General features: G+C 36.3%; 4 protein-coding genes across 7 annotated transcripts; 1 reads left to right on the top strand and 3 right to left on the bottom strand.

Annotated features, from left to right (window-relative positions):
* Positions 1-25,751: 25,751 nt before the first annotated feature.
* Positions 25,752-32,608, top strand: LOC113298693 (DNA ligase 1-like). Of its 2 annotated transcripts, XR_003334343.1 has the most exons (18): positions 25,752-26,611; positions 26,795-26,911; positions 27,247-27,348; positions 27,433-27,531; positions 27,656-27,886; positions 27,966-28,060; positions 28,883-28,970; positions 29,196-29,327; positions 29,485-29,597; positions 30,099-30,200; positions 30,299-30,360; positions 30,478-30,549; positions 30,678-30,751; positions 30,941-30,997; positions 31,259-31,336; positions 31,443-31,520; positions 31,618-31,865; positions 32,313-32,608. XR_003334343.1 is itself a non-coding variant. In XM_026547503.1 (17 exons), exons 1-17 carry the CDS (start codon positions 25,865-25,867, stop codon positions 31,684-31,686), a joined length of 2,316 nt encoding a protein of 771 aa, XP_026403288.1. In that variant the 5' UTR covers positions 25,752-25,864; the 3' UTR covers positions 31,687-32,031. The 2 variants fall into 2 exon arrangements, 1 of the variants encoding a protein (XP_026403288.1); XM_026547503.1 differs by lacking the exon at positions 32,313-32,608 and having other exon boundaries at positions 31,618-32,031.
* A 414-nt stretch (positions 32,609-33,022) lies between these two features.
* On the bottom strand, positions 33,023-34,367 carry LOC113293052. The gene is made up of 2 exons (XM_026541824.1): positions 34,196-34,367; positions 33,023-34,081 (listed from the first exon to the last, which is right to left on the bottom strand). The coding sequence occupies exons 1-2, from the start codon at positions 34,250-34,252 to the stop codon at positions 33,407-33,409; spliced, it is 732 nt and encodes a 243-aa protein (XP_026397609.1). The 5' UTR covers positions 34,253-34,367; the 3' UTR covers positions 33,023-33,406.
* A 13,864-nt stretch (positions 34,368-48,231) lies between these two features.
* LOC113298692 (SHUGOSHIN 2-like) lies at positions 48,232-51,681 on the bottom strand. Of its 2 annotated transcripts, none has more exons than XM_026547502.1 (14): positions 51,284-51,681; positions 50,764-50,927; positions 50,622-50,659; positions 50,371-50,470; positions 50,231-50,254; positions 50,072-50,134; positions 49,936-49,977; positions 49,796-49,850; positions 49,602-49,703; positions 49,409-49,510; positions 49,259-49,319; positions 49,077-49,139; positions 48,891-48,971; positions 48,232-48,790 (listed from the first exon to the last, which is right to left on the bottom strand). In XM_026547502.1, exons 1-14 carry the CDS (start codon positions 51,333-51,335, stop codon positions 48,487-48,489), a joined length of 1,251 nt encoding a protein of 416 aa, XP_026403287.1. In that variant the 5' UTR covers positions 51,336-51,681; the 3' UTR covers positions 48,232-48,486. The 2 variants fall into 2 exon arrangements, with proteins under 2 accessions (XP_026403287.1, XP_026403285.1); XM_026547500.1 differs by having other exon boundaries at positions 50,371-50,479; positions 51,284-51,679.
* Positions 51,682-52,072: 391 nt separating this feature from the next.
* On the bottom strand, positions 52,073-55,537 carry LOC113298691. 2 transcript variants are annotated; one of them, XM_026547498.1, is made up of 13 exons: positions 55,383-55,537; positions 54,987-55,188; positions 54,845-54,907; positions 54,597-54,702; positions 54,375-54,479; positions 54,215-54,291; positions 54,001-54,121; positions 53,818-53,887; positions 53,437-53,628; positions 53,212-53,332; positions 52,872-53,096; positions 52,709-52,790; positions 52,073-52,481 (listed from the first exon to the last, which is right to left on the bottom strand). In XM_026547498.1, exons 1-12 carry the CDS (start codon positions 55,475-55,477, stop codon positions 52,737-52,739), a joined length of 1,431 nt encoding a protein of 476 aa, XP_026403283.1. In that variant the 5' UTR covers positions 55,478-55,537; the 3' UTR covers positions 52,073-52,481; positions 52,709-52,736. The 2 variants fall into 2 exon arrangements, with proteins under 2 accessions (XP_026403283.1, XP_026403284.1); XM_026547499.1 differs by having other exon boundaries at positions 52,728-52,790.
* Between the last annotated feature and the right edge of the window lie 16,552 nt (positions 55,538-72,089).

Here is a 72,089-nt window from a genome sequence, read left to right as displayed (position 1 = left end):
TTTTATTATAAACTCTTCCTTAGATAGATACAAATCTTTGGGAAGGTTTACAGCGTTTTAATCACTCTAAAATTCCCTAAAACAGGTCACACACGTGACTTTCCATATTTTCTTGTTGTGAGAAAAATTCGTCGTTTGAGCCCATTCTAATCGATTTAAACACACATATCAGATTCCTAGACCCATAAGGAATCTATCCTATGAAAATCATAGGTCTAATCGACCTCAAACTCCTCCAAATCACGATTGCCAAAACTGTTCTTCACTGTACTATTTTCCCGCCAAAAACCTGGTTTTTGAAATGTTGAAGATGGTTGCCCCTTATGCAGAGTAGGGGTGCGATTAGCAACTGGATGGAAATGGGATGCCCCTTAGTAATTAGGTTACCCCTTATCCAAAGTGAGAGTCCAAATAGCAAATGTCCTCTGGGTGCTTTCCGACAACTTTTCGAGCCAATTTTTTCCAAAAACGTTTATTAGCCAAAAATACCTACAAATAAATAAAACACCATAATAAGTACAAAAATGAGCCCTAACAATATATAGAATCGAGACAAATCGGACACAAAAATGTGTCTATCAAACTTGAAAACTTCATTGGGATTGTGAAGTCAGACCAACTATTTTCTCTGTAGTTGTGTGTTCTGATCTTGCTGTTTTCCATCGTGATTGAGTACTATCTTCTCTAATATTTGCTCGAGATTTAATCTTCGATAGGCAAGATAAAAAGTAGTCACAAACATTTTCGTCTCATCGTTTGTGATTCCACAATATCTTGTTTCGTTTCCATACGATTAAGATTATTGTGAGGTGATTGATATTTCTAGGTTGTTCTTCGAGAATATAAGTCCGATATATCAATTGGTTCATGTTCACCGTGAGTTATCAAAATACGTAGTAGAAGTCATAGGTTTATCTGTGGGATACAGATTTATCTATTCAATAGACTTTTCTGTGTGAGACATATTGGTTTATCAAGTCTTCGACTATGGGTCGTAGCAACTCTTAGTTGTGGGTGAGATCAGATAAGGGAATCAAATGTGTAGAGTCCTGCTGGGATTCAGATACGTAAGGAGCACAACTGTACCTTGATCAGTGTGAGATTGGTTAGGGCTCAACTACATTCCAGTCCGAAGTTAACTTGGAGTAGGCTAGTGTCTGTAGCGGCTTAATACAGTATGGTGTTCAAATCTGGACTAGGTCCTCGGGGTTTTTCTGCATTTGCGGTTTCCTCGTTAACAAAACTTCTGGTGTCTGTGTTATCTCTTTTCCGCATTATATTTGTTTATATAATTGAAATATCACAGGCTGTGCGTAAGTTCAATCAATTGTGAATCCAACCTTTGGTTGTTGATTAAATTGATTGACACTTGGATATTGGTTTTTGATACCGCCCAAGTTATATCTTATATTCAATCGGGCTCGCAAATTCCTATTTGTTTTGCAGATTGAATTGAGAATTTGAGATATAACTCTTTGATATACTTTTCTTAAGATTAAGTCCGACTGCCTAGTTGATTCTCTTAAAAGTATATTGGAGGTAGTCCATACAGATTGCTAAGTGAAATATTGGGTGTGGTTGTTAGACCTCCGCTTTTTCACAAACATAAACTAAGGTATTGTCAATAAACTGCAACGGAGGGCTAGTCGTTTTGCAAATGTGCTTAAACTTGTTCAAAAGTCCAAAGCTAAGGTACTTAAAGTTAACTCTTTTTCTTCTAAAATATTGATTGATTCTAAGGAAAAGGTAAAATCCCAGTTAAATAGAAGAGTCCGGACTAAACGTTATGTATTGAAGGATGTGCACATCAGGCCTCCGGGTCAAATTTGGATATTATTTCTTGGATCGTTGTCTCAAGTAATGGTATTGAAAAATTATGATCCACGAACCGTTAGGAGGATAAAAATGACATTTTCATTTCATTTTAGGTTTTATGTATTCTAGTGTGTGAACTTTTATGGCTCCAAAATACTGCATGGTAAATATAATTTTCTTCAAGACTCATATCTCTTTCACAAAAAGCTTCTCTTCTTGCGCCATATATTTGTGCTTCACAAATCCATTTTATTATTACGAATCATGGAGGCTCTAAGCACAACTTCTTCTCGTGAAACGTATGCTCCAATGGTTGTTGATACTTGTCCAACCAAAAAAGAAGAAGAGGTTCCCCTTTGTTTTGTTTCATCTCTTAAGAGAAAAAGGAAGAATAAGAAGAAACCTATATATAACGGATTACTCCAATCAGAAAAGGTTTGAAAATCTTCTTGAGAAACTTAAGAAAACCAAGAAGGAGGTGCAGCTACTTAAGAAGATTCTGCAGAAATCTCTCAAACTATAGGAAGCACTTGTCAACCAACAACCCACCAGGTTTGCACGAACTAACTCTTTCATTCATGAACCGTATGTTCCCACGGCAGTTGTTGATAAGGAGTTCAAAGATTTTAAATACTAGGAAACTTCTTGTGAGAATTTATTCTTACTCTTGAGAAGTATAAATAGGGTTTGGTATAGAAAAAATTGTGATTACACAAGCTATTTCCAACGATTTTTCATCTTGCATGTTTTTAGATTTATTTATTTAAATTCTAGAGTTGTTGGAAGATGAACTTGCAGTATGTAATCATTATTGAGAAATTCTTATGAAGTATATGTGCTTTTACGTTTTCGTGAATTATCTAATATTTCATATATACTCAGAAGTTAAATCTATTATATTTTTTATAAACGGGGAATAGAACAAACTCTTTGAGATTTTTCTCGCAGTATTGATCTACTTGTGATCACACTTTTGTGTTTGTTACTGCTTGCCACACTCCGTAAGATTTCTCTTATGTTGAGTCATACCGATTAAAAATTATCTTTTTTTCCATAACTGGCGTAGTGGTTATTTTAATTCGATTTTCGGATAAAAATCTATGTGATTGTTAATGTCCAACAAAATCCTTCTTTTCATAAAGTAAGGTCACTCATGTTGTTCCCTTGGGAATGATGATAGACACGTTTTTGTGTCTAAATTGTCCTCATTTATCTGTATTGTTGGTACTCGATTTTGTACTTATTATGGTGTTTTGTGTGTTTATAGGTATTGTTGGAAAATAAAATTTGGTGGAAAAATCGGCTCGAAAAGTTTCCTAAAGCACCGGGAGGACACATGTTATTCGGACTCGCACTGTTGGTTAAGGGGCGCCTTCTTGCTATTCGCACCCCAATTGTTGGATAATGGGAGATCCTTTCTTCTTCGTTTGAATTTGCTTTTGGCGGGAAAATGTTGCAGCACACGGCCAGATTTAGGGTTCGAGTTTTGATCATGTTCTGGAGAGATTCAAGGGCAGAAACTCTTTGGATTTGTTTATTTGAGCTAAAAAGAGATGATAGTAGTGTTGGATTCAATCCAGTTGGACCAGATAACCGCTGAGAAGGAAACAAAGCTACATGTTCACGGAAAATACTATGAAACTACGGGATTTTCTAGATATGATTCGGGAGATTTATGGAGAGATTCAAACGCTCCAATTGATTGATTTGGGCCTGTTACACTTAAACAGAATCGGTAAGTCCATTGGAATCGAGAAAATTGGGATGCAACGTTGGTTTGGAAGAAAACAGAGTATCTTTTATCCCCGTGAATTATTCTCGAGATTTTCTTTATTCTGGAAAGATTGCACGAGTTCAGAGCATGTATATCTTCTTCTGGGACGTGTATGAGTATGTTTGAAGTATGTTAGATTTCTGCAGACGCGTGAAAGATCTAAAAATGGAAATTATTTCTCAAGTCTGGTAGTGGAGAATAATATGATAAAGAGAGGATTATCTCGAATTATGACGGAGATTTGGTGGTGCTGCTATGTATTTAAAGGGTGTTGGACGTTCACAGAGGGGAAGGGGGAGTTTTGGGATAGTTTAGAGCAACAACAGAGTGAGAATCGAGAGTTGCAGAGAATACTTTTCTGCTGCTGCTTGGAAGAACACAAAGAGCATAACACCACAAAAAACCATCGTTCATGCTACAGTGAAAACGACAACGATCCGTGGGTCGTATCGCTACAACATCAACAACAGTTTATATTTATCGTTCTTTGTAACAACCAAGTTTGTAACAAATATAAGTTTACAACCCGGTTTAATCATTATTTTCTCCCATTTCAATATTTGTGAACACCATTTGAGCAATGAAATCAACTTTTGAGCGTGTATCCATGATGAAGAGCTAAACCCAATCCTTAGGGCGATGGAGGAAGCTGTTGTTTCGGTAAAAGTGATATATTTTTTATTTTAAATTAATTATGGCAATTCTATTATGATTTTTGCATTGAACTAAAAATGGATTATATGATTTTGATTAGTTAGGTGTATTTTCTTTTGATAGAATATGCTTTCTTTAGAGTTTTGATATTCTATGCTTGGATTAACATCTATTCTTTTAGAAATCTACATGTCCAGGAAATGGTGGAATCCTAGCCCCAGTCTCTCTACAATATGCACATCACCTTTTTGTTTGAGTTTATTATTATCATTTATAAAATTTAAGTCTAAAAAAATCTGCTTTCACAAGTCTTGAACGAACCATCTTATTACAACTTCATTGAAGAATACCATCAATTTTTGGCGCCGCCGACGCAGACTTGTCTTTAGGCTAGAGTTTTTAGATTTTTTTTTTTTAGTTTTTTATTTGTTTTTCTTTACATTTTTGGGTTTTTGTGTTTTCCTTACAGATTTTGGAATTTGGAGCGATTGAAAAATTTGCCAAAGCTTTTGGTGAATACTTAAAGATTTGGAGTAAAAGCAAAGCGAAAGGAGCGAAAGAAAAGAAGAAGAAAAATTAATTAAAAAAAAGACATTTTATTTTGTTTTTATTCTTTAGAGTTTTTTTTATTTTTTTTAGACTTTCTTTTTCTTTTGCACTATATTTTTGGACTGTGGACTTTGGGACTTTATTTATTTTTTTAAACCCTACATAAGGGTAGTTTAAATATCAATTGTTTGCAGAGAAGGAAGGCGATTACGATATCGCCTCGGCCCCTCGGGTTCGTACATGACATAGGAGTCGTGGCCCGAGTCGACTACAACGGTTCATCCCCCGTCTGGTGCGGGAGGTAAGTTTGTCGAAACACTCGCGAATCCCCCTGTCAGCGAGTTACTGTATTCCTTCGTTTGCATATATGCTGAGGATTTGAAAACGGCTGCTTTAATTTCCTAGTAAAGGGCAAGGACTAGCCATACAAGATAAGGGTTCGGATTTCATCACCGTTCCCTTCTTGCCCGCCTTAGGAAAACGAAACCAAACGCGAACCTAAGCCTAAAATTTGATTAGAACGAGACCTATATGGTAACGAGCTTAATAGGAAAGTCATTCGAAAAATATTGGTTACTCTTTTAAGCATGCTTCAAAGTTCATGATGGTTTACGTGAGTTGAATACGCCGCCTTGTAACGCCGGTGAGGCCTTGGGTATCAAAGCTCCACTGAGCTTCCCTCGTCTCGATTCAACTTACTTTAACTCGGATTGATTCCAGAGAGGTTTGCTTAAATTGTAACGAATTCCCTTTCGAAGGATTAGAAGCTGGTCTAGAAACAATCTAAGTGGAGCCATCATGATTTTTGTTTGCTAGAAATCAGTAGGTTTGCTGTGGTGGAGTCAGCCTTGTTTGTGTTTGCATAGAACCCCCCTTCCTTTTATGATTTCTTTCTTTTTCTTTTGTTTTTCTAGTGTATGCCCGAGGTTATTAGAAAGCGAGATTGGAAAAGAAACACTCTAGGTCATTTGATTAGTGACAAACCTGGTAGTTCTTCTTTTGAGAGCCCTGTCTTTGGAAATTTCAGCTTTGAAAACTTGACAATCAGTGAAGAAAGTACTCCTAGACCTTTGGTAGTGCCAGAAATGGCAACTTTGAAAGCTTTATTAAACCCAACTAGGACCCCTCGTCCGTCTTGTATCAAGTTAGCTGAAACCGAGGCAAATTATGAACTCAAACTTGGGACTTTAAAGATGTTCCCAATCTTTTTAGGAAAAGAGAATAAGAACCCCTATTTTCATGTTAGGGAATTTGAGGAAGTTTGTCGTACTCTGAAGATTAAAAACCTTAGTGATGTTGCGTTGAAACTTAGGTTATTCCCCTTTTCCTTAAAAGATAAAGACAAATCTTGGTTGTATGGTTTGGTTTCTGAGTCAATTGAAACCTATAACCAACTTACATCTGCCTTTATGCAGAAGTTTTTCCCAAGGCACAAAACGTCGTCTATTAGGACACAAATCTGTACTTTTGCTCAACAAGAAGGAGAATCTTTATATAGGTATTTAGAAAGGTTCAATGACTTAATATCTCAATGTCCTCATCATGGTTTAGAGATGGTTAGGTTAGTTCAGATCCTCTACGAGGGTTTAGATTATTCAAAAACAACCATGGTTGAGTCCTTATGCACAGGTGGGTTTGAGAATAAAACTGTTGATGAGGCGATGACATTTTTGAATGAAATTTCCAATAAGACCCAACAATGGGAAAATGGTAGGGAACCCCAGAAAACAATTCTTCTAAGTAGAGGAAATTTCAATAGGGTAGAAGGATCTTATGAGTCAGATGCTAAAATAGCAGCCATATCCAAAAGGTTCGAAGCCTTAGAATTAGGTCATTCTAGTAGTAATATTGGTAGAATAGAGCCTTTTTAGGAAGGACATAATGTTGAGGAGCAAGCCAATGCTCTTTATAACAACACTAGATTCGATAACCTTCAGAATTTTGACCCATATTCAGAAACCTATAACCCTGGCTGGAGAAACCATCCCAACCTTTCTTGGTCTAAGGGCCAGAATCAAGGTCAGTCTAGTAACTCTTAGGTTCCCCCAGGTTTTGGATATACTAAGAATCCTTCAGCTCCGGCACAGTTTCAGAACCCTTCGGATAAGAAGATTATGAGTTTATAAGAGTCCCTTGCTTTGTTAACTCGTAACATTGTGCAGTTTCAGCAATCTGTTGCTCAAGGTTTAGAAGAAAATAAGAGAATAGGTCAGAGTAACGCTCAGGCTATTTCCGAGTTGAAACCCAGGTTAGTCAGATAAATGAGACATTGAGAGAAAAGGGAATGTTTCCTAGTCAACCACAACCCAACCCTAGGGGAGTCCATCAAATATCTTTAGCTGGTGAGAAATCATCAAACCATGTGAACTAGATAAAAACCCTTAGGAGTGGTAAAACGGTAGACAATAAGGTAGCCATGCCTAGTGGACATACTGTAGTTCCACCTTCTACTTCCCAAGAGGATCCCGTAGACGAGGAAACTGAAACAGTCTCTAAGGATTCATAAGAAATTCCTGATAGGTCAACCTTTGTGCCTAGAGCCCCATATCCACATTTGTTAGCCCCAACAAAGAATGAGTCGATTTTCAACGAGATAATGGAAACATTTAAGCAGGTGAACATCAACATTTAGTTATTAGAAGCAATTAGGCAGATTCCTGCTTATGCCAAGTTCCTTAAAGATCTTTGTACACGAAAGAGTAAGCTTAATGTCCATAAGAAAGGCTTTTTAGCTGGTCAAGTAAGTTCCATTCTTCTGAACCAAACACCCCCTAAGTATAAGGACCCTGGATGCCCCACCATATCTTGTGCGATTGGTAATCACATGGTCGATAAAGCTTTACTTGACTTAGGAGCTAGTGTTAACTTACTCCCGTATCATGTATACACCCAACTAGGTCTTGGTAAGTTGAAACCGACTAAATGACACTACCATTAGCTGATAGGTCTGTCAAAGTACCTCGTGGTGTCATAGAGGATGTTCTGATTGAGGTTGACAAGTTTATTTATCCAATGGATTTCGTTGTTCTAGACACCCATCCTGTTCAGGACCCAAGTCGTCAAATCCCAGTGATTTTAGGTCGCCCATTTTTAGCCACAGCTAACGCTGTCATCAACTGTAGGACTGGGCTTATGAACATATCTTTTGGTAATATGACCACTGAACTGAATGTCTTTAATGTTACTAGACAACCTTCTGAGAACGATGATTCAGAAGAAGTGAATATGATTAGCACTTTAGTTCAGTATTTGGTTCAGGATAATTGACTTGACACTTTACTGGTAGATTCTTTAGATAATTTTGAGGAAACCATTCTCTTAGATCAGATATGTGATCAATCTTTAGAAAAAGCTCTTGAGTATTTTAAAGATTCTATAGACCCAGAAATTCAAGCAATAGTTAGAGGTTTGTCTGTAAACCCTAAGTTTGGGGGTAGTGATGGTTATTGTGATTGTATCGTATCCCTAATTAGAGTCCCTAACTTGGGACTCGAGCCTTGTGCATCTGAGATATTACTTGAGTCTTTTCAGACTCCGCAACCCGATCCTCCTGATACTGTCCAGGAGGTAACCCAGGTATTAGAGACCCGTTTTTTGAATGAATCTATTTATCGAGACACACATATGAAGTTCAATTACGCGCCGCAGATAAACCCAGTTGTCTTGACAGAAACCTTAGATGAGGACGTGCTCCTTCTTTTCATTTTTCTGAACAGTGCAGTTGTCTCATACTGGTGTCAGCTCTATTTGGTCTTATGCACCCACAATTGTTTCGACTATTGATATATAACTCTGGAAGGTGACAATCCTTTTTGAGGTATTTGATGTCTAGCTAAAGACTTTAAATTTAGCATTTCCTGGGAGGCACCCACGCTCATGCTTATGGTAATATCCTTCCTTATGTCTTTTTCCATCCATCAAGTGGTAACAGTTTCTTCTTGTTCATGCTTTTAATTTCATCTTTAGAATATTGAGGACAATGTTAGATTTAAGTTTGGGGGTGGGGAAGAAACTTTTTGTTATCTCTTAGATGCAATAAATAAACTCCAGAGCCTAGAAATTTATGCTTATTAAGGTTGGCACTAACCAACCTAAGTGGATGGGAACATCTTGGTTATAGGAGTTGAGGAACCAATATGATTAGATGGAAACATCTAAAGAATCTATTCATAAAAGCACAGAGCTCAGGTGTTAGAATTAAAAAACAAACATGGTAGTTTCGCCATATCTCGTTGAATCCTAATCCTTCTGTTTTTATTTTATTTTTTAAGTGATTTGGTGGGGCACACGATTCAAGTTGTTACCATTGCTATGGTGAAATAGAGTGATTGAGATACAACAAAAAAAAATTGAGACCAGACCATCAGACCAACCGGAATAAATTCAATAAAGTCGACCATTGGTGCCCTTGTATATGCCAGTTGTGTTGACCTAGAGTTAGGTTTATCTGCCACTGGTTCCCTTGTATTTTCCAGTTGTGTTGATATTAGTCAGACAGGTATCTCGGTCCATTAGGATAGGTTCATCTTGGCAGAGGCCTTCAGACAGATATGTTAAACACTGTTCACTTTAAACCATCTATTTTTCTCTTTATTCATCTTCTTAATCTTTCCATGTGATTGGTTGACTCCGGTTATGATGTCTAGAAACTATCTGAGTAGAGGTCTGTCACTATTATATGAATTATAGTATGCTGAGTGCAAACTCGTGTACAGCAATTGGAATTTCGTATCAGGGTACTTCCTCCTATAGTCAATGTTTGTATGCCAACCAAGGAGATTCTTTAGTGCCTTCCAAGGTTCTGCGTAAGATAGCTAGGGTCTGGAGTAAAAGTTTTGTGGGTACACCTCTTGTAAACCCTCCGGAGACAACACTCCGCCGCTAGGGCCACCTAGCGGTTTAACGGCTTGCTGCACGTGCTAAGTGTAGTCATTTTATTTTCTAGATTAGATTTGCTCGAGGACTAGCAAATAATAAGTTTCAGGGCATTTGATAGACACATTTTTGTGTCTAAATTGTCCTCATTTATCTGTATTGTTGGTACTTGATTTTGTACTTATTATGGTGTTTTGTGTGTTTATAGGTATTGTTGGAATATAAAATTTGGTGGAAAAATCGGCTCGAAAAGTTGCCTAAAGCACCGGGAGGACACATGTTATTCGGACTCGCACTGTTGGTTAAGGGGCACCTCAATTACTAAGGGGCGCCTTCTTGCTATTCGCACCCCAACTGTTGGATAAGGGGAGACCCTTTCTTCTTCGTTTGAATTTTCTTTTGGCGGGAAAATGTTGCAGCACACGGCTATATTTAAGGTTCGAGTTTTGATCATGTTCTGGAGAGATTCAAGGGCAGAAACTCTTTGGATTTGTTTATTTGAGCTAAACAGAGATGGTAGTAGTGTTGGATTCAATCCAGTTGGACCAGATAATCGCTGAGAAGGAAACAAAGCTACATGTTCACGGAAAATACTATGAAACTACGGGATTTCGTGGATTTGATTCGGGAGATTTCTGGAGAGATTCAAACGCTCCAATTGATTGATTTGGGCCTGTTACACTTAAACAGAACCGGTAAGTCCATTAGAATCGAGAAAATTGGGCTGCAACGTTGGTTTGGAAGAAAACAGAGTATCTTTTATTCCCGTGAGTTATTCTCGAGATCTTTTCTATTCTGGGAAAGATTGCACGAGTTCAGAGCATGTATATCTTCTTCTGGGAAGTGTATGAGTCTGTTTGAAGTATGTTAGATTTCTACGGATGCGTGAAAGATCTAAAAATGGAAATTATTTCTCATGTCTGGCAGTGGAGAATAATGTGATAAAGAGAGGATTATCTCAAATTATGGCGGAGATTGGTGGTGCTGCTATGTATTTAAAGGGTGTTGGACGTTTAGAGAGGGGAAGGGGGAGTTTTGGGATAGTTTAGAGCAACAACAGAGTGAGAATCGAGAGTTGCAGAGAATACTTTTCTGCTACTGCTGGGAAGAACACGAAAAATATAAGACCACAAAAAAAACGCCGTTCATGATACAGTGAAAACGACAACAAGTCGTGGATCGTATCGCTACAGCAGCAGCAACAGTTTATATTTATCGTTCTTTGTAACAACCGAGTTGTAACAAATATAAGTGTTACAACCCGGTTTAATCATTATTTTCTCCCATTTCAATATTTTTGAACACCATTTGAGCAATGAAATCAACTTTTGAATGTGTTTCCATGATGAAGAGCTAAACCCAATCCTTTGGGCGGTGGAGGAAGTTGTTGTTTCTGTAAAAGTGATATATCTTTATTTTATATTAATTATAGCAATTCTATTATGATTTTTGCATTGAACTAAAAATGGATTATATGATTTTGATTAGTTAGGTGTATTTTCTCTTGATAGAATATGCTTGCTTTAGAGTTTTGATATTCTATGCTTGGATTAACATTTATTCTTTTAAAAATCTACATGTCTAGGCAATACTATTAGAATCAATTTGAATGTTGAGTTGCGAAATTATTGTTTTATTAAATCACTAATATCGACCAATGGTGGAATCCTAGACTCAGTCTCTCCACAATATTCACATCACCTTTTTATTTGAGTTTATTATTATCATTTCTAAAATTTAAGTCTAAAAAAATATGCTTTAACAAGTCTTGAACGAACAATCTTACTATAACATCATTGAAGAATACCATCAAATGACATCAAATGGGGGAGAGTTCTTAAATGAACTTGTGCTTAATTGCAATATCTTTGTGGGGAGTGTGGCTGTGGAATTTGAAAGGGGATGCTTGTATCTTTTTAATCTCCTAGATGAGCACTAAGTATTTATTACTATTGAGATAATCTAAAAAAGTTGATATGAGGAGTTGTATTTTATCTATGTTATAATGTGGAATCTCAAAACTTCCTTAAGACTTGACATATCTTTTGATTGTTTTCATTACGATCCCGCGATTCTCGTACCTTTGTTAATTTTATTGACAAAAAAGGGGAAGAATTATTAAGTAGTTTCATACTACATACATATGGTTTACGGATCATTATGTAAAGGATAGTGAATCAATAATCTATAGGTTTTACCTATTATGCAAAAGATGTAAGTATTGATTAAAGGGGAGAAACATATCACCGTAGTATTACTTCAAAGTTGAGATATAACTGAACTTTGGAGAAATGAATAGTACCATGTTTCTATATAACGACGATTGAGAATATTTATTTTCAAAAGTTGTTATCTCTATGGAATCGGTTCTTCGACAACATCGATGTTCAGTTGAACACGTTCAAAATCATTGCAACTTGAAATTATGAAGAGTTCAAGGAGTTGAAGATGCCAAAAATATCAAGACATGTTGGATTCAAGAAGTTGTTGAAGCTTTATTGTTTATCAATATGTATTAATGTTTTTGTCACTACAATTGACAAAGGGGGAGATTGTTAGAGCATTGGTCGGTCGAACTCACAAGTGTTGCTATCTCAAGCTTGTTATCAAAACTATATCTTGATTTCTAGTATACAATTAGTTAAGTCTCATATTATGATAGAAATGTAGTTGAGAAACAAAGGATCATAACAATCATCACTGCGTTCGACCGTTTGAAGGCGAAGATCAACCGAAACTTTTGGAGAACTTCATCAACAAAGGTAAGTGAAGACGGAACCACCTACATCTCAAGTTATATTCACTTTCTATCATTTGAGGCGATGTCGCATAACTAATTGGACTAGTATGCATAGACAAGAATTTCGAGTCAAGTTTATCTTTATAATTTCTCGAAATATAATGACTAAGCTTAATGAACATTTGTTCATACTCGATGAATTTCGGTTAAGGACAATTTATTGTTCGAAATCAAAATCGTGATTCAAGTTTATCATTCAAAAATAGCCTAGAAAAGTGATATGTGTCATTGATGTTATTAAAGAATGTTTCGAATTGATTTAGAGAAATATAAAACTACTATTGATTCAAATACAAGATAGTGGTATCAGTTTTACTGGGAAAACTGTTGTACGTTTAAACCTGTATTACATGTATTCGTACAAGTAGCGGAGTAGCTATATACATATCGACTTATCGATTAGTGGTAAACATATTCTTATGTATATCATACCGAAAATATGTGTGACTCGTGAACCAGATCGGTATGCATACTCGTATGCAAACCATTCTTAAACTGTGGTTACGGAACCGGGGGTGAGTATCCAAAACGGTACATAAGCGAAAATGGTTATGTGTTCCTGAACTCGGTAGCGTTTCCAAACCGATACGCAAACCGATTAAGTTCACTGAACTCTGGAATTGGCAACAATCTTTAAGTTCCAAACCGGTACGCAAACTTAAAAAGTTCTGTGAACTCCAGAACTTTGGTTTAGAGGAAGTTTGCAAACTGATATGCGAACCTAAAAAGTTCTGGGAACTCCGGAACTCGGTTTTGGTTTAAAGTTTCCAAACCGGTATGCGTACTGTGACTGATCCGACTCACGAACCACTATGTATTTATACCTTGTACATCTACTAACCATGTTGATCATATTTTCAAGCGTGTTTAAATTATTTCTTAGAGATAATTAACATTTGACTAATTCTCTATAAACACTATACTTATTTGATCACATGTTTGTGACTCAGAGTTCATGTCTTACGTGTTCATGAAAATGAAGATTAAGCTTTTAAGTTCAAACCGGCTAGTTTCGGCTAAACATGTTGAGCATAGTCTTTGTACACTGTTCGGTTACGGTTTCACCTAACCAGAGTGTATATCTTGCTTATGTAAATCAGATTCAAAGATTCATCTAACGGTGGATATTGTTTGCTTGGTTCCAAAGTTATCTTAGCTTAAATCTAAAACAACTTATGCTTTGAATATCTATAAAAGCATAACTTCAAGTAACCGAGATATTTGAATCCCGACACTACTTGTTGGCATGTCCTAGTTTTATCTAGAGTCGTCATCTTCCTAATCCTTTTAGGGTTTAACAACTATAAATACTTCATGGGGATTCGTGAAGCCAAGTCCAGTTATCTTTCCTTGATAACTTGAGTATCCTGATCTTGATTGTTTATAGAGCTCGCTTCATCGATCAAGATAGGTAGTAATCATCAAAATTCTCTTCGTCTCAGACTTTGTTGATTCCACAAGTTTTATACTTATGAGGTGAATAATAATCTAGGATGCACTTCGGGTTGCATAAGTCTGAGTTTTGAGGATAACTAGACTTTGTCGGATTGCTATCGATTTCCATCACCTTGATCCATTTGATTTTGATCATACATTTCGATCGTAATCAGGAAATCAATTATATAGGCTTAATCTGTGGGCGGCAGATTTGGTTTAAAGTCTTCAATTAAGTTGAATCAACTCTTAGTTGGTGTGACATCATCTAAGGAAATCAATTGTGCGGAGTCTTGTTGGGATTCAAGAGGCATAAGGAGCGCGAATGTACCTTTGGTGGGATACCTTTTATGGCTCAACTACATTCCAGCCCGAAGTTAATTGGTAGTAAGCTAGTGTCTATAGCATCTTAATACAGTTTAGTGTTCAATCTGGACTAGGTCCTGGGGTTTTTATGTATTTGTCGTTTCCTCGTTAACAAAACTTCTGGTGTCTGTGTTATTTCTTTTTCCGCATTATATTGTTTATCTTTATAATTGAAATATCACAGGTTGTACGTTGATCAATCTTAGTAGATACATCCGACCTAGTTTGTTGGATACGACTAGATTGATTCTTAGACAATTGGTTTTTGGTACCGTCCAAGTATTTTCTTTGTGATTAGGTTCGCGGATTTGTTTCCGTGAACTTTCTAATCGCAAGAGAAAGAGATATAACTCTAGATACTATTTCTTGATCGAGTTTATCTCTCGGAATTGTATTGAGTTTGTCCATACAGATTGCCTAAGAAAAAAGTGGTGGTGTATTTTGGTACCCCGTTTTCACGGCTTACTACTGGTATATTCCTTGTTATGGACAATCGTGAAGAAATCTCTTCCATTTTTTTTTCTTCGTAGTTTTACTACAACGTGATCTACCATTTACATGTTTTAGTGTATAATCGCCTCATTATAAGGTATGATATCTTCACCCTGTCAGCGCCCGTCTTAGAGCATTCACCAATTTTAGGGCATTCGCTTCTCTTAGAGCATTCGCTTCTCTTAGAGCATTCACCCATATTAGGGCATTCACTTGCCTCAATATTCACTCTTCTTAGGGTATTCGCCCATCTCAGAGCATTCACTCATCTTAGATCATTCACCCATCTCAGGGCATTCACTCATATTAGAGCATTCGCCCGTCTTAGAGAATTCACCCATCTTAGGGAATGCTCATCTTAGGGCATTCACCCATCTTAGGGCATTCACTCATCTTAGAGCAAATTGTCCTAAGAACCACTCCCTTGTCGGTAAGCGAATTTCGGGCTGGATTTCTACTCATCTTAGAACTCACCACTTGTTACCCATCTGAGGGTGTTTACCTATCTAAGAGTATATGGATAATAATCAAAACGAACACATATGATATTACGCTAAAAGAAAATTATTTTATGCATGATATTAAAGACCTTATATATGAAAAACCTTTTGCCACCTTCTATTGACTCCGTTCGAAAATGCTTGACAAACGACTTAATTTTTTCCCTTGCTCCGTACTGAACTGTTTGCAAACCAAGTGTTGAACTTTGGGTCTGTTTAGAGTAAAATTTTTGCATGAATGCATGTTTCATGGCCTCCCATGTCTTGGTGGTGCTTTCGGGAAACATGATGAACTACTAGAGGTGTCTCATGTTAACAATTTTTCGAATTCTTGCATACAAACATCCTCATGCATCACGTGTTCATTTGATATTATTGTGAAGCGAATCAGATTTTTCATCGCATTACTAGTCCATCAAATAAGTGAAGTTTTGGGGACTCGGAAGATGCTCGTATTGGCCTCCTGCGTACTTCTCGGGTGAGAGGTGATTGGATGTGATAATCACCTGGCTGTTGTGTATCAAGGGTATAACCTTCCTCAACGTACTTAGTTATTTGCGTCCTTTGTGGAGAGTCGACTTGTACTCAGTATGCTCACTCTTGAGAGGTGGCTAAGGTATATACTGGGGAACATGCGACTGGATTCCTTTGGTAAAGTTCTCGTGGGATACCTTGGAGTGCATGCACGATATACCGCCTTGTAGGTGTCCTGATGAGCGATCTTTTTTGTCACTATGATTTGTGTCCTAACAGGTTAGCCTTCTAGCACCTTAATCATCTCCTTCACCTACCAACTCCTTTCGGGCGGGTGCTGGCATAAGTGATGTTGTTCGCGCGACGAGTGCTTGTGTCGACACTCTATCTTTTGTAGTTCTATGATCTCTTCTACGATCTTAAAGGTGTGTTTATAGTATCAGGTATTAGTTGGTTGTGTGAACTCTCACCACTCACGTGTCAAGTGAGAAGCGGACTTATTTGTCCATGGATAGCGACGAGCCAGGATTTCAAGAGAGGGAGAGTAAAAATTTTCTTTTTTCAAGTGGTTAATTCTTTGATCATGTCAAATATTTGAAGTATCCACAAAGAATAAGGTATTTATATCCCTGTCCATTGATCCGCAAAAACATCAAGGATTTCATACTATCCGAGCTCTATATAATTCAAGCTTTCGAAAATTTCGTTAAATAGTTCAGTTTTATCACTTTCCAGGAAGAGTTTATGGAAGTGTATTAGACTCATTACGTTTCTCTTTGAAAGGGTAGGCAAAAACTTATTTTTAGAGGGTAGGCAATTTCTTTTTTAGAACACTTAGTGACAAATGGGGTAGCCAAGGGTAGGTCATTGCCTTGGGCTGCATACGCCCATGTTCATCGGTGAACATGGCGACTCGGTGGTTTGGAAATGGGTTCCCTTGAACTATATTGATATTCAAGTTGATTTAACCTCTCTTCATGCGGTTGTAGAAACTCCACTACAACGTTCTACGTTCTTTGGTAAGATGATCCACCTTTTTGTGGAATTAGCAATAATCAACATGGCGCTTGTCTTGGACTCTTGATTACAACTGTTGTAAATGGAGACTGGATGATGTAGCATCTAGACGATGCTCATAGCTCGTAGTGCTCCTTAATATACTTGACCATCTTCATCTCATTCTCTAAGACTTTTATATTGTTCAAGTAATCATAGTTACTAGGACCTTGGGATGTGTATTGTTGTTATTGTGAGATGCTTGTGGTGACGTGGTGACCGTTCTCCTTCATTGTCTTGTTGTACATTTTGGCGTTGTCAGTCCTATCCACCCAGACCATATCTATGTGAGCCCTCATCCCGATGTGCTGGTGTAAATCTAGCTATGCATGCTACCAACTCTATGAGACAATGCTCAGTCTCTTTAAAATCCTTCAATGCTTGTTATAACTCCGTAGAGGCATGTGTGCTACATGAGGCTGGGTGTAGAGGCTCACCACTGTCGGTACTTGTGGGACTGTTAAGGATCGAGCAAGAGAGAGGAGAGCATAAACGTGGAAGCAATAGACTACATTGATAATAATTCGGTGTATTAATTCTCATGGCTTAATAGCCTATTTATATTGTTCACAAACTTGACGACCACTCAAGATACTTTCCTAACTAAGATCAAACTCTAAACATAGAACACTTTCCTAATATAACTCTCACAACGTAATGTGCATATCTCCTAAATATAGACTCTCATATATTATTTCCTAATACCCTCCCTCAAGATGGAGCATGTAGATCACGAATGCCCATCTTGGACCAAAGAAATTTAACTTCGGTTTTCTTCTTTCTTCTTCTTTTTTCAACGCTTTTGCGAAAAAAAATCTTCAGACCGTAGTTTAAGGACGTTTCGGTCCCCTTCATAGTTTAAGGACATTTCGGTCCCCTCCGTAGTTTAAGGACATTACGATCCCATCTTCGTAGTTTTAGGACATTTCGGTCCTCTTCGTAGTTTAAGGACGTTTCGGTCCTCTTCGTAGTTTAAGGACATTTCGGTCCCATCTTCGTAGTTTAAGGACATTACGGTCCCATCTTCGTAGTTTAAGGACATTACGGTCCCAATAGTAGTTTTAGAACATACAGGTTCCATTGTTGTAGTTTAGGGACATTTCGGTCCTATCTTCGGAAGAATACTTTTTGTACTCTCTCGACAACTCATAGGATTTTAACTTACTATTGTTGTTCTTTTTCTCATCACCTCTTGGTGATTGGTTTTTTTTTTTTTTTCACAACATGAATGTTGTTTCTTCTTCTCTCTTGTTCCAGTCACGCACTTCTTGCGAAACCTTCACACTTTTTTTTTTTTTTTTTTTTTTTTTTAAATTCTCTCACAATCTTTCTCTTGTTATGCTTCTGCCACAAGCTATAACTAACACAAATTCTGCCACACTTTGTAGGATTTCCAAGTTTCTCTCACAAACTATTCAACCACACTTAAGCTTTGTGCAACGCCTCTATCACAAAGTCTCACTTACTGTCACAAAATGTGACCTTTTCTTCTGTCACGCTTCTGTAACAACTGTGACATCCTTCCGTCACGTTCTCTTCATATGTAATAATTTTCCTCCAAGTGTTATTGTTATTTGTAACACTTTTTTTTTTCTTCTTTTTTTTTTCTTTTTTTTTTCACGGACTTGGAGTACAGAACCTCCTCACCCTCTCTAATCCTTTCTTCAGTCAGCATCATATCCATACTAACCCTTTCCTTCCATCGTAGCCAACAACCAACAACATAAGTCACCAATTCAATCACTTCCATTCGAGTCCCACAAGAACCCTAAGTACCACTACAGATCACGATGATCAGCACTGCCATTCTTCTCGTCACCACTACCAACACCTACTACCGATATTGGTAGCAACAGTCGTCCTTGTTAATAGTTAATACCTCTCGGCTTCAATCAATTATCACTGCCATTAATGGAAACAATGGCAGCAACCCGTTATCCTCCATCCACAGTAAACTCCATGAACCCATTCTTTAAAGCCATCAATCGATGGCAGTAATATTTTCTTATCTGATTACGGCAGCAATCCATATTTCCCGGCGATTAGCATTCATCAGTAACTGGCACTCAAACAGCACCAGTAACAGCCACTTCCTTGACTTCTTTGTAGGTTTGAAACTCACCTTCCATTCAGAAACCCTAAGTTCTCCATGACCACAAATCAAGCCACAAACGCACGTCTTTGGACTACTGTCATATCATGGCCTAACCTAACCTTCTTTAACCCTTATTCTTCTTCATCTGCGGCAGAGACGAACCTTTAAGTCCTTCTTTTCACGAACAAACCCACACGAACACGATTTGACAGGCATTAAATCACGGAACAACGATTCGTTGATTTCTCCAACTTTGTATCTTCACCAAACACGAGAACTCATGTTCTTCTCTTCAATACCAACCCAAACTTGAGTCACAACCAATGTTTCACAGTCTGCCCTATACCTCGGCAAACATCAACAACTCTTTTCCACCTGTATTCATGCCAGCACCCAACTACTCTCTTTTTTTAACGTTTTTCTATATGTAAAAACCTCCAATCACAACAGCAACCCAGATTTTTAGATGTCAGCTACGTTCTTCAACCTTGCTCCTTCCACAGCTTCAAACTCCTTTTTTTTTTTTTTTTTTTACTCGGACCCTGATGAACACCAACACAGCAAAACAATTCTCGAACTTCTTTCTCCCTTCGACTTTGCAATCTCTTTATCAAAACATGTCACTTTTCTTCCTCTCCTCTCTCCCTCTCATCTTGCTCTGATACCATGTTAAGGATCGAGCAAGAGAGAGGAGAGCATAAACGCGGAAGCAATAGACTACATTGATAATAATTCGGTGTATTAATTCTCATGGCTTAATAGCCTATTTATATTGTTCACAAACTTGACGACCACTCAAGATACTTTCCTAACTAAGATCAAACTCTAAACATAGAACACTTTCCTAATATAACTCTCACAACTTAATGTGCATATCTCCTAAATATAGACTCTCATATATTATTTCCTAATAGGGACTCAACGATGTCTCCATTGATGCAGGGTTGTGTATTATCACTGAGATCAAAGGTCAGTGAAGTCGCAAATGAAAATAATATTAATGTCAAAGGGCCAAGGTAATACAAATACGGAAAGAGTACCACTCTGATCCAAAAAATAATACACTGCTAAAATCACACCGAAAAGCTTTAACTTCTCGGTCTGTTCAAACACTATTTATAGTATTCATACATCTATGAATATCGTACATGTGAATTTTCCTGGTTCTCTCCCAATTTTGTCTCTCTGGTCCATACACGCGTCTTTGATGACATCCCTTTTTTAGGCACTCTCTTAGCGGATATTTGGCAGCCTTATCTGGGGTCAACCCGCTAAAGTATATTCTCCTTTACACAACAATCTTGTCTTGTTTGACCTTTGACCACATGACACGACTTCACACGCCTCAACACCCCCTCATGGCTACCTACTCATGCTTTCAGTGTGACCATGACATGGTCATGCGACCCCTCTCTTCCCTTCATTCTTTCTATGTTTTCTACCCATTCCTTCTTCTCTCTTTATGTCTTTTACGCTTGACCATTGCATGATCAAGCGTCACCTACTTCTTTTCCTTCCTCTATACATTCTCTATCTATTCCTCCTCCTCCTCTCTTTGTGTTTTTTTCCGAGTGACTATAGCATGGTCAAGTGGCACCTACTTCTTCCTTCCCTCTTCTATCATCCTATGTCTTTTTCAGCATGGTCAAGCGTCATCCTTTTTATCCGTCCGTCCTCCATTCACTACTATTTCCTCGAACGTCTTGATTCATTTCAGGGTGAAATCTCTATTTTACGCTTATCTTAATTTCGGGGTATCTCTACGGTATCGAGACCTGTCAGATATCCTGACGTTTAACTGGGCCGAGTCCCACACATTAATACCCTGACCCGACAAAACCGGACCCGGTGGTACTCGAGAGAAACGGGAATCATCGACAGTCCCACGGTGTGCTCTCATGGCCATATTCGGGGCTCTTCACCAAAGGAAAAAGCTTATAGAGTGGTCCTACTTGGGGCTGAACAGAAACCGAACCGATAACCGTAACCGCACCGATAACCGCATAACCGAACCGTAACCGCACCGAACCGATAATCCAACGGTCGGTGACGGTTTTCATTTTAATAACAGTTAGATCTACGGTTCGGTGTACGGTTTTACCCATAACCGCAAGATAACCGCACCGAAAAACCGATTAATAGGGACCGTCGATTAGTTTTTATCTTGATTAATCCTAGCCGTCTAGATTAAAGCCTACACCATATATATTTCGGAACCCTAATTTTTTCAGAAGTTTTCATCTCGTTCTCTTCTTCTCGGCTCTCGCTGGTCTGAAACCCCAGTCGCCTCCACCACCAGTAGAACCACCACTTTGATCTTTTAAACCACCTCCATCAAGAGCACCACCACCTCCTTGGGTCTATCTAGTAAGTAAATAGATCCCCTGTTTTATTTCTCATTCTCGTTTCGATTGATTTGTTTGTTTATCAATTTCTAGGGTTTTTTTTTTAATTATTCTTCTGTTAGGACTTAGAGTTTCTTTCTTCGAAATGGTTTGCTTGTTGTTTTGTGTTTATCAATCAATTTCTTTTGTCAAATCTTATTTTTCTGATTACAGTCATGGGTTTTTTATTTTAGGTTTTGGTTGAGTTGAGGCCTGAGGGGAGGAACTCAAGAAGGAGTCTGAAAGCTATTATCATTCAGTTTGAGTTAAGGGAAGGAAGGAGTCTGATTACAGGTAACTACTAACTAGTTATCTACTCATGATGAAGGAGCTGTTGGTTAGGTTTTATTTATAGTTTTTGTTAGTAGTCTTGTCCAGTAGGAGAAGAAGTTGAATCTAGCTAGGGTTATATTTAAGATTTTGCATTGGAGTCCAAGAGGAGAGATCAAAGTTGGGTTCATGATTACTGGTTTGATTTTTGTCTCTGTATTCATTTAGTTGCAGAGGGTCGCTTTTGTTTTGTTGATCTTTCTTTTACTAGCTCCATTGTTATTAGTACTAGTAGTTCTGTCTTTGATTGAAACTATCTTGCATTTTCAGTATCTTTTAATTTTATTTCTTATATCTGTTGTGATTGAATGCAAGTAAAAGACTAAAGCAACAGCTGTGCAGTTGGAATTTGAGAAAGACCATGGATCTGTAATTTCATTGGATTTAGGAATATGTTTTTAGGATGAACCCAACCTTGATACCAATGGGTGCAGCTTCAATTAGAAATTGATTCAAATTATGGTAATCAAGTTAGTTTCATTATCAAGTTCGGAACTAACTTGTTTACCTTTGGTTGTTTGGCAGGGTAATGATTGGATCAAGTTCAGTTTCATTATCAAGCTGCAAGATGGCAAGTGCATCTCCCTCTCCATCCCCTGTAGCTGGGTCTACTGATGTGACACTGTCAATAACACCTCAAGTTGATGCTACAAATCAAGAAACACAAGCTATGGAGCAGGCTACACAGGACCCTGCACCTGAGGTTGTACCGAAGAAGAAGGGGAAAACTAGATCAAAAGTTTGGAATGACTTTGTAAGGCTCAGTGAAGAACAAGCTCAGTGTAAGCATTGTAAGAAGAAATTGCAAGCACATAGCAGAGGAAATGGCACTTCCAGCATGAAGACACATTTAGGCACATGCCCTCAGAATCCCAACAAGAAGCAGAAGGGTCAGAAGAATTTGATGTTTCCACCTCCAAGACCAGGACAGTCATCACAACTGGTTGATGTAAGTTATGACAAGGATATGTGTAGGAGAAGATTGGCTGAGTTTGTCATCATAGATGAACTTCCATTTAGAATTGTAGAAGGAGAAGGGTTTAGAAGATATAGTGAACAGTTGGAGCCTAGATTCAAGGTGCCAAGCAGGATGAAAATTTACAGAGATCTTTTAATCATCTACAAAGATGAGAAAGAGAAGTTGAAGAAATACTTCAAGGAAAGTAAACAAAGAGTCTCTCTCAGAACTGATACATGGACTTCTCCAAACAACTTCAATTATATGTGTGTGACAGTGCACTTCATTGATATCCATTGGAAGCTTCAAAAGAGGATCATTCTGTTTTGCTTGATCAAGGGTCATACTGGAGTGGATATTGGGAAAATGCTTGAGAAATGTTTGCTGGATTGGGGGCTAGAAGATCTTTTTGGTGTGACTTTGGACAATGTCAGTGCAAATAGTGTGGCAATTGAGTATCTTCAAACAAGTGTCATCAATTGGACCGGAGCAAAAGTGAGATCTCAGTACATGCAGGTATAATTACTTTTCTTGGCTCTATTCATTATGACACTTGAAACTGATTCAATATGAAAAAAAATTCTTTAGGTTGATAGCATATAATCTTGCATAGCCATGAGTTCTTTATAATGTACTTGTTGCTTTGTGCTTGTTGTATATCTTTGTGCTTGCAACTGATTCTTTCATTCTGTTATTGTTTGATGAACTAGCTAGAAAATAATTCTTTGATGAACTGTCTGTGCTTTTATTGTTTCATTCCTGCCAGGTAAGGTGTGTTGCGCATGTTCTTGCGCTTGTTGTCAAAGATGATGTGCTGTTGTATCACAAGTCCATTGGAAGGATCAGATCAGTTATCAAGTTTGTTACCGGCTCTCCCTCTAGGTTGGCCAAATTCAAGGAATGTGCTGCTCTCGAGAAGATTGATTGTAAGAAGATGGTTTTCCTAGATGTGAAGACCAGGTGGAATGCTACGTATCTGATGCTTGATGCTGCCATTCCTTATGAAAAAGTCTTTAAGAGGTTAGAAAGAGAAGATAGGAGCTTTCGAGATAAGTATATTTTCAAAGAATCTGAATGTGAAGCTTTGCCTAATACTGATGCTGATATTGTTGTAATTGATAATGAAGAATATTATCATAGTTCATCTAGTGAATCTAAATGTGAAGTAGATGTGTCTAAAAAGAATAATACTAAGAAAAAGAACAAACCTCATCGTCATCATGCTCCATATGCTGCAGACTGGTCATATGTTAGGTGTCTTGTTAAGTGTTTGAAAATCTTCTTTGATGTTACTGTTAGGTTCTCAGCTTTAGTTCAGGTTACTTCACATGAATTTCTTTGGCAGTTGGCATTGATACATGAACAGATGGTTCGTCTTAGAGCTATAGGAAACCGAGATCCTCATATTTCTAAGATGGCAGAAATGATGTTTAAAAAGTACAACGCATATTGGGGGATTATGAAGATATGAACTCTGTGATGTATTTTGCTAAGTTGCTTGATCCTCGAGAGAAAGAATCTGGTTTGAAATTTGATCTTGAATGTTTGTATGAGCAAGATGATTTTAGGGTTACGACTGTTTTGAAAGCTGTGAAACAAGATATGGGAAAACTTTATGATGAGTACAACAACATGTATTCAAATGCCAATGCAGAGGAAGGTGACATCATTACTTATTATTGATCATCATTAGTTCATTACTAATATTGCTTATTTTATTTTTTTTATCATCATTACTTACTATTGATTGTTCTCATGTCTTAGGTACTGGCTCAACATCTGCTGCTGGTGTTGATGACATGGTTGTTTGTGTGCAAGAAGAGAACATTGAGGATATGCTTGAGTCGAGGAAGAAAAGGCGAAGAATGAATGTTCACAATACTCATCCAAAGTCAGAGCTTGAAAAGTATTTGCTTGATGACTGTGAAGCATCTACCAAGGAGTTTGATATTCTAGCATGGTGGCAGGCTAATAGTACCAAGTATAAGGTATTTGCTTAATCAACTCTTTTAATAAATTTCTTAAACTAGCATGGTGGCAAGCTAATAGTACCACGATCTTGGTGATGCTTCATTTTCTTAAACTCTTTTAATAAATTTCTCCATTTGTCAGTACACATACTTGGTGATCTCAAATTTATTAATAATCTTGTTTCTTCAGAAACCCATGTTTCTGCTCTTTTCTTTGGAGGTCTCATTTCATGATCAGGCCCACTACTGTCAGCTAAAACCATTTGCTGTTGTGGTTGTTTAAGGTACTATCACTAATGGCAAAGGATATTTTAGCAATACCAGTGTCCTCCGTTGCTTCGGAATCTGCATTCAGTACTGGAAAACGCATTCTTACTCCATGGAGAAGCTCGCTATCTGCCAGGACAGTTGAAGCACTTCTCTGTACGCAAAGCTGGTTGCAGAAACCTATCTCTCTTGATTTCCTATGTGACTACGTACCTGATGACAATTCCAACATTGAAGATGGTAATGGAATCCCTTCTCTTTTGACCTGAAATTTGAATGAGTGTATCTTCTTTTATCTGTTAGTTTCTCACCTGCTGTAACAACAACAGCAGCAATCATAATTCATATTCAGCCAAGTGTTTGTATTCTTCTTTGCATTCTTGTTGTTTTTCTTCTTATCTGTTAGTTTCTCTTATCTTATTTCTTCTTGTTTTTCTTGTTGCAGAAATTTTGGGGAAGGATGAAGATTAAGGAGATTGGCTTGAGAGATGGATGGACTGCAGTCTTTTAGCTTTGGTTAACTTGAGAAATGAAGATCAAATGGATGACTGCAGTCTTTTTATGTTCTTGGCAACATCGTTTTCTTTTAACTTTCGTTTCATCAGACTTTGGTTATCTTTTAGAATTAAGACTTTGGCTAACATGTTTGTGAACTTCAACTTTGGTTATCTGTAGACTAAACTTGTTTGTGAACTTCAACTTTGGTTATCTGTAGACTAAAGAGTAAACCTATACAGGTGCAGGGTATAGGTGAAAACCGAACCGAACCGTAACCGAACAGTATCGGTGCGGTTAAAAACCGAACCGAATACTGAACAATTCGGCTACGGTTTCAATTGTGATAACCGCACCGAACACGGTTAGTTGAACGGTTTTACCTATAACCGCACCGAACCGAACCGTGTGCAGCACTGGTCCTACTCCAAACCCGAATGTGTCGCTCAATCCTGACGAAGTTTATTTCCCGCCACTCTAACTTTCCCACCAGCTAATTCTTTGTTTACTCCCGCCATCGTCATAAAATCTCTCGTCAAAACCTTACACTGCACACTTCTTTATTAGTTTAGTTTAATGCTGTCGCTGCGTTCATGTTCTTATTTCGGCAGAAAATCCCTAATTTCAACATCATTCCTGTCCCGATTTCTCTTATCCAAAAAACCCTCGTTGATCTCAATCTCCCCTTTCTCTTCAAAAGCTAATCGTAACCCTAGAATCAAATATCTCGAAATGTCTGATCCACCACCACCAAAAAATGCTTTCGCTATGCTCATGGGTAATCGACCTAATGCAAAGAAAAAACCCCAATCTCCTTCTCCTTCTCCTTCCAAGAAGGACCCTAAAACCCTAACAGAAGATGCCCTTAAAGTTGAAGCTGTAACCGAAGATGGTCCTCTGGCTAAGAAACCTAAAACCCTAGAAGGGGTAAAAGAAGAGTCAAAGGAGGTCAAGAAGGAAGACAAATCAGTTAATTTGGGTGAAAAGATTGCTTTGTTGAAAAAGAAAGGATTAGATTTTAAGCCAAAATCGGTTGCGTTTTGGAAAGACGGGGAATCGATTCCGTTTATGTTTCTTGCTAGGGCATTTGATTTGATATCTAACGAGTCATCAAGAATTGTGATTACAGATATTCTTGGTAATGTTTTTAGAACTGTAATTGCTACTACACCTGGAGATTTGGTTTCTTTTGTTTATCTATCTGCATGTAAAATTTATCCTGCACATGATGGGATTGAGCTTGGCATTGGAGATGCTGCTATTATTAAGTCACTTAGTGAAGCTTATGGAAAGAGTGAGACTCAAATTAAGAAAGAGCTCAAGGTAATCTAATATTTTGATTAGGTCTTTCTTATGCAGATGTGCATCCTTAATGATAAACTTGTATACTTGATTGATTGAAACGAGAGAGATTATCGTTGACAATTCCTTGCCATACTTTTAGTTGTACTATTGTGTATTTCTTGTTTATTACGCTGCTAAGTGATGATGGGTTTTTCTGTACAGAAAGAGGGAGACTTGGGTTTGGTAGCAAAAGCAAGCCGTTCTTCTCAATCTACAATGTTCAAGCCTGCTCCATTAACTGTTGCGAAGGTTTTGGATACATTTCGTATTCTTGCCAAGGTGCTCTTTATTGCTTAATTGTTTATGTGAACCAGAAATCACTTATTTGTAATTTTACGCCTTCGTAATTTACTAATGCATTGCTTAATGTTATTATCTGCTAAATGTTGTAGTTTTCTTCTAATATAATAGAGATACTGTTGATATTGCCAATAGTGAATTTAGGTTTTTGGAGAGATAACAGTAATGGTTGTTGAAGAATTTCTCTGCTATCATCTCAGCTTTGCCATATGTTTGATTTATTTTCAGTTTTTATTGAACTTGGTAACAAGTTTTATCGAGTATATGCTTCTTGTTGCTTCTGCTATTTAATTCCTGCATTTCTTCTATATCAGGTTTCGGGGAAGGATAGTCAGGAGAGAAAAAGGAACCATATCAAAGCACTTCTTGTTGCAGCTAGTGATTGTGAACCTCTGTATATAATTCGTCTTCTGCAGGTGATAACTAAGACATGAGATATCCTTAATTTTCCATTTGCTTTCGTTTGCTCTTCCTGAGCTGTAGCTACTCCGTTGTTGCAGTCAAAGTTGAGGATTGGTTTGGCAGAGCAGACTGTCTTAGTAGCTTTGGCTCAAGCTGCTGCATATTCTGAAAGACCGTCAGATCCTCCTATTGAAGAAGTTAGTTGACTATACTAACTATTCTTTTCTATGAAATATTATGTTAGTCATTGCCAACTGAAGAAATAAACAGAAATAACGAAGAAATATATTAAGTTATTCTTCTGTTTTCTATGCATTTCAGGCTGTAAAGGTTATAAAGCAAGTCTATTCCGTGCACCCTAAATATGATACCATTGTCAGTGCTCTTCTCAGTGATGGTGTGTTGAAGCTCCCCGATACATGTACTTTTGTACCAGGTGTTCCTATTGGTCCTATGTTAGCCAAACCCACAAAGGGGGTGTCCGAGATTCTCGACAAATTCCAGAACAGGGATTTCACCTGTGAGTACAAGTATGACGGGGAACGTGCTCAGGTATCTTAACTTCCGAAATCACCTCTAGTACGTGTTTTAAATGTCATCTGTTTTATGCGACCTCTCTTGTTGAGTACAGATACACTACCTCGAAGATGGTTCAGTTGAGATATATAGTCGAAATGCTGAAAGAAATACTGGAAAGTTTCCTGATGTTATTCAATCAGTGCAAAGGTAATGGTGTTTCATGGCAGAACCCTTTTGCTCTATAATTAAGTTGTTCGTGCTCCGTACATGTTGTATATTATAAGACAGTCAGACACTTAACCTTGAAATCTAGAAGAAAGAATGTGCACGAGAGTGACAAGTGATAATTGTTGTGTATACCCAGTCAGCTTATCTTGTCATGTAGAGATACCCAAGATCCATGTGGGAATGGATGCTATTTGATCACCTCTGCACAGAAATATATAGTTTCTGGGTAGTTTCAGTCGCTGGTTTGTATTGATACAAATACAATGTGCTTAAATTGAGAACAATGTGCTTAAATTGAGATTTAGGACTTCTGGAACACTGAGTATCTTTATGTACATGTGCAACTAGGATTTTCTTAAAACAGAAGATTCCCACGGGATATTAATAATAACTCATAACTGGATAGATTAATGTCTGATATTGATTTTGCTTTTGTTTCATACAGCGGCCATATCTATAATCTTGAGTCTAGACCAACTATTAGTGCTCTTCCTCTTTAAAATAAATCGGTGTTTGGATCTTGCTCTGGTGAATTGCTGAAATGTAATTTCCAACAGCTATATCTGGTTGTTGTTTTTTGTTTCAAATAATTATCTGGCTTATATGTTTTTGGGGTGTGCTTGACTTGGTCTCTGTTATTAAATTGTTATGTTGGCTATTATAAATCTTCCGTAGGTTCTTCTTACCAAGAAACAACTGTACTGGTTGCTGTGATGATCCTTCGCAAAAACAAATTCTGTACTTTTGACTTGTAAAAGAAAGCCCAATATACAATGCCTAATCTGTATTGTGAGATTGTAGGTTCAAGAAGCCTTCAGTAAGCTCGTTTGTCCTGGATTGTGAAGTTGTGGCATTTGACCGCAAAAACAGTAAAATTTTGTCTTTCCAGGTACCATTCGATGTACACTACTTTACTAGATTTCCAGACTTTAAATTCCTTTTGAGTTACACTTAGGTAGGTTGTTTTACTAGACAAGTGTAAAACAGTTTTTTTAATTGAAGAAGCTGAGTTTTCTCCTAGTCCTGGGTTATGTGGGTTGTGAGTTTTCTATTTTCCCAGTACTGATTTTGGTCTACTGTTTATTTCTGAATTCCGCAATTTAACTTCTGCCAGAAACTGAGTAACCGGGCTCGTAAAGATGTTTCCATCGATGACATAACAGTTCAAGTTTGCATCTTTGCTTTTGATATATTGTATCTCAATGGTGAACAACTTCTCCAAGAGCAATTAAATGTCCGTAGAAAGGTATGATGCTTGTGGTGCGTTTTTTGGAATTAGGTGTTGAGGTTAAAAATTAACACATGACATATCTACTTTTGAAATTTCTATCCACCATTTCCATCAGATCTTTCCTTATACATATGGGCAGCTGAAGCTAACATCATTTCATGTGTTACCACAGCATCTTTACGACTCATTTGTGGAAGTACCAGGAGAATTTAAGTTTGCGACAGAAGTAACATCAAATGATCTTGAAGCAATACAGACTTTTCTTGATACTGCAATTGTGGACAGGTATTATAACGGCTAGTCAATCTATTCTAGTGGTGATGTGTCGGTGTCACTAAATAGTAAATAACTATGGTTCTCTTCAAACATATCTGTTGAGCTCCTCTCTTTCTTCTCTTTTTTTAAACTTCTTTGTAAGTATAGGTTTGTTAATCACAAAACCCCAATAACTAGGCGTGAAGAAAGAAAAGTCCCCCACCCAGATGCAAGTGGGATTCGTACCCCATGCCCCTTGGTGCAACTACCAAGTGTCTGACCAACTAATTGTTGGACACTTGCTGAAAGGCAAAACTTGCTGTCGAGCTCATTAGCCAAAAAACTTGTGTGTATTGCCCTTGGTAGTCTATAAAGCTAATGCGCAAGTTTGCATCTCGTTTCACGAGAAGAAAGAGGTGCTCAATGTTGTTTGCATCATCTTAGCAATTATGCAGGTTCCTTTTTTATTTTACTCGCAGTTACTATATAAACAGTTGTTCTTACTGTTGATTAATTCGGTTAAACATGCAGTTGTGAAGGTTTGATTGTCAAAACATTAAGTACAGAAGCTACTTATGAGCCTGCGAAGAGGTCCAACAACTGGTTGAAACTGAAGAAGGATTATATGGACAAGTAGGGCTCCAAGTTTTTCATTTTTCTCTTCTTCTCCTTGTTCAATTTTTTGTTTTCTTCCTGTTCTCTTAATTCTTTAATTGTAACTTTATGTACAGCATCGGAGACTCCCTAGATTTAGTTCCTATAGGGGCATACCATGGCAGAGGAAAACGTACTGGTAAGTGCAAAAAGAAGTGTGCACCTGTATTTTTTTGGGTGCAACTGTCAGGTTGACTGGCTAGGTGAAATGAAACACTGACATTGAGGTTGCGAAATTTTTTTGGATCTTCTGTAGGTGGTTATGGAGGCTTTCTTCTTGCTTGTTACGATGATGAGAAAGAGGAATTCCAATGCATATGCAAGATAGGTAATGAATTTGATGCTTCTTCCGAGAATAATATTTTAAGATGTTTATATAGTATGGCTAGTCGCCCACATTCTTTAATCTGTAGCAACCAAACGTAGGTCTTGACACGTATTTGTCTGATGATTTAGGCACCGGATTTTCTGAAAAAATGCTCGAAGAGCGTTCTTCCAGTCTTGAAAGTCAAGTGATTCCTCAACCAAAGGCATGTTTTCCATTTCTTGGTGGAAACCTTGATAAAGATATTCTTTTCTTTTTTTTTTGACACATTTGAATCAGATCTGAGCTCAAGGGTCACTGAGATAGACTCAGATGAGTAAGCAAAAACAAACACCCTCCTAGTTTTCTGCATCTGGTTTTTATAATTTCAACCTTTGTGTTTGGTCACTTTCAGTCATACTACCGCTTTACAGATGCAACTAATCCAGATGTATGGTTTGAACCAACTGAGGTAATTACTCACCCTTCTTTTGCCTTCGGTAATATATTTAATTATTTACTATGTGGCTTTAAGATGTAGTTACTAAATCTCAATTACTATCTCAGCGTTAAAATCTCATTGCTTTCTTGTCCTGTGGTAGTAAACTACTTTACTAACAAGATTCTGCTTACAAGCAGCAGAAACATTGTATTTAATGTTGTCAATAATAATTGTAAAAAAGTTTCCTTCTTCTGCTGTGCTGTCCGCTGATTGATTACTTATCTCATTCAGGTGTGGGAGGTCAAAGCTGCAGATTTGAGTATTAGTCCTGTTTATCTTGCTGCAGCTGGTGCTGTGGATGCAGTCAAGGTTAAATGTTTTTGAGTGTTTTGTTTGGTCGGCTTTCATTCAAATCTAATATTCTCTTCGAATCTTTAAATCCTCCTATTTATATCCATGTCTTATTTTGCAAAAGGGCATTTCACTGCGATTTCCACGCCTGCTTCGTGTACGAGAAGACAAGAAGCCAGAGGAAGCCACAACGTCTGACCAGGTGAAGCAATATAAACAATAATTTCTTAGAAAAATGTAAATGAGTTTCAATTCTGATTATCTAAATGTGTGTTAATGATGCTCCAAACTCATTTCAGGTTGCTGATATGTATCGTGCTCAAAAGATTAACCATGGAAACAACCAAGATGAAGAGGATGATAACTGAATCACTAAAAGAAAAGAAAACTCATAACCTTCGAAAGTTTAAGATTGGTAATCATCATCAGTAAAAGCATATTAGTGGAATCGTCTATGGGAATATCTTATCAAAAAGCAGTACACAATTCTCTGACTGTAATGTCAAGGAGTACAGCTTGTTAGGGACAACTGAGGAGGTGCTTACATGTGAGTCCACGTTATACATTATACTGGGTCATTTGTTTTCAAATGGACGTTAAATGATATATTAGTTCTTTTTATTTCTGCCTGTTAATTTTGCCATAGCATTGTGCTTGCTATTAGTAAGTTTAGAGTTTTTTATCGGTACTGAATCAACGCCACATTCATGCAATCTCCCTCCTGACATACTTAGGAATGGAGTCCGCTACCCTTGATCTGTCAATGCGTGTCTAATACTATGGTTTCGTAGAGTAAATTCTTTATAATGTATACTGGTGTGGCCGCGAAGTTCATATCAACTCCTTGGCAATGCATAATTTTCATTAAAATTGTTTCAGAACAAGAATGTAGGGTTACAACATTGCAATGTAGTTCACAGATATTAGTACAGTTTCCCTTTTTATCAATGAAAAATATTAACTGCATTTGAATTTAGCTATTTCTCTCCTGCAGTCATTCCTTGTTCTGGTATCCAAGGTAGCTGCCATTCTCTGGTCGAACTGTTGAAACTAAGAACATTTCCAGTATGAACAGAAAGCCATCCATTCCATTCTGGTGATGATCTGCTACTAGTTGGTAGTTAGGAATTTCTTATTATTTATTATGAGATGACATTTTTAACAGTAAAAAAGACTCAAAACAATATGAAGAACAAACAGCAGAAGCAATGAACCCAAAGGACCACAGATACCTAAACGATTTGCAGACTTAATTAAAAAGTAAATGGAGATGAACGATAATTTCTTTCATCCGATTTCATCATGTAATGAAAGAGCCAATTTGGCAATACATAACGGCCAAATATGTCTGGAGAAGGTTAAAACACATTAGAGAGTTCATCTTACTTTTTGCTCATGGCCGGCACTGTTTAATAAACAGTGTTTATATCTCAGTTGGGCTCTTGAGTGTAATCCTAGGTCATGGTTTCTGCTTCATCTGTCCATAGCTTTTAGGCAACAACGTCAAGTGAAGGTATGCCGGTTAACATCAGTATGATGATACAGCAACACTGTAGTAACCCTACTGATGGATTTTAGAATTAGATTTGTGGACCCACATGCCATGACAAAGAGGATTCTGGTTGTTGGCAAACCCACTGCCAATAACAACTCCAAATCCATGAAATTACTCATTCACACATCCCCCCCCATACAGTTCTTGTACTTGACATATTAAACTTTTTCATTCATAATATGTATTGTGTGTAGTACAAATACATTCAAAGCCACACTGCAGAAATTTCAATACCCATCCACAGTTGACCATGAAAGACTAAAACTAAAAGTAAATGGAGACCAAAGCTAATAATGCTCACCCAATCAAGCAACAGCCTAAAAGAAAAATCTTTAACCCTCTTTCTAAATTGAAGTTGAAGAGTTATAACCCTCAATACCTAAGACAATCTGCTATACACGGTTCCAAATAGACGTATAGCAATGATCCATTTCATCATGCCTAAACATATTATACTAAATTTTCTATGAGATAAGGTCTTCACATATATAGACCATCCTACATATAAAGTGCAAATAATGAAAGAGTAACAGTCAATTGAGTAGAACCCTTTGGTACTTGTGGGAATTGATAGAAGAATCAGAACCTTCACAGAACATCAAACTTCTTTTCCTCTTGTTGAGTGTTCCACAACTCTGATTGTTAATGCCTAGTTCCGGTTGTGGCTGTGGTTGTGAGGGTGAAGGAATGGCTACTCCAACTAGTGGTATCTCAGTAAGTGGTGGTGGTGGGTGTCTCCACTGTGGAAGCGGCCCAGCCAAGAGTAGTGTCTGAAGCAACGGCCCTGCTTTCATTACAGCTTGTAAAAACTTGCCTTTCTCTGGCAATGGCTTTTCTGGTGTTAACTGTAGATTGGGCAACGGAATGGTATCCATCATCATCAATACAGGAGATGATACAATACTTTCCTCACAATCCGATGAAGAAATTCCAGTGCTAGAGTCTCCTCTTTTTGGTTCATCTTCAATGCTTGAGATGCCGGTGACATAATTAGCAGTTTGTTGCTGTTGTTGGAGCAAGAGTTTGTCTATGAGAAGACTCTGACATTTTTCTTCTGCCTCATCTCTCTCTTTGATGGTTCTGTTTAAAAGATCTTTGAGATGGGTTACTTGTTCCTCTCTTCTAATAATCTCTTCTTGTGCTGCTAATCTTGTTGATTCCAGCTCCAAAGTTGTAAACAACAGAGAATGCCTCAATTCTTCCATATTCTGCAAAATTCAAACAAACCCCATTAAGTAAAAGCTCCCTAACAACAACCCCAAACAAAGAACAAAACAAGACAATGTATATGTGAAGTGTTTCAAGGAAGATCATGTTTTTACCTTTCCCTGGTAATAATAGTTATGAGTCCAATTGATAGAGTTTCTTGAATTGTCCATTTTCTTATGTTAAAAAAAACTTATGAGCCTGTGACTTACAGACTAGAATAAGAGATGGAGAGATTTGATGTGTAAATGGGTGAATGGATGGAGAGGTAATAAAGTGACAAGCTTCTTCACTTCTTATAACAACTTCTTGATACACACTATTTTCTTTTCTGAGTGTGACCCCAATATTTGATATGACCATTTAAATATATTTTCTTAATAGAAATGGATTACAGGTAATGTTTAGGAATTTAAATTGGAATTATTGATAGGTTAATAATAAGCTTAAAAATGTCAATCAAAATCAAAAAATATGTTAATGCACATGGGTTTGTAAAGAAAAATAAAAACCCTGTCAATATCACTCCTCTTTTTATGTCTCTCTTTTCCTTTTCTCCTCCTAACCTAAACTTCGTATTCTTCTTCTATTTTTTGCATATAGTAAACCCCAAATCACTAACTGTTCCAAAACACTGCTAACTGAGAGTGAAAGGAAATACAAAATACTGTTATGTGCATGTACGTAGACCTAAAGATATTGTCTGTCCAAAATTCTCTTCTGGTGTTACCAATTGCCATGTGTCCTTGCCCCATAGAATACCGAGAATCTAAGATCACCATAACACCACACAATGAAATATTTTTTTGGTGGTCAATTTTGTCACAACCTTTTTAGTCAAAAATGTAGGTGCGATTAGAGGAATTAAAGTTTTTGGATCAAAAATGTTTGCCAAAGATGTCCATTTTCGTTGCCTTTGTGTGTACTTGTGAACTAGAAAAGTTTCAGCATTTGTTCTTCTGGTACTACTCTTTAGGCTTAAAGAAGAAAAACAAGTGATGATTACAATGAGGCCCCAACAAATGCCATGCGAACAAACGGTTAAAACGAGAATATAATTGCGACCGGTAGAAGAATGAGTACTACTTGGGGCCAATGGATTGAAAAGGAGGTACTTTGATAGACAGGGACCTCAATATGGCTCCTCTTCGTCTCTCAAACACTCCAAACTCACATCATATCCTTTCAAGACTTAAAGAAATGAAGGCTAGCTTTGATATTACTTTTTTCCGTTATAAATAATGGATTTTTATCTTTAGAAAGTAAAAAAAGTGAAAAAGAGCGATGGAAATCCAGACAAAAGAGGACAAGAAAAGATCAAGGAAATAATAGCGGGGGAAGATAGTTAAATAATTTTTCCCACCAAAGTAGGGATGGCGCCACGACCCCGCGGCTTTATGTCTCATCCAAGACTCCCTTTTGCTTTTCCCCTGCCTCCCGCCTATTTGCATTATGCTTAGCCCCACAGTGCCGCAACGAGTCTGGTTTTGTGTTTGCTCATTCAAAGAATATCAATTCGCAGTCGATCATTCAGTAATAGTTAAGATTGGTTCTCCGAATGCTAAAATTTTGGTTTATCTTTTAGTAACTATGCAAATTAAATCAAAAATGTTTTATGAATATTTTTATAAAAGTTCCCAATAGACTCATAAGCACTATTTTTTTTTCTTCTAACCTCTATGTCGCTGCTTTCTTTTCTCTCTTAACAATGTGTCTATTTGAAAATCAGTTATTGTAGAAGATTGATAAGACTACAAGAATTACTTTGCATAAGTTATTTTATGAGCCGGTGGTGACTCAATTCATGAGATTGGAACATGTGGAACGAAGATCGGGGAGAACCCTTTGTGATAACAATATGATACATCTCGAAAGCCAGACATGACAAAATATTTAGAGGCACAAATCCGGATAAAAGAACACCAGTACAAAACAGGACTAGGATGGAAACTCAACCAAAGGGATACCAATCCATCTCCTAAACCTACTGCCTCAACTTAAAACAGAAGTCAGGGTTGGACTTTTCCTCCGATACGAATGATGAAGATCAATACAACAAAAACTTTTAACAATTTCACTAATACATGTCTTGTTGTTCTAATCTAAGGCATTCTAATGGTTGGTACATGGAGGTCAGATTGGTGGTGTGCATACTTCATAGTCTGGATGAGGTGGAGGCTCAAGCAATTCTAGAAGCACTAAAGTGGACCAACATGCTTAGTGTCACATGTTCAAACTATGCAAATGCAACATCCAATCTTGACAATGGCACTATGTTCCACAACACAGTCTCGGCCTATTCACACTTGGCCAATTTATTTTCTTCTTGACTAAAATTCTGGTCACCCACTAAACAGAGGTTCTGCTCACGATCATTCAAGCCACCAAAATCAACACGCACACTCTATTTGATGCATAAAATGATAAGCCAAACAAAGGGATAAATGCACCAACGGAACTTAGTTTTAATCTTGACCGAAGTCTTATTATACTGCACACTTAGGGTTAAATAAACTCTCCTTGTTCTGAACACCCAAATCTTTACAAGATGAAGCTTTTATAGCCTTACAAAAATTATATACAAAATAACTGACTAGCAGTTACAGATTTGCTTTATTCAAGGCAGTTGGCCAACCGTGTCAACTTTCCTAACTTCTTTCCTAAAACCATAGAGAAAACTCCTAGCCTTAGAAAACATAAAGCAAACACCAACTCCATATAACCAACTTTTAACCGTCAAAGGCACGTGCCTGGCACATGTCTCTAGCCTTGTTGCGCCTAGATAGCTTAAACTAGCCAAAGTACTGCTATCATTTATGCGCGTCATTGCCCCAATGATGCAAGTCTTGCTTGCACCCCCTACATGCCTCATGCACACAGGCTATGTGACATACTCTTTTGGCACCTATTGATGTTGATCTCGCATCTTTGGCCATTTCCAAACCCTGTTTGGACCATGCATTAGTATGGCCTGCAACTCTGAATGCATCATGCATTTCTGGCCTTGGCCAAGTTGCAGATAATGCGCCACCTTTGCGCATTATTACTAGGCCGCTTGACGGACTAGTCATGCTTAACCATGATGTATTGTAGATTGAAGGAACTTGCAGTAAAACTTACAAAGGAATCATGAGCGAATAAACAACACTAGATTATAAGGTCTTTTCTAGAAATAAAAGCTATTAAGGAAAACATTCATGATATGCATGCAATAAATTACTTTTTATGTAGTAAACCTGGTGGATTATGCATTGCCCTAAAAAATCAATGCAGTAATACCCTGCTATCAAATTAGTCCTTCATCTAGTTTTATTTTAGATATTTTAACATCTGATAAAATGAAATCGCTACCCTTCCTCCAACATGATGCCTATTGCTTCTCTTTATATATTCAATTCAGGTGACAAATATATTTTGGCGGACTTAGACGATCTAAATCAAAAAATTATGTGATCTACTATTAAAATATTATAGAAAATGATAATCAATGGTAACTCACAAGAATATCATAGAACAAGTCTAGATAGATTCTATAGCATCTTGAAATCTGTATTTCAATAGATAAACGTTATATACAATCGATATTGAATTTTTATCAAATCTTGTATCTGATCAATAATTCTTGTCAATCCAAGAGAAGGACATGGATGATAATTTTATAACCGATCAAATCAAGATACAATTTCCAAAGATATCAAAGAAAAGATAAATTTGCATGTGCACCACGAAAACCAAAGTGAAGTTTTTCAAAGTGTCATTTAGTTATCGAAGTTCCTTAGGTGATCGGGACAAAATTTGCACCAAAATAAATAATGTTTACAGGGATTTGAGATTCTTTGTTGTCCGAAAGTCTCCAATACATAGTAATCGATCAAGTCTATGTGGTTTTAAATGTAAGCAACAGTTTCATGAAACCTAAATAACTCTCAGTGTTGCTAAGTTTAAGTTCTTTTCTCAGATACAAAAAGTTTATTTCTTATGAAATTTCTTTACATTGAGGTCTTTTTTTCCATAGTTTGAAGTGTTGAAACAATTAGGCATCAAGTAATCACGTAGCATAAGTAAATTACTTTCAAACATAACTTTAAACTGCTTAAGTTAGGTGTTGATAGGTGATTCCGTGATCCAACCTTAATAACAACAAGATATGTTTTAATGGGGAGAAGAAGATTGCTTTCATTAGTAATCTCCTTCATTTTATAGTCATCTCTCTCCTTGGTATTATTACCAAGCTCCTCCTTTAAAAGGTATTTGCAAGTATATCCTTCCTTCCTTTCTAAGGCGAACTTGACTCTTTGGTCTTCCCTCTTGAACTAGAACCTTGACTTTTCTTAATTAATCATTGATAACTCCTCTCTTTAGGCCCAAATTACCTTAAGACCACTACAAAATTATCATTATTCCCCTTATAGGTTTAGTTCTTATGTAGTTGTTTTTAGGGTATCAACATTAGGCATGCAAATTCATAATTGCAACTACGCAAATCAAAATCCATAACTTGGTTTAAAAGTTAGATCAATTCTTGCAAGAACTAAAAATGTTTGTCATGCGAGAAGAATAACAATCATAAGTGTGTGAAATGTTCATCTTGAAAACAAATAAGGAAAGTGCACCAAACCTAAGAAATTTTTTTTGTTCGGTTACACTTTGGTTTCGGGAACTCAATTGAATTCAGAGTTCATGAACTTCAGGATTCGGTTAGGTACACGAAACCAAAAGGTTTGGTTCGCGATTTCAAGTGATTTTAAAGTTCAAGAACTTCTCATTACTTGTAGATTCGAGAACTCAAATGATTTTGGAGTTTAGAAATATCAAGTATCAACTAGGTTCGCGAACTCAGGTAATTTTTGGAGTTCAAGAACTTCCGACGACATGTTGGTTGGCGAACTCAGCAATTAGATTCTCAAAATCAAATGCACAAGTTCATAAAATTTTCTCACTTAGTTCGTTATTTCAAAATACATCAAGCCGAAACATGAATTTGAAAATTTACCAGACAATTGACATTGGTTTCTCTGTACCATAATCTTTTTTTGCAATTCGATCATTTACTAAAGTCTTCGACTTGCATGATGCATCTTCGAAGCCTTTATTTTGTAAAGAACATCAGTAGCTAAAAGCCATAAGCAACCCTTCAAACTTTTTGATTTTATTTTTACTCAACCTCTAGAGTTAATTCAAATGAATGTTTGGGATCCTTAACATATTGCTTCCTTTTAAGGGTACAAATATTATGTTAACATAATTTACGATAATTCAAAATTTTGGTGGATTTATCCTCTCTCGGTCAAATCTAACTTTCAGACAATCTTTATTCATTTCAAACATTAATTTGAGATATCTCTTGGATATTCAGTAAAGACGGATCATGAAAAAGCGGGGATATAACAACCACACCCAATAATTCGTTCGGTAATCTGTATGGACTAAACTCCAATACAATTCTGAGAGCACCAACTTAAAAGTGAGCTCAATCAAGAGATATATCTATATATCTCAATGCAATCAGAAAAGCGAACAGATAGAAATCCGTGAGACTGATTAATATGAGAAATAACTTGGACGGTACCAAAGACCAATGCCCAAGTCTCAATTAAGTTATGCCCAACAATCAAGGTTGGATTTATCAACTGATTGAACTACGCATAACCTGTGATATTTTAATTATATAAACAAATATAATGCGGAAAAGAAATAACACAGACACCAGAAATTTTGTTAACGAGGAAACTGCAAATGCAGAAAAACCCTGGGACCTAGTCCATCTTTGAACACCACATTGTATTAAGCCGCTACAGGCACTAGCCTACTACAAGTTAACTTCGGACTGTAATGTAGTTGAGCCCTAACCAAGTCTCGTACCGATTAAGGTAAAGTTGTGTTCCTTACACCTCTAGAACCACGTCGGATTCTGTGCACTTGATTCCCTTAGCTGATCTCACCCTCAACTAAGAGTTGCTACGACCCAAAGTCGAAGACTTAAAAACAAATCTTTCTCTTACAGATATGTTTATCCTTTATTCGGTTTTTGTTATGTCTTTTGGTAGAAATCAAGGTGAACAGGAACCAATTGATAATTCGGTTTTACACTCCTGAAGAGCATCCTAGACATATAAATCACCTCAAAATAGCCCAACTAATTAATAGAAAAAATTGTTGCGGAATGACAAGAGTCTGAAACGAAGAATTGTTGTGATTACTTTTTATATCTTACCTATCGGAGATAAACTTCGAGAAAATTTTAGAGAAGATATTACTCAACACGATAGAACAAGTAAGATCATAATATGCAACTACAGAGAAAATAGTTCGACCTGGCATCACAAATCCCAAATGAAGTCTTCAAGTCACTAACCTAATATGGTTTTGGGAAAACCTAGGTTTTGGGAGAATCGACTCTAGTTTGAAACTAGGAAACATGAAAGTGTTGGGATTAGGTTTTCAAGTTGCTAGAGTTCTCCCTTATATAGTATTTCAAATCAGGGTTGCTTAAAATCAAAGCTAAGATAGCTTAGTAACAAAGCATTCAATATTCACCGTTAGATGAATTCTTGATTTAAGATTCAAGCTAAGTCTGCTTAGAAATTAAGCAATTAATCTCCACCGTTAGATGGTCTTAGCTTGTTCCACACAAATGAGATATACCTTCATTTATATTTGGGTAACCGTACCTAAACGTGTATAGTGAGTTGGATCAATAACAGTTAACTGAAGTTAGCCATATGAACACTTTTGTCTTCACCATATTCATCTAACACTTCTAGATCAAATATTATGATCAATTAATCATGAAAGATAATCAAATGAATCAAATTTTGTTTCAAATAGAATTGTTCAATTGTTCATTATCTCATACAAATATATATTAACAAATTGAAACAAAATCGGATTGATTTGTAATCATACAAAGTACTTATACAAGAATCAATTCATGAACATTGAGCAACGGTTTGCAAAGATTGCATTCCTTAATATATAAATGTTTTAGCTCATGGTTATGAGAATCATATATAACCGATTTTAGAACTTAACCACTGTGTTCACAAACCAAGTACGCGAACAGCAGCTCCGGACCTTGGCCTGTCCAGCCGTTCGCAAATCAGGTTCGCAAACAGCCGTCCCGGACCCAACTCAGGTAGAACCGTTCACATACTAGATACGCAAACAAGGTTCTCGGACCTTCACAAGTAAAAACGTTTGCATACTGGGTACACAAACAAGGTTCCCCGAACTGAATTATACCAATATAGTTCGCATACCAGGTATGCATACCGTGACATAGGTAATTGTTCTAAACTCTCATTTCAATCATGAAACATCCTTAGAAGACGACAATGGTAATCTCATGCTTACCATTAGCTTCAATTAATTTTCAAGTGATTGAATGATCAATACAAACTTTCCATGTTAACATCAAATGAATGTCTCACACTAATCATATAAGATGTTCAAGGTAATTTTCACATGATCATCTTTTGACTTAATATTTAGTTTCCAACAAATAAAATGTTTCCAACTAAACTTGTCAAGAATATGATGAAAATAGTTAAAGCAAAAAGCTTCTAACACATATTTCGAGAATAAATAATCAGATAAACTCAGCTCAAAATATCAAATGTGTATAATATAAAATTTTATATAGATATACGACTTAATCTCATTAGAAAATATAATATAGACTTCTGAGTGATAGATATGTTTTAGTCTACACATACCTTTTGTTGACAAGCTCCCCTCAGTAGATCTTCGTCTTCATTTGGTGAACGACGTGAAGTCTAAATCTCAACTACACATTCTATCCTAATCTGAGACATAGCTATAAGTAGACTAGAAATCAAGTATATAGTTTTGATTAACTAAACTTGACAAACAAGATTGAGATAACAATGCTTGCGAGTTCGACTAGCAGTGCTCTAACAATCTCCTTATTTGTCAATTTTAGTGACAAAACTATCAATACATATAGATTACAATATAAATAAACTTTGTAGTTTCTCATCCAACATGCTTGATTTCCTCGGCTCTTCAAAATTCCTTGAATTCTTCGTTGTTCAAAGTACTCCAGCGATTTTGAACGTGTTCAACTCAGCATCATTGTTGTTGAAGATCCGTAACCATAACAATAAGAAAACAAATGTTCTCAATCATTGTTATACAGTGTCATAGTATTATCATATCGAATCAAAGTCCAATTGCATCACAAGTTTGAAATAATACTATGGTGATATCACTCCCCTTTAGTCAATACTTTCATCTCACAATGAATACCACTCCCCTTTACATAATAATCCGCAAAACCATATGTATGTTGTGTGAATTACCAACTAATTCTCCCCCTTTTTGTCAATATAAATTGGAAAAGGTACGAAAACTACGGGATCATAATGGAATTCTCAAAGAGATAATTCATGACTAAAAGAGAATATATCAACATTGGTTCGATGATTTCACATAGTCGAAACTTAATGTATTCATCAGGCATACAAAATCATAAGTTTTCATGTCCCCACACTCAAGAAATTATTTAAGATACACAATCATACATCGATACTCAGTAAATATTCTACTTAGTAAATATTATATGTTGAATCCAATCAGGTAAGATGTTTGATTCATTAAATTCCTTAATTTTACAACTGCTCTTTAAGTAATGCTATGGATTTGTAGAAATCTGAAAAGTGGAAATTTTACAACTGTTTTTCTATATATTTGCGATAAAGCCCAACATACCAAAATGTTCTTCGAATGATCAAGCAATACTGTTATTTTGATTTTGAAAGTAACTCAGATTTTATTGTTGTTTTATCTGTGCTAATGTCATTAATATATGATTGATTGATACAGGTTTTTGTGATTCAGGTTGGTGGAAAAGGGCAATAGTTAGAGTAAGGACTCAAGGTTTTTTTTTTCTTCTTCAATGGCTTGGATTAGCTATAATGTGGTGAAATGGCTTGGCTTAGCTCTAGAGGGAACACATCTCTTCCGCTCAATAATTAAGAAGTATCTGACGAAAATTCAGTTTTTGTATCCTAATCAAAGTCACAAAATTGACGGGTACGAAACTAAGTTTCCGTATGCTTATTAATGTTTGTTTGACCTTCTTTTTTTTTGCACCCCTCTAACATTCGATCATAGCCATTCATTATTTTTAAAGGATCTATCTTCTCCACCATCGGATTGCAACGGATAATTTGGCAAAAATGTTTATAAATAGAAACTAGTTTTATTTCATATCACTCCAAATCATCTTCATACAACTTAATTTTTCCATTCAAATCTCCTTAGATCATCTTGTCAACTTAATAGGTTCTTCCATTTTTCTTGTATGTCTCATTTAGACAAAAATGTCGCAAACTAAATCGAGAAAGAAATATTATATTCTTGACGACAAAGATCTTGTTATTGCATTTGGTGTTTTAGAGAGAGAACATATCATGTGTATAAGAGTACGCATTGGGAAAAGGTTTTAGAATGATTTGTACAAGTTTGTGGTTGAAATCCTTATAATTGTACTGTAAATGGAATTCAAAGTAGATTCAGCATTATCAAGAAGCAAATTGATGATTTTCTAGATTTCTTGCAATTGTTGACATAAATAATCCGAACTTATATCATAATAGTTGGGTATGTTATCTAAACTTGTCCACAACACTTGTTATATTTTTTTGTTTATATTTTTATTTATGTTAACTTACGTGGGTTATAATGGCGTTTAACGGAATTTTTTAAGGAATACAAGAAAGCCTTCGGTTGCCAAGAAGAATTTGAGATGCTTAAAGACATTAGAAATGTAATACAGTATCAGAATGAAGAGATGGAGGAAAATGTGTGTATTACATCTTTTTCAAGACAATACCCTAGTAATACCCCAAATCTATTTTTAAATCAATCCCAAAATACTCAAAATCCATCTTCAAGCCAAGTTCCTCAAACCCCATTTGAATATCAATTTTGACTATCAATTTTAAAATTTGAATAAAAATAAATAGTTACATAGCAGGCAAGCGAGCAACAAACTGCGCCGCCAACCCTTTTTGAATTGCAAAATCTATCCTATTAAAAATAAAATCTCGTGAACCAGGAGTCATGACATTGTTGTGCATGAGTTTCTGAACCCTCTACCAATCAATATCTTGTGTTTAGCAGCGCTTGTAGTATCTCTCTTCAACAAGGAAATCCAACCATTACCAATCAATATATAACGCATAGATCGTTGTTTCCTGGAGGAAGGAATGCCGAGAATGTACCCGATAAACGCAAATCAAGAGCTCAACTTAGAAGGACCACAACCAATAAAAAGTTCTTTCAAATAAGCACACCTACTATACCATTATCTCAAAAATTATACATGAGCAATGCGGGTACTAAATTTGTTGAATATCTCAAGATAAAATAATTGGCCTTCGCTATAACGTAGCTCTAAGAAAGTAAAATGAACTACCATAGGCTTGGCCCAAGAAATAAAATGGCTTGAAACCATTACAAATGTCAATTCATTCGCGGAATCATACAAATATGGTATACAATTTTTCCTTTTTATGTTTTTTCTTTCCCAAAACTCAAAATTTACAATTTGCCACGATTACAAGTTTTTCTCATTGTTGATCACAATGTGAGCAAAATTACATGTGAATAAAATTATGAGGTGTTACTTATTTCCCCAAAATTTCATGATTTATATGGGTTGATCAGCTCTACTAACGGTTGATACCAGTCCATATAGGACAAAAAAATCCTAGCGATCCAGACCATTGGATCGATGGACTGGTATCCCCCGTCAGCCCATATAAATCATGCAAAAAAAAAAAAAAAATATAACTAGTGGAGACCGTAACCTGTGTTTTATCTTTTCAATTTCTGATTTCCATAATCACTACTATTGAACTTGTAAAAAGTAGTTGCGGGCACGTACCTAACCAAACTACTTTCTTGTAGGGAAATACGAGCAGTTAGTTAAAAAATGGGCTCTCAAGAGCCTAATAACTAACTTCAACCAATAACTAGAAAAAGAGAGCAAATATTGTAACGTGAATACCCCCACCATTTTTCTACATACCTGGTTAATACAGACAAACCGGATAGAGCAGTTTCCAATTATTAAATCAACCACCAAAATAAAGAGGAGACGTAGAAATCATAATAAGATCCCTTTTACCAACACACAATCTACTACCAAATCATACTACTAGTTGAATTCTATTATATAAAACCTAGAGAGGGCATACATAACCCTTATATGCAATATATGTGTGGAAATTCTGTGTTTTTTCCATTTGACTACTCTTAAAATAAATATCCCATTCCAGAGCCTCTCTTTAAGAAAAGTAATATTTTTATTTCTAAATAAATGTGAAAAATGAAGATATCATTTTTCTGAAACGGAGGGAGTATCGAAAATCCTAAACGGCAATCAGGATAACTCATAAAACTTAGATGACAATATCGTAGTATCATATTTTCTTAACCTTTCAAGAAATTGGGAGTCTTGAAATGGCGATCTGAAACAATTACTCCATAGCCTAATGGTACTATCTCACGATTCTCACTAGGGCTGAACATGGTTTCGGTTTTCCGCTGGAATCGGACCAAACCAGACCAATTAGGAAGAAACCAAACCGAACCATTTACTAATGGATTGGTTACGGTGTAGAAAGTGGAAAACCGATAGTGTTGGTTTTGGTTTGGTTTGACCTCTAAAACCGAACCAAAAACCATTGGAAAACCGATTAGTTTTTAAACTTAGTTTCTACCGTTGATTTACAAGTATTAGATTCTACCCATTGATTTAGAGGATAAATAGAAACTCTAAATCTAATATTTCATTATGATACTCTTCGTCTTTCTCTTTCTCTTTCTCCTTCTCTCAGTCCCCTCTCCACCCCCAACTACAGCCGCTGCTACTCGACTTTTTTCTTCCTGTCTTCCTTCTTTTTTATTTCTCAATAACTAAATTAAGATATATTATATATCTTCTTTTGATCTCTAGAATTAGAGTAAGTTTTAACTATTCTTGATATTTTATTTTATTTATTTATTTGTCTGTAAATTTGTGTAAACCAATACTATCGGCAACTACGATTTTTTTATATGTAAATTTGTGTAATATTTTTTTTGTTCGATATAATTATTGGTTAACCAAAAGTCACTGGGACAAACCGAAACCATTTGAAACCGAACCAATGGTTAATGGATTGGTTTGGTTTAGATTTTTAGAAACCAACAATATTGGTTTCGGTTTTGGTTTGGCTAAAAACCGAACCAAAACCGACCATGAACAGCCCTAATTCTCACCTACGTCCATTTTGATGATTTTTAAGGCCATATAGGACTTGACTTTAGGCATGATGCTGCTGCCTAGTTGCTAACGGCTGTACGCCTGTACCAGTCACAAGAAAAGAAGCGAGGGAACCAGTGGGTCCAGCTTGCCGTTTCCGTGTGGGTCCAAATGTGGCCCAAATTAATAAACAACCGACTGGGTCCAAACAACATTAGATATGGTTCGTTTTAAGACCCCAGAATCCGAATCACGTCACGAATAGATCCAAAACTAATACGCACTGTCAATTGACCATTAGATCATAGTTCAAAGTCTTGCATCACGGAAAACATCTAACGGTGTAAAAAGTAAAGTAAGACTGGTCAGCATTGACCCTAGTTAGTAAGTTCGCGAATGATTCGCGAATCATTCGCGAATTTTTCCGTATCACGAATTTTACCGTTTTATTCGCGTACGTTTGCAACTCCGAACCCAAATCGCGTATTATGTGGCATTCCCGGATTATTCGCGAACCGTTCACGAATTTTACGTATTCCGAATGATACGTCCGCTTAATTCGCCATAAATTCTTTAGCTTTTACTTTTCAAAAACTCCACTTTTTGGGCTTTACTGCCTTCCGAGCATACACGACCGAATATTAGACGTGTTGTAATTTTTATGAAACAAAAACGACTGAAGAGATTTGAAGGTGAAGGTGAGAGAGATCTCAAACTCACTAACCAAGCATCTAAACCACCATACGACGTCCTCTTGGATAACTAATGTTGTATATATTATTAATATCATCATATTAAGTTTATTTTTTCTTTAGATAACTCACACATATGCATAAAAATTGGTCTATGACCTTATAAATACAAATTATTTGTTATATATAGATACCGAATTTTCAGAGCCGAACTCACATTTATAAATCGAATTATACACGTACGTATGCCTTTCCGAATTACTGACGAATCACGTTCCGCTGACCGAATTTTGGACCGAATCTGGATTTTACAAAATCGTATAATACTCGTACGTTTGCCGTTCCGTACGTTTGCCGAATCCCGAATTACTAACTAGGGCATGGACTGAAGGCTGGAGCTAGTGTGCATATAAAGGTTTTGCGCACCTCACGCGTTTTCAAAAGATCTCAGGGCCCGTTCCATCATCTGCGCATGTGGAGATTGATCATGAGTATCTATTGACTATTTAAGTAGTTACTTCAGTTGTTTGATTTGTCTTATCATAGGTATACACGTGTGCATCTCTTAACGCATTGGATTCTTTTTGGAAATATGTTGCTTAGATTTTGGTTGCTGAACTAACCATGTTTGTGTCTTTATTATTTTTTTCACCTACTCTTCCATGGAGTGCAAGAACTCACAGTAAATATGCAGTTAACTACTCCTGACATGCAGAGTGGAGATGATAATGGAGACAAGCGTTGGAAAAAACCTACTTTCAGCGGGGATCATGAACCAAACAATTATAGAAATAAACATTTTGGTGAAGTTTCTTATCAACAACAAGTGTTAAAAAGAAGAGTATGATTAAAACTCACTGTAGGGGTTAATAACTTTAGTTAGTTTAACAGTATTCGGTAGATGAGGTTCACCATCAATGCATCAACTGCTTTTAGCTTCCAAAAACTCTACTACTACTGGCACTATTACTTACCAGTTACCAGTGTGGGTCAGTCTGGTCACTTCGGGTGCAATCACAGTTTTTCTATGTTCTCTAACCTAGTCCCCAGTGTGACCTTCTATTCATCCAACAAGTATTGAGAACATAACTACACATCGGTACACCATACAGAACAATGCAAAAAGTTACCAATTGATCCGAAAGTTTTTGGCAGAACTGAACAAAAATACATCCAAAATGAGGCAGATCCAGCATCAAGTAACCATGAAATATTGAAATGTGCGCAAAAATCTTTATCATGACAAGACAAACTCTAACTTCTTCATCGGCACCCTCGGGTAATGATGGAACGGGATTAGACTATCAAGTGAATTCACATATGCGATTTCTACAAGAGAAAATGCTACAGGCTACAGCATTACAGTTAGTTGGTTAGAAAGGGTAGATGGGGTACACTTTCCATTTTTTCCACCATCACCCACTTCATTGCAAATTCATCACTAAGCTCTTCGCATTTTGATGTTAAGAGGAATTTCCTTGTAAGACTGAACTTTAACAGCTGCACTTCGCATTGGTCGTCCAATTGATGCTCTTCGTGGTTCAGGAGTTTCAACCATGAAGGCACTTGATACCTTTTTCGCCTCTTTTACAGTTGTGGAGTCTGACGAAGTTGCACCACTTTCCTTCATTTGTTCATCAAGCAGTAAGCAAACTGGAAATTTCGCATCCTCTATTTCGAATAAATCTTCAGCAGGCTCTGGCTGTTGAGGTTGAAGTCTAGTAGATTGCCTTCGCTGCTGAACCCTGATAATCATATAACGACCCAAAACAAATATAAAATGAGAATCCAGAAATGTTCACTATAGGACAAACTAACTATATCTTTTACTATACTCGGACAAACCTTTTGCCTTCAGCCTTTTCATCAGTAGGTTCTTCAGGTACCTCGGGCTTAAAGGCAGAAGATTTCCTTCTCAAACAACGTCTGATTTAACAAGGACATTAAAAGAGTGTTACAGGTCATACTTAGTAAAGGGTTTCAGTGGAAGTTTCATAGAGCAATGCAAAAAAAAGTAAAACCCAAAGAAACCTTTTATTGTCCGCCTTTTCTTCATTAGCTTCTGTTTGTTCGGGTTCAGAAACAGCAGAATGCCTTGGAAAATAAGAAATTTCAGTGTCAGAAGCTAGAGAAAGAATCTCAAATATGTATATTAGGAAATTAAAAACAAATTACTGCAACTCTGAGATGCATTTGTAACATAAGTTAAAAACCTTTTATCGTCAGCCTTATCCTCCATTACTGCTTCTTTCGTCACAGCAGAAGACTCTACAGCTGCAAGCAGATCGATCATCATTACTTCGACTTACAACAACTAAAACAAGAAAATAACTAACACAAAAACTTAAGGTTCGAGCAGTTACGGTGATTTCTCGATTGTCGCCTCCTGTTGGAATTTGAAGGTCCTTTAAGCTCGGTCTTATCCTCCATTACTACTTCGTCCATCACTGCAGGAGACTCTACAGCTGCAAGCCAATCATTCACCATTACTTCAGCTTGCAAATAATATAACAAAAAGGAATTATATGATAAAAGATTCCAGGTTTGAGCAGTTACAATGAACTCTTGATTGGCGCCTCCTATTGGAATTTGAAGGTCCCTTAACCTCAACCTTACACTCGGTAGTTACTTCGTCCATAGCCGAAGAAGGCTCCACAGCTGCAAGCAAATAACTCATCAATCATCATTAGGTTACAAATAATACAACAGAAAAGAACAAAAATAAAAGGATCCAAGGTTCAAGAGGTTACAATGAATTTTTGATTGCCGCCTTCCCTTTACCCCCACAGTCTTCTTATTGACTTCCTGCAATTTGGACAGTTGAACAAGGGTATAATAGATGAAAGAACACAAAACATCATAAAAATATGAGAGTTCAGTGAAGTAGTACCTCAGTATGGGCCTTTTGACATGGTTCATTCTCCGTCCTCTCCTGCAAAATAGGTATAGACTGCTGAGTAAAGACTATCCTATGATAGAAGCTAAAAATGGCAACAACAACTAGCAAAGATACTTCTGGCACTCACCTGAAGTTGCAAACTTTTCACAATAGCATTCCTACATCCAAGCTCGTGCTGCATTGCTTTAAGCTATGTACAGAAATAACCAAAAAATTTGAATGCATAGAGGTCACACAATAAGAAGATCTAAAGGAATGTTCACAACTTGAGTATTTAAAAACTTACTCTATCTTTGCCTATGTTCACTTCCTGCAAATTTCAACAACAACATTCAATCAGTGCTCACCAAACATCAAACAAAGGATTTATCTAATATTCTGAAGCAACAAAAACTGTATGACACAGAATGTGGTAATAAAACTGACCATTAACATCTTACTGTTTGCTTGAGCAAGATGCCAGTTCTGCTGCTGCAGTTTCTGCATAGTTTCTCGCATTTTTTTTATCTCGATTCCAGCCATCGCACTATATTTACTGTTAATTAAAATCAAGAAAACCCAAGAACAAGTAGAACATAAAGACAGGAAACTTAAATTCCAAAAATAGCTCCATTAAATTTCCATTTAGAACAACAATATGTGTAAAACTAACAACTTGACCATTATAAAAAGGATACTTTCTTTCTGCAATAACCTTCCGAAGCGCCACATTTTCCTGAGACAAATGTTCCAGAAGAGTTCAAACAACTGACCTAAAGCAGATATGAAGGAGTACACAAAAAATAAATCCAGTGGAAAAAAGAAGAGCAAAAGCTATACCTTAAGCAGCTGTTCAATGTAATCCCTCTCTGAGCATGAACCAACAAGTTTCTGCTTCTCATCTTGGTGGGGTGAACTTAATGAATTAGTTATATCAGAGAGCCTTTTACCACCCAAACCCCCCAAAGACTGTTGCTTTAAGACTTTATCTCCATTCATCTTCCCTAAATATAGAAGCAAATCAAGTAAATGATCAGATACGAAATTGGGGATTTTCAACTCCACCTATTTCATAAAACCTTGAAAAAGAATTGGGGGTATCCATAAACACCTAGAACAAAAAGACATGGTGCGAGAGAAAAACTAAACCAAGTACATGATCAATCAAAACCAAATTGATATCTAGGATTTCGCGGTTCGATTGATAATTAGGGTTTCGCGGTTCAAAACCCTAGAGAAAGTAATGCAATCGCAGTTCAGCGTTTGATATTCAGATATAAAGAAGGAATTAACATCATATACATATATACGATCTAAAAACTGTGATCACGAAAATGAGAACTAGGGTTTAAATCTGTACCTCCAATCCCGCAATTCTCAGTATCAAGAACGAAAAACTCTTTCCTAGCCATTGGTGAGGGAGAGCATAAACAACCCTAATTTCTTCGCTCTCTTTCTCTCTTCTGAAAAAAAGTAAACCCTAACTATACCGAAGAAGGGGGTGATGAAGAAGGAAAAAGAATGAGCAAGAAAATTTTTGAGGAGATGATGAGGAACGAATGGAAGCGGAAGCAGGAGGAGAGGAGCCAAAAATGCAAAATTGCACTCTAGAAAGGTATTAAGAGGCTGGAAACTACGACGGCTCTACGAACCTAATTTAAACGCTAAAATCAACTCCGAACCTTAGAAATCTATGGGACCCTTACAGGTATGGATACAGATCAACTGTTCCGATCTGATTTTAAACGTTGCAGTACTTGATGTGTCCAATCTAGATCTTTGGATAGTTGAGCCAACAGCGTGGCAACATGGTTCGTACTAGTAATATCAATATCGAGTACCGACGGAAACAGCCGAAACTTGTTCTTCGGTATACTGAGACGATACAGTGATACGGTCATATCAACTAATATCAAAAGCTACGGCTGCAAGTGGCCGAACATACAGAAACTGATGACACCAGAGGTTGTGTAAAGAGAGGGAATCCACGGTAAGATTTGTTACATGCAATCTAAGTTCAATTTTCAATCAAATTGACCGGCAGTAGAATTTGTATCTTTACGAAATAAGATAGCCCAGCTGTTTTTTAATTATATTTTTAGAGCTTTTTGTGAGAGAGTTCAAGCTTTAAACTTCTGGAACATGAAAATTGAATAACATCTTAGCTGTAGAAAGCGGAAGAAATAAAAAGAACAAAAAGTCTTCCGAGCATTTGAATGCTACTTTTTTGGGGTTTTTTTCAGTTGCCCAAGACAAGGAACAAAACAAGTGCCTCATGCACCTAGACCTGAATAATTACACTTTGCTAAATATATTAACAAACATTAATGCAACAACCCATTAATGCAACAAAAAAAGTTATCCAAAATTCTAACAAAAAAAAGTAGCATCCTTGAAACAACCCATCAGTATACTTTGAGGTAATCACATCTGTGGCACCTGCTGATTGCAATATCCTCTGCCAACAATCAAGAATGGCTTCATTGGGCATCTTCAAATGAGATCCATCTCTCAAAAAAATAAGTTTATAACTCTAAATTTGTTGCTCCAAGTAGTCTCTGTGTCATTAATAGAGACTTAACTGAGAAAACTCGATCGTAAAATCATGTCATTCCTCAGAATAAAAAATCCAACTAGGGATCTAGATGCGTGGAAAATCTAAAGAAATTAGCTCAATCGAAGACCAATTCTAATCAACTTCCTAACACATTTACATTTACACCCCAATATGGTACCAGAAAAGTTTTTTTTTCCAGTCAAAATACCAGTGATCATTTATACTGACCAGAGAAAAGAGTTTGTACATGATTATCTCAATTTCTTCTGCTGAAAGTGCTTTGAAGAAGGTATGAAGCTTTATTGCGTACCTGCAATTTTAAAGTTTCGACTTAATGCACTGATTCACTTAATCTATACGAGGATATCATCTATCATATTATACGACTCACCTTCGAAGCATAACACCTCATATCTGTGCTGGAAATTTGGCTAGAGCAGTTGCGAAGATAAACTCCTAACATCTGAGGAATATAGGGTTTGTCTTCCAGTGGAGGACCAAACAAAAGCCAATTCTCAGCAAGAACCAAGTATATGAACATCAGAAAAAAATCACAGTTTCTATCCTTCACATTGATGGATATGAGAAATCTAAGAATGTCTTCTCCATCAGACACCTGTAGTGAACAATGGAAACACATAGATAGATGTCAAGCCGCAATTAACCTTGCGTTACTACATCAGTGAAGTAGTCATCTGTAGAAAATATGAATCTACATAATAACTAAATACCTTTTCATCTATGGATTTTAACAATATCTGAAAGGCCAATTCACTTCTGAGGTGTTTACTACGAGCATCAACTGCAGAAATGCACTCCACAAGTCTCAAGCAGTTCAAGTCTTTATTAACTCTGTATATATGGATATGTTACCACAAAAGTTAAACACACGAGAGTTTAAGGAAAAACATGTGGACATCATAGATAAGTAGTTGTTTCCTATTGGTGATGATTACCTGCAAGCAAGAGATTTGGCTACTTTCACACGGCTGATATTCCACTCATTGTCTGTAAAGAAATTAATAACTGATACCATGCACTCATAGAAAAGTAATGACAGGCCTTCAAGTCGGCGGTCTAAATAGAAGCGAATTATAACGCAAAGACAATCTTCGGCATCAGAACCTGAGATGATACTCCATTTACTTCTGCAAAAACCATGTAAGAGTGCAACAATACATTAGTTGTTAACAAGCTTCTGTCCATCTTAAAGACAGCCAGTGATTCCACAAGTTCAAATTACCCTCTTGCAGAAGTAAAAGTGGAAGCAGTGACATTGTATATAAAAATAATTAACCTTATTGAGTTTTCCTTAACATTAACTCTAGTCGACATACCTTGCTTCACTACAAGCACCAAGAAACCTGACCCAGCATCTAATATTTTGAGGGGGGCCTTCAGAATGATCTGAGTGGAAAATTTTACCATATTAGAAAATGGAAACAAGAGAGATATAATGAAGTACCAAGAAGGTGTCGTCCACACAATAACGGAAAACGGGAAAAGCCTCAGCAACTAACCTTTGCCAACCTTATCTAAAACAGATGAGGGATCATTTGACGAATCAAGTAGGTAACCATAAGCGACCAAAGCTTTGTTTATTTCAGCATAGGTAGGCAACCAGTCAATTTGCGTTGACTCCTAAAACAAAACAATTCTGGTAACTATGACTTTCTAGACCTCCAATCAAATATTGCTTGAACTCTTCTGTAGAAGGGTCATTATCAAATTTACCTCAGCATTGGCTTGAAGAATGGAGCACCAAAATGTACATGCAGATTCACTCAATTTTTCCTTCGAGGAGTATAACACTGTTAACAAAAAATGTGATATGAGAGTCTAAGTTTGCAGGATACAGAGATGTTTGAGGTAAGGGGACAAGCTAAGGACTCACTCAGATTAAAGCACCAAGTTGCAATAGATTCTTCAACATGACCACATTTGAGAACCAATTTCAAAAGCCATCCATTTATTAGTAATCCCTGAAGAAAAGTTTCTCCTACAAGAATGAATCCACATATCAATAACGGGAACAAAATCCACATTAACAATGCCACAGATAAGGTCTAAGCAGCATTATTTGACGAAGATACATAGCAATAGAGAAACATAAAACCTTTTTCAGAGTTCAATTTGACAATTGAGTTAAGCTCATTCCTCGTGAAGGATTGTACAAGCTGGCAACTTCCAAGCTCAGGAAAAACTAGTGAGGGTGTAGCTTTCTGCAATTCGAAGTATATCTCAACAAATTATGCACAGTTTAATTATTCTTCTTAGAAAGGAAAAAAAGCACAAAATGTAAGATTGGCATAGAGACTAGACAAGTTCCAATTATTTCCTGTAACTGGGTCTAACAACAATTACCTGATCACCGAAAACACTTACACCCCAATATGGTATCTCAAATTCAGCTTTTATTCCAGACACCTACATATTGCTTAGAATCAATAGAATGCATAAACAAATTCACACGGGACAAGCGGATTAAGTTTGCAAGAGCCGTTACCTCTTTTTCACTGTTAGCGACATGCCCTTCTAGTGTTCTGATTAATCTTGCCTCCTTGTTTCTCATTATTGTATCCTCATCATCTGAATTATATCGTTTCTTAGGTTTCGCCTTTTTAGCCCTTTTAGCCTTTTGCTGAACCTCATTACCTTGTTCCGCATAATAATCACAAAGAAGGTCATCTAGCCCAATCACTTTGTTCCTGTATCAACAAATACTTCACTTAAAATACAAACAAATATTTGTGATTGCAAATGTTTCAATCCATAATCAAGTCAGAGGAACAATAAACAGTTTGGAAACCGCGATTCATTAAAGAAATAATAATAATAATAATAACGGAACTGTAGAGAAAGAAATTGAGTGATTAGATTTAGGGTTTGTTTTTGGACAGACCTTCTTTTGGAGGAAACGGCAGTAGATACCGATGGCATGAGTAGCGAATCTTCGGTTTCAAAATCCAAGGGTTTATCATCCAAATCCATATCCATCGTCTTCTTCTAATCCTCTCTTGCTCTTCTTTGTATTCAAAAGGTTTTGAGTTTTCTGAAGCAGTTATTAAAAGAGTATATATTCCCACCGTTACTTTTTAACAGACCAGTTTCTTTTCTTTTTTTTGAAAACTGAGAGAACTAATTATTGAAATGGTTCTCATGATACTTGTCAGTCAAAGAAATAAGTAAAATGGTCCACATAACACTTGTTATCAAAAAAAATTAAAAAACAAATAGTCCCAAAAAATTAAAATAACATTTAACTTTTCCAATTAGTAAACTGGCCTATTTTTTTGAAATATTTATTTATAGAAACTGGTCTATTAATAAAGTAATGGAGTGAGTATTTGAGAAGATATAAACTTCTTTCTCTCTCTCCAGCGTTAATAAATGTCCACGTACTCACGTCTAGTCCACTTCAAATGGGCGCCAATCAACATTTTCCCCCTCTCTCAAAACCTAAATCCCGCCAATATCTTTTGAAGATTTCAAAAGAACCATAATATTGGGCATACCAAAAACTTTATAGGCATACAAAGTCATTTTCCTAACCAGGGTGTATTGATAAGGGGTGTCTAATGGGCATGCAATGACCTATACACCCTTAAACACTTCGAAAATATTGATTTATAGGCTTTAGGTTCGGCTGACTCGTGTTGATGAGTTATCAGCCGAACTTCCCGCTGTAGACTGAATTCTTTCGATCTTGTTTTGATCATAACTTCTTCGTCCAACGTCGGAATGACCTCATTCTTTTTGCGTTGTCTTCGTATTTTCATTCTCTTGAAGATGAAGATAAAATCTACTTGATTTTAATGGGTTAAAATCTACGATTTTCATTATATAAGCTGAACCATTAACATTTTTTATTCCTGAACTCTCAGGAATAGGTTCGGCTTACATCTATGAGCCGAACCAACCCATTGATGAACAGTTCGGCTTACATCTATGAGCCGAACCTCACATAATTTTTCTTCCAGATCACACAGGACTAGGTTCGGCTCATTATGATATTTTTAAACAAGCCGAACTAGTTGGTTCGGCTCATAACAATAACACTTTCAGCTTGCCGAACTGTTCATTAGTTGTCAATATCCAGGTTTCAGATCAAGGTTCGGCGCATAATTTAGTTGCGTTGTGAGCCGAACCAAAGTTCGGCGCATAATGTTGTTGTTTTTTAAGCCGAACGGTTCTTCAAATTTTCAGCCTGAAAGTGTATATGAACAGTTCGCCTAATACGATTTTCATTATATAAGCCGAACCATTAACATTTTTTATTCCAGAACTCTCAGGAATAGGTTCGGCTTTCTAGGAAAATTTTATACAAGCCGAACTAGTGTCTAGCAAATGTTCGGCGCATACCTAAACAGTTTCAGCTAGCCGAACTGTTCATAAAGGGATCGGTTCGGCTCATAAATGTAAGTCGAACCTTTTCATCCTCCAATGGTTTGGGAATCATTGGTGTAGTTGATGTGCATTTTCCTAGGTTTTTTAGATGATATATGACCCTCCTCATCCTCCACTGAATCAAGAATTAGAATTTTCTCACTTTCTCCTTCTCTTTCTCTCCTTCTTAACCAAACCAAAACTTTGATTTTTTTTCCTCAAATTTTTGATCTAAACAACTCTTATAATTCAGAAAATTATTTTAATCACTAAACAAAATATTTAATCACTAATCAAGATTATTAACACTAATACGTAAAGGGAAGATTTGCCATTAAAAAAAATTTGGGTTAAGGGGTTATCTGATTATGCTATTTCACAACCTTTTTTGTCTTCATTCAGTATGCCTTGGAAGATTTTGGTATGCCCAAAATTATGGTTCTTTCAAAATATCCCGTTACAAAGCCCAACTCGAGCCCGTTCCTACCACGAGAAAATTTTACGTTTAGTCCCAAATTAGTTGGGATTTGGACGCTCTAGTCCAGCCTCCTCAGGCCTGGTACTCGGAGATCCAAATATCACATTTTTAAAACGAGTTAATTCTTTTTTAACGATTCAGTCCAAAACCGCATATTTCTAATAGCCAAAATGCCCTTTATGTAAAAGTCGTTTTCATTATTGCGTTTCTCTGCTAACAAATCTCTGAAAGAAAGACCAGAGATTTCTGCGTACTTCAGTTGAAATCAACAGCATATCTAGTTCTTCGCGGTTGAAATCAACATCATGGTTCAGATTCGAATTCGATTTCAAACGATAAATGGTTCTTCATCAAATCACAACAAGTTTGTTCTTTTCAGATCTGATTCTGCTGATTCTACAACATCAATAATCTCTTGTCAATTTTCAATTTCAATTTCAATTTTTCGAATCCTTCAAATATCGATCCATGGAAACATTGTGAGAAACCTTTTATTTACTGATTAAATTGATTTACTTATTTCAATCTCAGTTCATCTTCATTTTTTTTTTAATTCCAAAACATTTTCACCTGCAAAATTTCATATTTTTGTTTATCAATTTTACTTCCTTATATATATGTTAATTGGTATTAGTTTGATGTGTTCTCAATTTGAATACCTACTCACGATGAATATTGATTCCTACTACACTAATTACTTGTTTCCTTCTACTAATTGGAATTACACAATTGTCAAGTTTCATATTGAAGACATACTGATATAGGTCAAGAAACCTATTTGGGTACATGATAAATGTTAGCTATTTTGAAACCTTACAAATTTGATTGATTATTATTGGATATATAGCTGTAATTGCTCTTCTTAGTAATAATAAACTAGAAACGTTAGAGATTACAAAAAAAAATGAGCGTACGGTATTTCAAAGAACAAGAAATTTATATGCTTTCGAAGATTATAAAAGAATAGGGAAAGTTGTCATGTTAATTTGATGTTCTTACATGTGTCTCTCTACTTGATTGAACTAAAATTTTAAGATGAGAAATACATATTATATCTGGTATTTGATTTCAAAAGCCAATTATAAATGGAACCTGACTAAGCCTGACATAACTCCCTTAGCAGTAACGCTATGCAATTTCTGTTTGTTTTTGGTGTTAGACGTTGTTAACTAATTTGGTGGGCATATACTATATACGTACACAATACACATTTGGAAATTATGTTAGTTGGAAACATGTATAGAAGAATTTCATTCTATATTGGTTTCTTCTTTAGGTTCAACACTAGACCACAAATATAAAATGCAACCATACAGAAGAATATTGTATGCAAAAAATTAGAAGTCAACTTTACTAGATCGGCCTCTGAGTCGAACCCATACAAACCGCACCATAAAGAAGCATAAAATGTTATATAGTACACACTATGTAGCTGGAGTTACACTACTTTAGGGATGACTTACCACTTCTCTACCCACATGGAGAAATAGTCACGACTAGTCCTAAGGTATGGCGAGAAATTTAAACGTAACTATTCGTGAAAAACTTGAAACCTATATATGTTTTGAGATAATTAATAACCAGTGTAGCAACTTGAAAGAAATAGTTTACTATACAGGTATACTATTCTTTTTATTTTTATGTAATGGCCTGATCTTTAATTAGTTTTATCGGTTATATATAGAGTTAAAAACTTGTTTGCTACAGTGTCATTGGTGGAGCAATCAGTACCAGCTAAAGTGCTGCAAAAATTGACATATCTCATCATGATAATATCATATTTAGAAAATATCTAGAGTACTCACAAGACATATTCTTGTAAAGGCTTCACACATTTAGATGTCTAGTGTCTTCCATGCGTAAATCGAGGGATCCATTGTGTTGGACCCCAAGTGATTAATCTACCATTTTTACGAGTTAACAAATAAAAGAACAATTTCTCTTAAACCAGAAGCTTTATCTAATTACCTCAAGAGCATTAGTGAATATAATTTCTCATCTTATTTTAGTTTAATCGGCTTAGAAATAGTCTGAAAATATGGGGCATGTAATTAGTATAGTTTCTTGACTTCTTGATGCATAGTTTAACGTGCTCTTTCCATTCTGATTTTAATGTGTACGTAGTTGTACACGTGTTGATTGTTAATGTGTACATAATTGTACACCTTTTGATCGTTAATGTGTACATAATTTTACACCTATTGATTATGTAGGAAAGGCATCTGATTCCATTTTTTTGAATTTTGGTGAAGGGATGTGCCAACAACCTTCTTTCTACCTAAGAATTGATTTTCTAGGAATTTACAAGGAAATGAATAGAAGCTCCACCGCATCTTTTGGAGGTAAACTTTGTTGTACTTGTTTGTATTATTAATTAAATTTAGCTGAATATATATGATTTGCAACACCAAATATTATTAAGATGCATTACAGTTAGGTATATATAGGATTTCAGACTCATTACATGCATTCCAACCTTATTTCTCTCCGGCTCATAGGTTTCATACTTTTACAGTTATTCTTTTTTTTTTCTTTTTTTGCGCGTTCAATTCAAAGATGCTACAAAGTTCTGTTGCTAACTCATCATCAATTTTAGACTAACTGTATTCTAACATCAACAACAAATTATAAAGGTTGCTAACTTCAAGAAAGTATATGATGGGTATAAGCGTAGATCCTCCTCCCTTGCTTGACAAATACAGCATGCAAAACTCGCCATTTATTGTACGTGGATTTTCATTCATAAATCTAATCATTGTTTGCCATGTAAACCATTCGTATATATGTAGATTTGTGTATATTAATTGATCCTTTACTTTATTTTTTTTATTTCCCAACAAAAGTGACTCTCTGCACAAATTGAACTCTTGAGTTTCTATCCTATTGAACACCTGCCAATTCATTAGTTTTATAATATGAAATTTCACATATGTTAAATTATTCCTCATTTCACCTCATGAATAATCAGGCGAGCACCTCCGTTGGAGAAGTTAAAATTCTTGGAGCGTTTCTTAAGATGGACATAGTCAATCCTCACGGGATGCAGTTTCAACGGGAGGTAAGTTAAACTTTCTTATAGTATTGAAAATATTTTTGGTGTTTGCAAGTTCTTTGTACAAGGTTTGGTTCAATTTACTTAAACAGCTTATCATTTGAAGATTTTAATCTGGGCGACAATTATTGCAACTAGGGATTGGTAAAGAGAAAGCTGCAAACATTACTCAAGATGTGCAATGAACAACATGGAAAATCATTGATCATGTGAGTTTATCTTCTTCTTTTTTTTAATCCGTTTTTGTTTTCGTTTATATTTTTTTGTGAATATTGAAATGGTTGTCGCCTTGATGGTGAGAGTAATCTAGGTCACAGAGTTATACACATGTTGATTCTTAATGTATATATACTTATGCACATGTTAATTCATAATGTCTCCATAGTTGTACACCTGTTAATTGTTAAAGTGTACATAGTTGTACACCTATTGATTGATAACGTGTACATAATTATACAATGTAGATTGTTGATGTGTATGTAGTTGTACACATGCTGATTATATCATACCCTGATGCACCTTTGGTATCAATTTTTTTCTTCGTTTTATGCATTTAATTTAGCGACTCACAAGCTCAAAATGGTGGAGCGCCCAAGCCTATCACAAGGTTTGTGGAGGTTGATGGTTCAAATCCATATTATTTTTCATATATTATGTTTATACAATATGAGTAGCTATGTACATACTAGTGCACCTGTTTAAATCCAATTAAATATATTAATTTATGGGAGAATATGGTTGTTTGTTTCATGTTTTATATGGGTTATATGTGCATCAGTATATTTTCAATTAAATATAGGTCGATGTGTGGGTATGAATGGTCGATTTTATATATGAATGTTTTGTAGGGTGCATCTATGTAAGTCCAATAAAAAAGTAGTTTGTGTGTGGTTATGAATGATCAATTTTATGCATGTTTGGAGAGGTGTATAAATACGTACGCCGATGTAATTTCCATGAAAAGGAAGATTAGGTGCGGTCATGAATGATCGTTTTTATGCATGTTCTGTAATGGTGTACATATTGATGCACAACTATATTTTCCCATGAAAAAGTAAATTTTTGTGCGGTTATAAATAAACGGTTTCATGCATGTTTTGCAGGGGTGTACATATTGGTGCACTAGGATAATTTCCATGAAAACATAGGTTTGAGAGTGGATATGAATGACCAATTTCATCCATGTTTTTTTAGGCATATCCATGTTTTGTTGGTGTATACAAAGTGGTGCACCTGTGAACAACTGACTGCATAAACTTTTAAAAGTTTCGTGCAGGTGCACTTTTTTGTACACATCAAACAATGAAGTGAAAATTAAAAAAATTTAAAAGTGAAAATTATATAGTCACATGGGTACTCTTTTTGTAGCTATCGAAAAGAGCTTTCCGAATATATAAAGTTTGTGAATTTTGGATGAGCGGTTTCAAAGATAAATCGTTTTAAAATTATATTTATATTATTTAAAATTGGTGACGTCATCATAAGTCATTGTGGATTAAAGTGAAAATATTTGGACTAAATTGTAATATTAAGGGTTATTAGTGTACTTTCCATATTTCAAATAAATAAAGGAATAATTTATACCTGGTTGAATAGGTGTGGACTAACTAGTATATTTGGATGGGATTTTGGACTAAACCATATTTTTTCCAAGAAGAATTCCAGACACCGGACTTATGGTTTACACTTGTACTTGCACTTTATTTACGAGGCTAGCATGGAACCCGTGCTACGTACCGGGTATGATGAGAATTCAACCCCCGTTTGGAGAGGCAGGGCTTCGCCCCGCACCCGTTCCAGAAAGGGTCACTATTAACGATTGCAGTGTATAATGAAAATAACAATTATTATTTAGTAGGTTAACAGTGGGAACCAAATTCACCAATCGCATTTGGTTAACGCGTTTGAGATATATTAGATATCCTCTTATGAAAGTACTTTTGAAAAATTATACCAACCTCTAAAATTAGTAAGTAGTTCATAACACTGTCAACTTCAGTACTCTAAATATAATTGATAATGCGAGATTTGATGTCTTCTGCTCAAAGTAGCATCACAACTACCCTTAGTCTTGCTAGATTTTAAAATACCTATACATTTAACATTTCTTGGCTAATCATTTTTTGCAACTTAAAAGTAAAAAAACAAAGTCATAATAATGTTTCAAAACCCTAGTAATGGCTTCCAGTTCAGCCAAATCCTGTTTGTACCTCGTTAAATATCAGAGAAACTAAAAAAAAAAAATATTAATATAAAGTAGATTGACAACTCTAAATAGTAGGAATACGTATAAAGTGCTTCCCCTCGAAGATGATGTACTGATCTAACTTTCTTCAGAAATCATACAATTTCGTTAATAATCAATCGTGCAACTCAACTGCTCTTATAGGCTCCAACTCCTTGCACTTAAATAAAAAATCACACTCACTATATAGTTGCATCAATATCTGATATTAAAAGACACTAAAAAAACACAATACAGATATAAAATAGATTGCTTGCTCTAAATAGTGCATAACATATGAAATGCTTCCCGTCATAGAAGATTTGATCAAGGAAATGTATACAAATAACTCATCACTTGGAAAAACTAATTAATCGATCTGGGAAAAAAATAGATTTAGTAGGACTGGGGTTACCCTCACTTCAACTATAAGTGCGGAACATGCCAGATCCAAGCCCATCTCAAATACAAAGATGACGATCTTTAAGCACTCTCCCTTGAAATAAAATATATTAAAAAACACTTCGTTAAGAAACACAACGATTCAATAATATTCCTATTCCCTGAAAACATAAGAAGTTTTTATCTTAACATTTAAAAACTATACCACTGCAAAACAATTACACCATGATGCATAACTTTTAATTTGTTAAAGTGATCCACTAACGGTAGGAAAAATCAAGAAATACATCCCAAAAACAAACTGATGGTGTTACTTGAGCATGGATAACTAAAAGCCTGAAACAGCATAAATACTTATACAAAGAAAGGTAGAGAACAAACATCAATAAAAACGAAGAACATAGGTGGAAAAGAAAATCGTGGATCACCAAAACAACATAAAATTACCGGCATATGAACATCATCGATCTCCAATTACCATGCAGATATTACTCTGATTTATAATAGACCACGTCAAATCATTTGTTAAATTAACATCAAGAAAACAATAAGCTAAAATGTATGCACTATATTGTACCATATCAGCGGAAGAATATGCCTTCCCCTAAAGTAATGGATTATGTAATACAAAATCACAGACCTTATTCATTTCAGAGGCTATATTCTTAAGTGGATACGTGAATTAGGAAACTATAAATAAAAAAGATACGGGAATTAGGAAGAGTAAAGAAACCCGAAAAAATGACTTCCCTTAAATTTAAAGAACAAAAGAGCAAGAATGTAAAAATATAATATGACTTTATATTACTCAAAGATACCATGACTGTATATTACTCAAAAATCAAGGGAAGAAGATGAACTCTGCAAAATCATTTCAGTGGATTGTTTGGGTCGATTTTGTATTCTATTACTTTCATAAATGTCACAAATCCTAGATTCTACTTCTACTATTAATGGTCATATTCTATGCTTAAATACACATGATTCCTTCTTGGTCATATAGTCTAACAAAATCAATCAATCGATTTTCTCCTAGTTTTACTAAGTCTTAATTTATTATACAAAAATGATTCATAAATGAGGAGAAAATGCAATAAATTTTCTTAAGCAGGTGAATATTTCGTCCAAATATTATTTTGTCTGGTATCTATGACTGCATTTTCATGCATCTGCTAATTTTCATTAGGAATGATTCAATTAAATGCCAAAATAAATATCACATCTACACGCGACGCTATACAAATATTACAAAGGAGATTTAACAACTATATATATATATATATATATAATTACCTACCACTGCAAACCCATCTCCATTTTTCTCTCTAGGTGATGTCGTTTTCACATTTAGCTACTCACAAAAATTATTAAATTCATCTAGATGGACTAACCAGATTGTGGTAGAAATTATCAAATTCAATATAAATTGTAATTTCTCAAGGAATAACAAAAAGTAAACTAAAATGATAATCATCCAAGCGTGATGCATAAGTTCAGTGACAGGATGAAAAGCTACACTTTGGTGATTCCGATTTCCGACTAACGACAATAAACCGTGCGTTTGATGGAAAAGAAAATGCGACAACACATAAAGTAAAAAAAGCAGCGATGCCACGGACACCAAGTTTGGTCAGCAGGCATAATAATTCCCTCTCCCCAAACTTGTACTTATTACAAATAACATTAATGCAAGAAGCTGACGCACTCGCAATAAGTATATAATCTGAGCTAAAACAATTAAAAGAAGTTTCATATATATCAAAGCTTCAATTGATCAAACCAACAAAGAAAGATTAAGTTGGTGTAAAAATTATATGAAAAAGTAAAACAACCCGACTCTTGGATGTAGTCTTTTTTCTTCTCCTTCACCCATTATTCCCCACATTTTGCAATCTATCTTTGATTCTTTGTCATTGACCTCCAGAAAAATTCTCATGTTCATTTATATATAGGTAGAAAAAAAACTTGAAAGTTACATTGCTAACGGACACTTTATAGCAGCACCATTAAAGGTTACATTTTGTAGGTTACATTGCTTACAGACACTATACAGTACCCTTAAAGGTTACATTCTAACAGACACTATACAGTACAAAAAAAAAATCATAATATGTTCAAATGAGGTTGAAATTAGCAGGATCTTTCTCCGTGAAATTAGCAGGATCTTTTTCCATGAGGTTGAAAACATACACCGATTTTCAGAATTCATATATTTAAAATTACCAGGATCTTTCTTCACCGAACACAATCATTACTTGAGTATTAGTTAGGCATATTCGATGTGGTAAATTCTTATATTGATTTTTCAAACGAATGTGAAAATAAAATATCCTCTTTTACATTTACGACAGGAACTAAGAAAATTTGTGTATGATATCGGCCATCTTGATGTGTATATATGATATATCCCTAACCAACGATGCTAACAACGAATGACACAAAAAAGGATTTATTAGTTTATGAATAAAGTTCACATGGACTATTATCAAGAGTGTTTTCTAATAGAATAAAATCTCCTCTTTTACATTAACGACATGAACTAAGAAAATTTGCCTATGATATTGGCCATCTCGATGTGTATATATAATGTATTCCTAACCAACGATGCTAACAACGAATGACACAAAAAAGGATTTATTACTCATTAGTATATGAATAAAGTTCACATGGACTATTATCAAAAGTGTTTTCTAATAGAATCGCAGTTACTATATTTATGTGAATTAAAGATTATTCCTAGGTGCTAATCATCATTATATGTTTTAATGAGGTGGAAATTGGCAGGATCTTTCTCTATGACAAAGAAAAAAAATCTTACTTGCCTATTAACAGGTCCGGGTGCAAGATGGGGACTCCTGTAAATTGAAATGTGAAGTGAACAAAGCTGAGCCCGTGGTAGTTTGTTTGTTTCTTTTCTTTTTGCTTCTTACTTCTTGTAAGTCGGCCCTTGTACATTCTTTTTCTTTCTATTTGATTTTCTTCTTCATCAAAAAAAAAAAGTGAACAAAGCTGAGTATGAAATAGATAGTTATAAATATACCCGTGATGCAAACTTCTTAACATAATTTGCACATCTGACGTAACTAATTTATATTATCATATCATGTAAGCCTCATTTTATAGAACATGAATCTTACCAGAACACTAAATTATGTGTTGTAAAGAAATAATAGCATATATAAACTTTTGCCTACAATAAAAGAAAAACATAGATGTTGTTGCCATGTCATACCACCATGCAAACTATTTGGAGGCTTATGGACCAAGAATACTCAATTTCATTGAGAGTAAACTTCCCATCTTTAGAGAAGTCAGGGGATCCTATGCAGACTGTACAACCCGATAGGAACTAGAAAAAGCGGGAGCTGATGCGGCTTTCCAATGGGAAACATACTGGAGTGGACACTGGATTTCTTTTAGGAGCGACTCCGAACCAACCTTGCTGTTGCTAATAGAAATGTATGCAAAAGCCCGGAAACAAAGATATAAAATCAGTGATGACTTTGGTAATCAAGACAAGTTTGATATAAACTTTATAGCTCAAGATTTTACTTTGGTAACGAAGGAAAATGTAATATGGGTTGTAAAACTAGATGTTTTTTGTAACTAGTATATGATCACTCATAGCTGGGTGATCACAACCTATGGGCTCCCTTAACCTACCTGAATATAAAAACTTGGAATGAAAATGTAATGAATTATCGAAGCAATGACCATGGAAAAAATGGTACTTTATTATCAATATATTGATGTATGCTTTTGGAAAAAAAAAAGAACTTTCCATCTTTAATTTTATTTGCAACTTGACCCACAAGGTAACCGAAGAAAAACACCAAGCATTTTGATACAATTAGGAAAAGAAAATCAAAATCACACATAAAGATCCAAAAGCTGTCAAAATGAAATCCACAATTAAATCCAAAACCCACCAAATATGGTTCAAGAATCGAATCCGAGTACGACATTAGCCCGGTACTCGAGGACGACATTAGCCGGGTACCTAGAAATCAAGAGAGTTGAATCAATTTTTAATCTTAAGAGATAAACAAAAAATTATGTGTGGGATTTGAAAGTTTTTCCCAATCATTCTTGCATGACAGAAATAAAAGGAAAGCGACATATCATAAGGTTCTCCATCACAGGATGAACGCCTGTCTTCTATCTAGAAATGAATAGTTTCCTATAGCTCGTTCACATAGCTACTCATTTTTTGAGTCCATAGAGTTTGAGAACAAAGTAAACCAAGGTAAAGAAAATGAAAAAATGGGAAATCTTACTCATGGTGCTACATCCGATCGCATATCGAGCTCTGTCCAAAACAACAATGTATGTTCTTTTATGGGTGCTAACTCACTTAATCTGCAGTTTGAGCTCCAACTTTATTTGACTGCTCCATAACCTAAGCATGGGTCACACAATCAAGACAAAGTAAACGTGTATACCCAAGTGCCAAGAAAAAGAAAAGCATCGAATTGAATTTGTACCTGTTTTGAGCCAAAAGCATCCAACTGAATTTGTACCTATTTCTACAGTAGTCAGTAAATGTGACAAAGTAAACTTGTGATACCCAAGTGTTAAAAAAGAGAAAAGCATCAAACTGAATTCACACTTGTTTTGAGAGAAAACATGATCATTTTTATTCATACGACCAGCATCAATAAGCTCTTAAGCTCTTAAAATAAAGTGTGAGAACAAAGCAAATTCAATTTGATATTTTTCTTTGTTCGGATTGGTAGAATATGTTGAGGATACAAAATTAGTGATATCAATGTTAGGTTGTTAGTTAATGTAGGAATCTTTTGTATCAAACGAATATAACATCTATTTTTCCTAATCAATCTTTATTACCTCTATTTCTATCTTTACACTTTCGAAGCTGGATTGTTGGACTGGCAAAAAAACCATTGTATTTTGTAATATGGATACACCAAGATAGAGAAAGAGCCATAGATTTACCAATATCCTCCATACATCAACCTTATAGAACTCCTGCTGAAAAAATATCCGCATTGCCAATTAAGACCTACGGGAACAAACAACAAACACTAATTAGAACTCCTGTTAGAACTCGACTGTTTCAATTCCTTAGTCACATTATTACTGGTGATGGTCCTGGTTACGAACTTCTTCAGCAGAGACTATCTACCTTGCCATTCAAATATGGAGGTATGGGTGTTTACATTATGCAGGACACTAAGCATTATTGTTTTCTCGCTTCGTGTTTACAGACTCTAGACTTGTAGTCCACTATGCTCAGACGCTCAAGCGCCAATGGCAGTAGCCTTTCTTTTCAGCGAGCATTAGAATCCTTTAATTCTCTGTGTGGAAATGTTTCTCCTATTTGCATTGGTAATTTTTCCACTCATTCTATGAACTCCTTGGAAACTATTTACTTTGATGCTATGAAGAAGAACTTACCTACCAACTATATTATGTCTGAACGTGATTCCGTGCTTTGGCAATGCAACCAAACAAAACACGCCTGGGATTTCCTACTGGCGATTCCAAGTTTGGGGCTCAATCAAGTTATTGGAGCTAAGAAATTTAGTGTAGTTCTCCGGTACAGGTTAGGGATCCCCTTGTTTGAGGCTGATGGTGCTTGTCCCTGTTGTAAAAGAGATATGGATGTCCTCGGTGATCATGCCTTGCACTGTGCGAATGAAGTTGGGCTTAAGTTTAGACATTATTTGGTGCGCGACACTATTTCTGACATGTGTTTCCGAGCAGGTGTGCCTGCTAGGAAGGAAGTTGACTTGGGTTTCTTGCAAATAATGGCACTGCTCTATGACCTACTGATATATTTGTATATAATTAGGAAAATGGGCGTGATGTATGTTTGGATGTGATGGGTGTTTCTCCTTTCACTGGGGGTGGGGTTCGTTCTTATGTCTCGGGTATGGCCGTCAAGAATGTTGTTACTCGTAACATTACTAAATACTTGGAGAAGTGTACGTCTCAAGGTTATGGTTTTGGGACGCTTGCCTTTACCACCTTAGGGGAGCTGGGGGGGGGGGGGGGGGTGAAACTATAGAATTCTTGAAGCGATTACGCAATTATATTGCTAGCCATGATGCTAATGTTCGATTTGGAGAATTTCTTTTTCATAGGTTGGGTGTAGCTATCCAAAGAGGTGTTGGAGCTCAGCTTGTTGTTAGGCTTCCAACTAGTTTCTTACCGAATGATAATCCTCTTGGGTTGTAATTCTTTTTCTTTTTGTTAGTCGAAAAACAATAATCAAAAATAAAATAAATAATAATAATAAAATAGTAGGGATTTTGAAATTTGTGGGTTGTGAAGCAGTAGTAGGGATTTTGTAATTTGCGGTGTAGTACAGAATAAGGGTATTAAAGTAGTTGTATAGAAGAAGTGTATTGAAGAAGCATTGTGTAGTGTTTGAAGTGAGTACAAGGTTCCGTCAAGCTGTTGTATTAAAGGGTTTTGATTTCTCCAAGATTGCTTAAGGTACTTGAGTGTTGTATCGAAGAGGTGTTTTGAAGTTTGTAGACAATATAAGTTGTTTTGGTCAGCATTATCTGTGCTGGCTCAATTGTGGTTTTCTCTAGTGGTTTATCCAAGTTTTGCAAATTGGGTTGTGTGTGATTGTAGTAGCAGACTCAGTAGTGTAGGAGATTCAGTGGGTTGTCTATGTGTTTCTGTATGTGTTTGTTAAAGCTACGTGTTTGTTGAAGCTATTTTCTTGAGGTTCAGTTGTTTGAGCAGTTTTGAAGATTTGGTTGTAGGAGTTTTATCTTAATTAGTGTTTAATGAATGGTACCTTAAGTTTTCAATTGGGAGCCTTGTTTACCTAATTTAGCTCTTAATTTACCATTCTTTGAATCCTAATTGGCCTTTTAGTTGGTTCTGCACATCCTCATCCAAAGGATTTCCTACAATATCTATTACAGCGGTTACTTCACAGAACCATGCGTAATACCAAGGCTAATTCTTCATCAGCAAGGGCTAAATCTTTTTCAGCAATTCCTTCAACACCATCATCTATCCCTTCTACATCAACATCTCAGCATGAACCCCATTATACTTCATCTCAGAATCCATTTAGATTATCACAAGGGGACAAGATTCCTTGTCCCTTTAAGAATTACGATGGCTGTCAAGGTGGTGTTGCTGGCAGAGGCTATCCGAAAAGTGCAATCTATCGTCACCTACATGATATTCACTTCCCCACTGCAGAGGCCAAAGATATATGCAGGGACAGAATAATGAGCAATGTTGATTGTTTTGTTGCATGGGAACGATCTCTGAACTTAATGAAGATGTGGTTATGTACTAAATGCATGCATACCCATGCATGGAGGAAACCTTGTTGCAATCATCTTCCTGGTGATATCATCCCGGGTCCATACAATGAAGGAAAAGCGGACTTTCTAATTCATGGGGTTGAGAAACTTTGTGCTGCATCTGATGGTGATTTTCCAACATCTTCAAATTCAGGGTTGAGCAGGAATTGGATGGTCTCACGGTGGAGATGCTCAAATTGATCTTTCAGCAACACTTTACTACTACAGTAAGCATACCTCCACCATGTAGATTGAATTTTTCTCGAACCCTAAAAATGTCTCTTCACAAAGTGCTTGTAAACCCTAATAACCTTGATGATTGGTTGCAACTCTTATTACTTCCTACATGTACCCTGAATCTTTACATACCAAAATGTTCAATGGAGGAACGTTCTGGCAATAGGAAAAATTTGCAGGTTGCCGCAATCAACCAAGATCTGGTACAATGGAGAGAAATTAATGGTTGTGTCAACATGGCTCAGAACTTACTTAAGTCCTCAAAGAAAAACAATAGCCGCAGGCAGTCCAGCAAGAAAAAGAAGAAGAATACTAATATTTCATCCCGCAGGAGAAAGCTAAGTTACGGCCATTATACCGCAACTATCCGTATTCTCTCTTCCGATGGAATAACACCTCCCACACCAGATACATTATATGAACTCCATCAGAAGTATCCTTACGCCCCACGTCCTTTCATTCCTGCTACAGATATAAATGCCCCTGCCATAACTGTAGACACCAAAGCAGTTTTGGCTGCCATAAAGAGTTTCCCAAAAGGCACCTCTTGCGGCAGAGATGTCCTTCGAGCCCAACACTTACGGGATGCCTTGAGTGGCTCAGCTGCAGCGGTGGATGGGGAGATTTTACAGTCCATTACATGTGTGCTCAATCTATGGCTTTCCGGTGGTTGTCCATCTATACTGGGGGACTACATCACAAGCGCTCCACTGGCTCCATTGCTCAAACTAGGTGGTGGCATCAGGCCAATCGATGTTGGCGCTATATGGAGAAGGTTATGCTCAAAGCTGGTCGCTACTGCAGTGTGTAAGGACATGACCTCCTACTTAGGCAACCACCAGTTTGGTGTGGGTATACCCTACGGAACAGAAGGTATAATGCATGCTATAAATAAGCTTTTGGAGTTGAAGGGACACTGTAACACTCAGACCATGATGCTCGTCGAATTCTGCAATGCGTTTAATCTAGTGGACAAATCAACATTAATTCGAGAAGTTCGCACACATTGTCTAAGTATATCCAGGTGGGTGGAATTCTGTTACTCAAAACCTGCTAGGCTTTATTATAATGATTCCATCCTCTCTTATGCTCAAGTCATGCAATAAGGCGACCCACTTGGTCCTTACTCTTTGCTCTAACCCTCTATCCTCTTGTTACTGAGATTGCGGCCAATTGCACCTTGGACCTCCATGCTTGGTACCTTGACAATGACACTATTGCAAGAGATATATTGGAGGTGGCTAAAGCTCTGACAATTATACAGCAGCAAGGTCCAAAGAGAGGTCTACACCTGAACATTGGAAAGACCGAGATTTTCTGGTCAACATCTGATCCAAGGAGTAGTCTAGAGAATGTTTTTCCTGCAGATATTGAAAAACCGTGTGATGACGTGAAACTTCTAGGGGGACCTGTTAGCCTGGATAAACAGTTCTGTAGTGACATGGTACAAGGCAGGGTTACCAAAACTATACAACTTATGAATGAGGTTCAATAGATGTAGGACCCGCAGAGCGATCTCCTGTTACTGCGCA

Source organism: Papaver somniferum, chromosome 7, assembly GCF_003573695.1.
Source record: "Papaver somniferum cultivar HN1 chromosome 7, ASM357369v1, whole genome shotgun sequence".
NCBI lineage: Eukaryota > Viridiplantae > Streptophyta > Magnoliopsida > Ranunculales > Papaveraceae > Papaver > Papaver somniferum.
The sequence above is the reverse complement of the archived record's forward strand: the minus strand, read 5'-3'. Positions and strand labels throughout refer to the sequence as shown.

What these genes read in the sequence shown, in the direction of transcription:
- LOC113298693 (XM_026547503.1), top strand. Translation starts at nt 25,865, where the DNA reads ATGCTGTCGCTGCGTTCATGTTCTTATTTCGGCAGAAAATCCCTAATT. An exon ending in AAGAAGGATTATATGGACAA is followed by an intron (nt 30,201 to 30,298) that starts GTAGGGCTCCAA and finishes CTTTATGTACAG; the next exon opens with CATCGGAGACTCCCTAGATT. An exon ending in TGGCAGAGGAAAACGTACTG is followed by an intron (nt 30,361 to 30,477) that starts GTAAGTGCAAAA and finishes GATCTTCTGTAG; the next exon opens with GTGGTTATGGAGGCTTTCTT.
- LOC113293052 (XM_026541824.1), bottom strand. Translation starts at nt 34,252, where the DNA reads ATGGACAATTCAAGAAACTCTATCAATTGGACTCATAACTATTATTAC. An exon ending in ACTATTATTACCAGGGAAAG is followed by an intron (nt 34,082 to 34,195) that starts GTAAAAACATGA and finishes TGAATTTTGCAG; the next exon opens with AATATGGAAGAATTGAGGCA.
- LOC113298692 (XM_026547500.1), bottom strand. Translation starts at nt 51,335, where the DNA reads ATGGCTAGGAAAGAGTTTTTCGTTCTTGATACTGAGAATTGCGGGATT. An exon ending in TGAAAAGTTTGCAACTTCAG is followed by an intron (nt 49,978 to 50,071) that starts GTGAGTGCCAGA and finishes CCTATTTTGCAG; the next exon opens with GAGAGGACGGAGAATGAACC. An exon ending in GCGGCAATCAAAAATTCATT is followed by an intron (nt 49,704 to 49,795) that starts GTAACCTCTTGA and finishes ATTTGCTTGCAG; the next exon opens with CTGTGGAGCCTTCTTCGGCT.
- LOC113298691 (XM_026547498.1), bottom strand. Translation starts at nt 55,477, where the DNA reads ATGGATATGGATTTGGATGATAAACCCTTGGATTTTGAAACCGAAGAT. An exon ending in CAAATTGAACTCTGAAAAAG is followed by an intron (nt 54,480 to 54,596) that starts GTTTTATGTTTC and finishes TCATTCTTGTAG; the next exon opens with GAGAAACTTTTCTTCAGGGA. An exon ending in TTTAGATAAGGTTGGCAAAG is followed by an intron (nt 53,888 to 54,000) that starts GTTAGTTGCTGA and finishes TTTTCCACTCAG; the next exon opens with ATCATTCTGAAGGCCCCCCT.